The 70425-nt window shown below is 35.0% G+C and overlaps 8 protein-coding genes across 17 annotated transcripts; 3 read left to right on the top strand and 5 right to left on the bottom strand.

The window, feature by feature from the left end:
• Nucleotides 1-17674: 17674 nt before the first annotated feature.
• LOC104892849 (chlorophyll a-b binding protein CP29.3, chloroplastic) lies at nt 17675-19656 on the bottom strand. The gene is made up of 2 exons (XM_010678866.4): nt 19016-19656; nt 17675-18288 (listed from the first exon to the last, which is right to left on the bottom strand). The coding sequence occupies exons 1-2, from the start codon at nt 19523-19525 to the stop codon at nt 17935-17937; spliced, it is 864 nt and encodes a 287-aa protein (XP_010677168.1). The 5' UTR covers nt 19526-19656; the 3' UTR covers nt 17675-17934.
• Nucleotides 19657-22989: 3333 nt separating this feature from the next.
• On the top strand, nt 22990-29714 carry LOC104892848 (probable complex I intermediate-associated protein 30). 4 transcript variants are annotated; one of them, XM_048644871.2, is made up of 8 exons: nt 22991-23306; nt 24082-24161; nt 24317-24430; nt 25539-25589; nt 26553-26644; nt 27734-27814; nt 27891-27989; nt 29261-29714. In XM_048644871.2, exons 3-8 carry the CDS (start codon nt 24343-24345, stop codon nt 29447-29449), a joined length of 600 nt encoding a protein of 199 aa, XP_048500828.1. In that variant the 5' UTR covers nt 22991-23306; nt 24082-24161; nt 24317-24342; the 3' UTR covers nt 29450-29714. The 4 variants fall into 4 exon arrangements, with proteins under 4 accessions (XP_048500829.1, XP_048500828.1, XP_010677167.2 ...); XM_048644872.2 differs by lacking the exon at nt 24082-24161 and having other exon boundaries at nt 22990-23306; nt 29239-29447; XM_010678865.4 differs by lacking the exon at nt 24082-24161 and having other exon boundaries at nt 22992-23306.
• Nucleotides 29715-30031: 317 nt separating this feature from the next.
• LOC104892847 (peptide methionine sulfoxide reductase A1) lies at nt 30032-33941 on the bottom strand. The gene is made up of 2 exons (XM_010678864.4): nt 33238-33941; nt 30032-30552 (listed from the first exon to the last, which is right to left on the bottom strand). The coding sequence occupies exons 1-2, from the start codon at nt 33751-33753 to the stop codon at nt 30301-30303; spliced, it is 768 nt and encodes a 255-aa protein (XP_010677166.1). The 5' UTR covers nt 33754-33941; the 3' UTR covers nt 30032-30300.
• Nucleotides 33942-37092: 3151 nt separating this feature from the next.
• LOC104892846 (pentatricopeptide repeat-containing protein At4g17616) lies at nt 37093-44421 on the bottom strand. 6 transcript variants are annotated; one of them, XM_048644873.2, is made up of 7 exons: nt 44235-44421; nt 44027-44051; nt 41543-43910; nt 41284-41442; nt 41037-41166; nt 40781-40899; nt 37093-37686 (listed from the first exon to the last, which is right to left on the bottom strand). In XM_048644873.2, exon 3 carries the CDS (start codon nt 43758-43760, stop codon nt 41679-41681), a length of 2082 nt encoding a protein of 693 aa, XP_048500830.1. In that variant the 5' UTR covers nt 43761-43910; nt 44027-44051; nt 44235-44421; the 3' UTR covers nt 37093-37686; nt 40781-40899; nt 41037-41166; nt 41284-41442; nt 41543-41678. The 6 variants fall into 6 exon arrangements, with proteins under 6 accessions (XP_048500830.1, XP_048500833.1, XP_048500831.1 ...); XM_048644876.2 differs by having other exon boundaries at nt 41543-43877; XM_048644874.2 differs by lacking the exon at nt 44027-44051.
• A 2673-nt stretch (nt 44422-47094) lies between these two features.
• LOC125497894 (uncharacterized) lies at nt 47095-52623 on the top strand. The gene is made up of 6 exons (XM_048645606.1): nt 47095-47196; nt 48952-49548; nt 49746-49994; nt 51574-51642; nt 51801-51918; nt 52190-52623. The coding sequence occupies exons 1-6, from the start codon at nt 47095-47097 to the stop codon at nt 52621-52623; spliced, it is 1569 nt and encodes a 522-aa protein (XP_048501563.1).
• Nucleotides 52624-53239: 616 nt separating this feature from the next.
• LOC104892845 (pentatricopeptide repeat-containing protein At1g77405) lies at nt 53240-61300 on the bottom strand. Of its 2 annotated transcripts, XR_008969361.1 has the most exons (3): nt 59649-61300; nt 59402-59449; nt 53240-53798 (listed from the first exon to the last, which is right to left on the bottom strand). XR_008969361.1 is itself a non-coding variant. In XM_057394997.1 (1 exon), the coding sequence occupies exon 1, from the start codon at nt 61030-61032 to the stop codon at nt 59686-59688; it is 1347 nt and encodes a 448-aa protein (XP_057250980.1). In that variant the 5' UTR covers nt 61033-61300; the 3' UTR covers nt 59517-59685. The 2 variants fall into 2 exon arrangements, 1 of the variants encoding a protein (XP_057250980.1); XM_057394997.1 differs by lacking the exons at nt 53240-53798; nt 59402-59449 and having other exon boundaries at nt 59517-61300.
• On the bottom strand, nt 53415-53792 carry LOC125497895 (uncharacterized). The gene has a single exon (XM_048645607.1). The coding sequence runs from the start codon at nt 53790-53792 to the stop codon at nt 53415-53417; it is 378 nt and encodes a 125-aa protein (XP_048501564.1).
• On the top strand, nt 54278-57393 carry LOC104892843 (tRNA (guanine-N(7)-)-methyltransferase). Its single transcript, XM_010678856.3, has 2 exons — nt 54278-54515; nt 56393-57393. The coding sequence occupies exon 2, from the start codon at nt 56443-56445 to the stop codon at nt 57199-57201; it is 759 nt and encodes a 252-aa protein (XP_010677158.2). The 5' UTR covers nt 54278-54515; nt 56393-56442; the 3' UTR covers nt 57202-57393.
• Nucleotides 61301-70425: the final 9125 nt, after the last annotated feature.

Raw genomic sequence — 70425 nt, 5'->3', positions numbered from 1 at the left:
GTAGAGAGAGAAAGAGAAAAGAAAGAAGGAAAAAGCCCCAATTCACTATCTCAAAACCCTAGCCACCCAAAATTTCCTCAATTCAATCTTGCTGCCATCAATAATGCCAAATTCTTCTTAGTTATTGTTATCAATTCTCTATTCACAATACTAGTAGTAATTTTCAGAACTCATTTCTCAACTAGTTTCTCAAATCAGAGCAGAAATGTTCCCCATCTAAAGTTCGATAATGCTCGAAAAAATTTCTCATTTTATGAGAATAGTTCACCTCCTGTGTTTGCAATTGTGCAGTTCAAGCATTTCTCTTCCATTGTAGGATTTCGAGTCCAATTTTTTGACTGGATTAAAGAATTTTTTTTCCTTCCATTTAAATTCAAAGTTCGATTCATGGCTAGGGTTTTTCGAGGTTTCTTGTTGCGGGTTCCTCTTTCAATTCTTGGTGTGGGTCAAATGCTGTCGTCAATGGTGTTGGTTTCCTTGGTGCCCTCTGTTCGGTTGCGGGTGGGTTCGTTTTGTTTCTTTGATCTGATTGGAGTCCTTTATTCGCCTTGTATAGCGAATGAATTTCTTTATTCATTAGTCAAGTTTCAGATTCATTCGGTGCAAGTGGGTGATGGTGTTCTGTTGTGGGTTAGTATTTTGCATTTCCTCAATACAGTTCTTGTTAATGCAGCTAGTGGGAAGATATTTCTTTGTAGCTGCTTGTTGTCATCAGACTACAAATTCCTTTCTTCCTTTTCAAAGGTATGGTGTTCTACACTATTGGCCTTTTGTTCAAGTAAGCTATTGGAATTTGTTAGAATTCATTTATCCAATTATTTTAGAATCATAATCAAGCTTTTTTGGTATGATCCATTGTTAACATTGTTACTCTCTTTCAAGAACTTCTTCATTTACTCCATTCTAGGCCCCAGAAGCTATTGGAATGAAGAAGATTGTTCTTCTCTTTCTTTGCCTATAGAAGGCTTTGGCTATTTCTTATGCCAAAAATCTGTCAAGAAAAATGTCAAGGAGCACGTGCTAATTTTTATTAAATTGGCATTATATGTATTTCATTTGTCTGGTTATTATTATTGCCATATCACTCAGAAGTTTTCGTGGATGTCTACGAAATTTGGCAAGTTTGCTATACGAAATCTTCAGTTCAGAATCGGTCATTTTTATCTGGAGATTAGAGATGTTCTGGTTGATAAGAATTGTTGGCCTAATTCAGTCTTTAGCATCTTATCGTATGGTATAATATTTCAATTCTCAGTAATGTTTGCAAAGATAGAATTCTTTTTAGGGTCACACTATATTGCTAATGTGAGATTGACTCAGTTGGCTTTTTTCCATCTTTGGGCTTTTAAAGTTGCTACCTGGTGCATCAAATTAGCAACAGCAAATCTTTTTTGCAATGGTGCTCGTCCATTTCAGGTCTCTGTATTGTGGTTGTTTTTTAATGTCAGAGATCTTGCCAAACTGAATTTTTTCTCATATAATGTCTGTTTGGAGAAAATAATTGTTATTAGGTCTGACGAGGGGCACGACTTAGGTAAGTCTTGCCTTCCAAAAGTATATGCTTTATGATTATCAGTAGTTGGAATATAAGAGGTTCGAGGAGGCCTTTAGCTATGGAAGAAGTGAAAGTTTTTTGTAAATCCAAGAAAGTTAAAATTATGATGCTATGTGAGACTAAAGTGTCAACTCCTCCTTCTGAGGGATGTGTTAGGTACTGTGGATTCACTCATTTTGACTTCCTTCCGTCAATGGGGTTAGCAGGAGGTATGTGGATAATGTGGAAGAATGATAGTTGTAATCCTTTTATTCTATCATCCATTAGTAAAGCTTCTCGTTTTTGGGCTTGTAAAATTGAGCTACTAGCCGTTAATTTTAGCTTTATTGCTATTTTCATCTATGCTCCTCCTAATTATAATTTGAAGTATGAATTTTGGGATGAATTAATTGATTTTATTAGAAGGATCGAAAGCCCTTTCATTATTATAGGGGATTTCAATGAGTTAAGTTCCCATTTAGATAAACTAGGTGGGGCTGAATTTAGATTTTCCAGATTAGCTATTATGAATTATTTCTACTCTGCTATCGACTGCATAGAACTCCCTTTTGAAGGGAACCCATATACTTGGCGAAAATCAAGAAGTGGTCCAAATAATATTTTGGAAAGGTTAGATAAGGGGGTTGCGAGTATAAGCTGGCTAAATGCTTTCCCAAATGCAAAAATTAGTCATCATCTTTTTACTTCTTCAGATCACTGTCCTAATTCTTTGGAAATCAAAACCTATAGTAATCTAAAAGCGCTCCTTTTAAATTCGATAAAGTATGGACAACTCGAAAGGATTTTGATGTGTTAATCAAGAAAACTTGGTGTCAAAGGTTTCAAGGTTCGAACATGTATTGCTTAATTAAAAAGTGCAAACTTTTAAAGGAAAAGGCTAAATCTTGGGTCACTACCAGATTTGGCAATATAGCTAGACAATTAAGTAGTGTCGAAGGAAAGTTGGTGTAGAATTCAAAATCAATTAATTGAACATAATGATTGCCCTCACTAATTAGACAACAAAATTTGTTTTTGGCTAAGCAAACAAAATTGTTAGACTTTCAAGACTCCTATTGGAAAATCAAGGCTAAGTCTAATAATTTAAAATTTGATGACGCAAACACAAAGTATTATCATGCGTGTGCTTCGATTAGACGAAATCGTAATTTAATCACTTCTATTAAAGATCCGTCAGATCGTTTAGTCACTCAACCAAAATTAGTAGAAGAATGTATTACTAATGCGTTTAAGAAGAGATTTGCTAAGAATATGGAATGTGGTTTTAATTATGACTCTGACCTATCTTATTAGAGTGTATAATTTCTGAAAATGATAACATAGACCTATGCGCTGATGTATCGATAGAAGAAGTCAAATCTGCTCTGTTTGATTTAGCACCAAATAAATCCCCATGTCCAGATGGTTTTACTCCTTTCTTCTATCAAAAGTATTGGACTCTTGTGGGAAACTCAGTGTATAGGGCTATTAAAGCCTTTTTTCACTCAGGAAAAATTTTAAAAGAAATTAATCATACTTTTATCACTCTAATTCCTAAAATAGAAGCTCCTTCTAACCCAAATCATTTTCGACCTATTAGTCTTTGCTCAACTATTTATAAAATTATTTCAAAAATTATGGCTAATAGATTGAAAGTAGTGTTGGGTCAGATTATTCATCCTTTACAAGGGGCTTTTGTCCCTGAAAGACAAATTCAAGATAATATTCTCTTAGCTCATGAAGTGTTCCATTCTTTTAAGAATAAAAAAGGAAAAGAAGGGTGGTTAGCTATTAAATTAGATATGGAAAAAGCTTATGATAGACTAGAGTGGAGCTTTATCTTTGCAACTTTTAAAAAATTGGGTTTTTGTGAGAAATGGATTAATTGGCTCCATCAATGCATTACAACTGTGTCCTTTTCCGTATTGGTAAATGGTATTCCTGGAGATATGTTCTTCCCTTCTAGAGGTATCCGTCAAGGAGATCCTCTTTCTCCATACATTTTTATTCTATGTGCAGAAATTTTAGCTCGTCAATTGTTTCAAGCAAGTACTATAGATTCTAGATTGATAGGGGTCACTCTTGGTCATTCTAGAATTAACATTCCTTTTTTAACTTTTGCGGATGATACAATGATTTTTGCAAAAGCTAAAGTAGAAAGTTGCCATGCTATAAAAGCTATTCTTAACAAGTACTGCTCAATGTCAGGCCAACTTGTCAATTTTCATAAGTCTGCTTTTCAATGTACTACAAATACCCCAACAGAATTATTAAGTGTTTTTCAGAATATTCTCCAGATGGAAAGTTCTCTATCTCTAGGTAACTATTTGGGTTGCCCAATCATTAGTAGCAAGGTCACAACTGCAACTTTTAGTTCTATTCAAGAAAAAGTCTCCTCTCAACTTACTAAGTGGAGAGCCAATTCTCTATCTCAAGCGGGTAGAGCTATTTTAATTCAGTCCAATCTAGCTTCTAAAGCTAGCTTCCAAATGCAAAGTTTTACCCTCCCTCCTTATATCCTCTCTTCTCTAGATAAAAACTATAGGAATTTTCTTTGGAATAAAGATCCGAATTCTAAAGCTCCTAATTTGATAGGTTGGGATAAGATTTGTACACCTAAAAAATTTGGAGGTTTGGGGTTGAGAAAAGCTAAAATTAATAACTTAGCTCTTCAGTTTAAACTTCTTTGGAAAATAATTAGGATGCCTAATAACTTATGGGTCAAACTTGTTAAGCAAAAATATTTAAAACAAGACACTTTATTCACTTATAAAACTAAAGCTAATGTTTCGTGGCAATGGCGTAAACTAATGACGCTGCGTACGCCTTTCAAACAAGGTCTTAGATGGATGGTGGGGAATGGGGAGAATATCTCGTTTTGGAATGATAATTGGGTGTTTAACTACCCTCTTAATAATAAGTACTCCCCTAGTATTGGGTCAGAGGAGTTGATGGTTAGCTTTTTCATTACAGATGCTGCTGAATGGAAGAAAGATCTCCTCTTAAATTATGTTCCGATTAATGTAGTGGAGGATATTTTAAAAATTTTTCTTCCTTATAATAGAATGGCAGATAGAATGTTTTGGGGTCTTACTGCAGATGGAGAGTATTCGGTTAAATCAGGTGCTGCTCTGCTTCAAGGTTATGGACTAGATCCGCCCAATCAGGTTAGTTTTGCTTGGATTTGGGGGTTGTCCATCCCTCCCAAGATTAAATTCTTTTTGTGGAAAATTTGTCAGAATGGTCTCCCTACCAAAAAGAGGTTAGAAATGAGTCATGTTCCTTCCTTTAGAGTGTGTTTTTGCAACTTTCACTCTGAAGATGACCATCACTTATTTCTTGAATGTCCTTTTATGCATGATGTTTTAGAAGTACTAATGGCAATGGGGTTTTTTCCCCACTTCCTACTTATAATAATGATCTCTCTTTTACTGAGTACTTTATTAATCTTAAGTCTTGTTTGACTCTTAAGAACCTCAATTTCTATGCTGTTGTGTGGTGGTTTATTTGGTATGCTAGAAATTGTATCACATTTCGACAGGAAAGTTTTTCGCCAGCCAAATTAGGGGCTATGATTAAAGCTTATATGCATAATCTAGATTGTTCTTATTCTAGTTTTTATAATTTGGGTTATAGTCAACAAGTTAGTAAAGAAGCTAAAAAGCCTAGGCCTAATATTATTTGGTCCCCCCCTTCTCATGATTTTGTTAAACTTAATTTTGATGGTTCTAAGTTGCAGAATGGTAGCACAGCTTATGGTTTTGTTATTAGAGATACTATGGGGAATCTTTTGCTTAGTGGTGCTAAAGCTATTGCTGATAATAATTCTATTTTAGTTGCTGAGGCCTGGGGTCTTAGAGAAGGTGTTCGTGGAGCTCTATTTTTAGGGGCTAGTAATATTACTATTGAGGGGGATAATCTCTCGGTTATCCAAGCTATCAAAAGAATTTGGAAAATTCCCTGGTCTATTAATGCTCTTATTAATGATACAATGGAAGATCTGAAAAAATTTGATAATTATAATGTTCAGCATGTTTTTAGAGAGGCTAATTTTGCAGCCGATTGGATGGCTCATCATGGCCATTCCATTAATAATCTCTGTTATTGGTTTGAATCTCCTAATATTGCTTTTTCCAAGATCATCCGTAAGGATGCTTTAGGGTGGCCTGTTAATTGGGATCCTCCCTAGTTTTTTCTTTCTGGCTAAAAAAAAAAAAAAAAAAAAAAAAAAAGCCCAAATTATATGTTGTCTATATTGGTGACCCTATCTTTAATCGCTCTCTTTGTTTCGAACTGAACTGAATTGAACTGAACTGAACTAAACTAAACTGAATTGAATTTATCGACTTAATTAAACTGAATTTGTCTGAACTTAATTAAAATTGTGAAAGGAAATTAACTGAACTGAATTGAAATTTCATTGATTTAGTCCAAAAGAACTATGCTTAGTCGCTCCCTAACACCAAGATTAAATTAAATGTTGATTGTACATATTTTTATAAACAAATTATTAAAATACTATAAATAGTTGATATTAAGATCAAATCTTCCAAGATCTTAATTCATAAAATTCATTAAATATTGGGAACTTCAAGAAATATTAGACTGTGCATGTTGGGTTTATTTATGAAACCAATATAATATAAAGTTCGATTATAATTATTTAAATATTCACAATAGTTTAAATATTTAATTTGACTTCGTAATACTATTTATGTATTAAGTATGACCAAGATTTATTTACAGATACTTAAAAATTAATTTTCTTTATGTAAATTTTGAATTTTATCTCTATTTACATTTACTAAATTTATATAATTTAATATATAAAAGGTAAAAGTGCATCTATCGATAAGTTAAAAGTCAATCTATTAGATATACTATAAATGGAGATAGTATTAAAATATCGATATAATGAAGGTATCATTAATAAATGACTTGAATAAAATAAAGTTTGATTTTGTTATCGTTAGAACTCAACTTCGCATCCATGTATTATGATCATTGTCTATTTGATTGGTTTATTAGGACCCCCAAAATTTAAAATCCTAGATACGCCTCTGATAATCATATATATACCGACTAAATTTCCATATAGAATAAGTTCTTAAGTATTGAGATGGTTAGAGACTAGTAATTTTTAATTTATGAGAAAATTAAGCATCAATTTAGTAAACAAGATAATCTCTATTACATAAGGGAAGGGGGAGCAACGGTGTCCTTTTTTGAACCGACTATTTTGCCCCCCTTTTCTTTCTAAATTACAAAATACTTGCTTGATTAGCTTCTACTTGATTAGCTTATATGAGGAAAATTAAAGTTTCCTCTTATTATAACTTTATAGAAATAAAATACCTGCTTGATTAGCTTCTACTTTCACTGATCAACAAATATGTTTCATGTTATTATCATTGACGACTACACATACATAGCTTTTTATGCACGCGATGCGTGCGATGACATTTTTAGGCCTAATTATTACTAAGTAGTAAACAAAAAGAAAATGCAAGTTAGTATTTAAGTTCACCTCCATTTTGTAGAAATAAGATTCCTTGAACTACAATCAAATAATATTTAAAAACACTTTAATAAATAAGTATAAATAATGAACAAATAACAGTATTTTATTTCTATAAAATGCTTTGCAAAAACCATTTCATGCGAAATCAGATTGTGTATGAAAAATTTGAAATTTCATTTCACCTATAATTGAAAATCAAAGTGTTCAAATTTAGAAAAGGAGAAAAATTAAAAATGACCATTTCATGCAAAATCAGATTGTGTATGGAAAAACTTAAATTTCCTTTCAAATATAATTGAAATTCAAAGTGTGAACATTTAGAAAAGGAGAAAAAATTAAAATGATGAAAATTCTTAAATATCTGTGAAATCAGAATTTAGAAGTTAAACAAGGAAAAAAAACTAAAATTGTATTATACTTTTCGGTTACAATTTTGGGATCATAGAGAAATTACTGAAATCCATATAAAAAACTATTATAAATTACAAAAATGAATAAAATCAAAAAAAAAAAAAAAAGAACATGACAATATTTAGTAAAGAACATCATACTGACTATAAAAGAACATGCGCATATAAGACTTGAGAAACAAAAAACTATTCAAAATCACAAAAATGAATGACAACATAAAAAGAACATGGAAAAATCTTATTCACAAAACAGAGGTGAACTTACATACTAACTTGCATTTTCAGTTTGTTTACTACTTAGTATTAGGCCTAAAAATATCATCGCACGCATCGCGTGCACAAAAGACTAGTCATATATATGTCGACTAAAATTCCGAATTTGGATAACTACTTAAGTATTGAGGGAATACTAATTTTAAACTTATGAGAAAATTCAAAGCATCAATTCCTATTTCTTACAATTACTGGGAAAAAAATTTGTAGAACCCAAAATATAACCCTATATGAAATTCTTTTTTGATTAACTAATCAATTAATTATCACTTGAATCAAATTCATTTTCAAAATAAATATCTAGATTAAGGTATCACAATCTGAAATGTGCAATGTTGTCGAGACTTTATAATAAAATTGTATATGTAGCTATAAGTCAAAGTAGAATAAAGCATACAATCATACAATCCGAGTTGCGTGGACCCTGTTCACATTTAAAATACTGTGGACCATGCCCAGGCAAATGATCTGCTACAAATTACTCATTCCCACTTTTCAAAATCTGCGATTTTCTCTCTCTTCAATATTTCCAAAATTCAAAGATTATCTCGTTCTAAAATTTCTGCAAATTACTCTTTCTTTCTCTCTCTCTCTCTCTTCATTCAAATTATTTCTCAATTTCATACAAGATCTAAATTTACATACATCTCTTTCAGAATCAAATTTTTATTCTTATTTAATTCAATAATTGTAACACTATATCGATTCAAAATTGATTCTTCAACAATTTCATGTTCAATTGAACAACTACGAGAAATTCATTAAAATTCGAGTTTAATTGAGCAAATAGATCTCAATCAAAGTATTCTAGCATGTAATATAGACGACTTAAATCAGAGCATTTAAGCACTCGACAACGAAATGAGCATCAAGATCCAATCGTAATATATCTCAATAATACACCAAGTTTTGAAGGTAACAACATCGAAGTCAAGAATTTCATTTGTTAGATTAAGCAAAACAGTAACACTATAATTTTCTGTAGAAAATGTGGAGTTGTTTCATGATGAGCTCGAAAATCAAGTTGACGAGCAATATGCTATAGTATCAACTGATGAATCTAATTCAGCTGTCATTCCAGGTAAGTTTAATAAAATACATTATATCATTCATATATTAACTACATCATATTTAATTATATCATAAATAGTGTTATTTCACTAGGAACAATACAAGAGGGGGGTGAATTGTATGTGTAGAAATAAACCTAACTTTTTGCGAAATTTCAAACTTAAACAAATAAAAAAAGCTAAAGGAACACAAGGGATTTTTACGAGGAAAAACTTCTTGGGGCCCAACAAGAAGAAACAATCTCGACCACTGGGGATTTTAAACTCAACTCTTTCACTAATTAGGCCAAACAACTTTGTTACAACCTAATTCTACTCACGAGCCACACATTGAGTTCCTAAACTCAAGTTCCTGAACCATTGTTCCCTTAACAGTTGTTCCTCTCAACTTCACTTGAAGTTTTCTCACTTTAAGTTGCTTTACTCAAAGCTTTTCTCTTACAGAACTTTACTCAAAATATCCTTACCCCAAAAATTAAAATACAATTGATCGAATAAACTTAGTGGAATTAGAGTAAGAAGGCAAAGAACAAATGACTTTTATGAGAGAATGAAGGCACTGACACTTTACTTAGTTAAACTCACTAGATCACTTAGTCAGACATAATTTGAAACTTAATTAGACATTAGTATTTATAGTGGTAGTAACTTAAAACGTGGGATTAAAATATGTATTAGTGGAAAAACCATTATTCCATGATGTTCCTTACTTGGAGGAACACGTTCCTTAAACATCCCATGATCTCCATGATCACTGTTAAACGTGTGAGTGTTTTTTAGTTACCGCTCCTTAATTTTAGCAACCACTTTAAGCATTACTCGAAAATCAGATTTAATTAAAGATATATTAATTAATAAAACCAAAATAAAATCCTTTTAATAAAAATATTATCTTTAAATTATTTCCGTAAAAACCGAAAAATATTTTTATTATCTTTGGAAAAATAAAATCTTTTCCTCAAAAAGATTTTCCATAAAATCATATTTTTCCTTAAATAAAACGGTTACCTAGATACTATGCATAATTTACTCAACTGTCATAAGTGTACCGTTGTAATGCTTCATCCTAAGTCTAGTTCCTTTAACTTATAAGTTTAGCGCCAATTAGTCTGTTCCTATCCAAGGAACAAACGATCATTCTCATTCTAAACTGCCATAGTTCCTTACCATCTTTACACGTTCCTTTACAATGGAACTAGAGATAAAAAGCCTCGCTTTAGTCTTCTTGCTCCAATGTAGCTCCAGTACCAAATAGAGAAACATCTTCACTTAGTCTTCAAAATCCAAACTTGATTTCTTCCTTGACTTAGTATTCTCTTTGTTCCTTTCATTGATACCTTGGAATTCACTCACTTAAACAACTTGTTAGTCCAGTACTTAGTTTGCATCTTTGTTCCTTTGTCATCATCAAAACTAGGGTTCAACAATTTCCCCCTTTTTGATGATGACAACAAAGGTACAAACTAAGGAAATAACAAATAACATAAGAGAATGAAAAAGACAAAATAAAATAAGAAATGAAAAAGCAGGAGTAAGAATCTTAATTTTGATTTTTCATTTATATGAAGTCTAGAATACAAGCCCTAAGTGGTAGAAAAAACGAACGAAGTAAATCGCCCTCGCGCTTCGCGAAAAAACAGACCCAGCTCGCGACTCGCGATTAGTGTCGCGACTCGCGATTAGTGTCGCGACTCGCGATCAGTGTCGCGACTCGCGATCCTCGTCGCGACTCGCGATGAATAGTCTGCCACGACGCTCCAAAATCGGCCTTGTCGCACCTCGCGACGTCACCAGCATCGCGACCCGCGATGGTGGTCGCGACTCGCCACCCTCCTCGCTGCCTTCCTTCGCGTAAGTCACAACTCAAAAATCTCCGCCTTGACTTGCATCTACCACACAACTACACCTCGAAACGATCAACACAACATGTACCTCTGCAACAGTACACAAGATACTCTTTTCCCCTCCTACTCATGCATCTTTAACCCGATGCCGGGCTTGCCCTCATATGAGTCTCACCCAATCTCGCCAAGATCGCTGACCACTCATCATGAACGACCCGGTCTCACAACCTATGAGACCCATGTTGCGCATTCACCTGAAGCCCAATTTATTACCCGTCGGGAATCAAATCGCCTTCATTGAACCACAAACACACTAGCTCCACCTTAATCAAGACAAGCCAGTACTCTGCTAGTTGCTCCAACTAGAGCCATTGTACTTACGTCTAAGTATCCAAAACAAATCACCTTTGGCGCAGGGGGACTTCCGTCGAAGTTCTTCTATGCTCGTGCCAGAGCACTGCACCCCGTTCTCACTTGAACGCAGGCAACTCCTCCTGGAGTTCCAATCTAGCTACCTCTTGGTGACTTCTCGCGGAATCACCTCTCAACGCAAGACTCCCTGGCAAAGACATGTCGCTCGAGACCCCATAGCTATAAGCTGGCACACAAGTATCTATAGAACCGAACCTTATCATACCAGACCACTGCTGAAAGACCCTTGGTTGTTCTTCTTGATGACCCGTAGTTTCAACCAGTTGTGTAGTAGTTCCCACAAACTCTACCTCATTGTAGACACTCTCATCCTCAACCCAAGTAGTACTCTTAAGCCCGGTTGTTGAACTCACTCTCGTTGACTCTGACCCCTCAACCTGTGTAGAAGCCCCTATAAGATCCACCTGACACTCAAGACCATCACTTTTCAACCCGGAATGCAACTTCAACTCAGAATCCTCTCTAGCTAGTGTCGTACCCTGCAAATCATACAAGTTACCCACACCTGACTTCACGCCACGAAGTAACTCACAAGAACCCTTCACCACATGCAACACTCCACCCCCTCCTTGGAATAAAAAACCCTTACGGTCTAACATCCTAAGAGATATAAGATTTATCTTAAGCTGTGGAACATGCCTCACGCCTCTAAGATCCCTAACTCTCCCATCATGCATTCTAAACCTCACAGAGCCTACTCCAACCACCTCACACACCGTATTGTCACCCAAAGTAACACTACTCTTGCATAAGCTATAGGTCGAAAACATCTCCTTGTCAGAACACATATGTGAAGAACATCCACTATCAAGAACCCACTTATCTTCTAAGCGTTTCTCCTCATGGACAATTAGAGCTGAATCCTCCTCATAATCGTAGTCAACTTTATTTTGTTTTGCAAAAGAAGTCGACCCACCCTTCTTACGACACTCACTCTTCCAATGACCCGATTCTTTACAATAATGGCAAAGATCACTACTTTTAGGGCCCTTCGACCTAGGTTTTCTCCTATCCATACTCGAATCTCCCTTATTTTTCTCAGCATTTGCTACCAAATTAAACCTGCAGAATAATCAAGATCCTCCACCATATCACCAGTTGCTTTATGACGCAATTCCCTAGTGTAAAGTGCCGACTTTACATCTTCTAGGGACACAATTTCCTTTCCAACCACAAAAGACTCTACAAAATGTTTCATAGCTACTTGACAATGAAACCAACAATATCAACGCATCATCCTCATCCTCAATCTTAAAATCTAAATTACGCAAGTCCAGTAAAATAGAATTCAAACGATCAAGATGATCTTTTAAGGACATACATTCTCTCATGCGTAGGCCGAACAACCTTTGCTTCAATAGCAATTTGTTTGTGAGCGATTTTGTCATGTACAAACTCTCCAATTTCAACCACAAACCTGTAGCTGTGATTTCATCTGCAACCTCTGTGATGACATCGTCCGCCAAGCATAACAAGATAGTGGAGTGTGCTCTTTCCTCCATAGATTCCAACTCGGCCTTAGTCAAACCAGTCATATTACCCTCTTTTGCTGTTGTTGTGAAAACCTTAATCAATGGTTTCTAGATACCTTGTTGTTTCAATAAAGCTCTCATCTTTATCTGCCATAGCGCAAAAACTATTCCTTCCCCTAAACTTGTCGATCTTTAAGGTTGTTGTTACCATGTCCCAAAAGCGATTAACCCCGGTGTTAACCTGTAGCTCTTGATACCACTTGTTGTGTGAAAGCGTTTAATTAACCAAAACAAGAATGCACAACTACCAAGCAACCAAACAAGAACACAAGAAAACGAATATAGAACACACAGATTTAACGAGGTTCACTATCAATGCGATAGCTACGTCCTCAAGGCAGGGAAAAAGATTGTTTCACTATGAACGAGACGATTACAATTACAATTACATTAGGAAAGATTCAATTGAATGCAATTGAATCTCAAAGACTCTCTAATCTTCTCTATTGTGTTTAACCTAATCTCTCTCTGATATTTTGTGGTTAATTAGCCCTAAATATGAAGTACATATTTATATGAAGTCTAGAATACAAGCCCTAAGTCGTAGAAAAAAAACGACAAAGTAAATCGCCCTCGCGCTTCGCGAAAAAACAGAGCCAGCTCGCGACTCGCGAGCACCACGCAAAGCCCTCGCGATCCTCGTCGCGACTCGCGATGAGTAGTCTGCACGATGCTCCAAAATCGGCCTTGTCGCACCTTGCGACACAGGTTGCGACGACCTCACTAGCATCGCGACCCGCGATGGTGGTCGCGACTCGCGACCCTCCTCGCTGCCTTCCTTCGCGCAAGTCACAACTCACAATAATCACTCGGATATAACTAGCTCCTTTATGTACTTGAATATTTCCCAATTGTTCCGGTCCTTTTACAATAATTGCTTCTGTTGTATGACAATTAATACACCTAAGTTGGTATTTTGCTCTCCTTACAAACAAGCTAACTATGGGTTGTCAGATTATCCCCCTAATAAAGTACAAATATAATGAGTGGTATGGATATACGAGTGCAGTCTTCACTGCTGCATGGTGGAAATGGAATGTAATTTTCATGGTGGTGGAAAGGTGGTGTATTGATAGTGTTTCATGCTTAAATGATAGTAGAATTCAAGGCATAGCTAAAGGGAAGCGTTGTTGGTTCTTATACAACAATAGGAGTGCCTCTTCTAGTTGTTGCAAGTCTATGAAAAAATTCTCAGCCATATTTTTTAAGTTTATATCGCAGAATTCGTCTGTCTTTTCAATGACTTCAACTTTCAAAACTATGCAGTATTAGTTCAAGCTATGGATATGGAACTATGGAAGTAGCAAACTAATACATATACCACCTCGATTTTTGTTGCAACATTTGATTATTTTAATGCACTTACCAAAAAGTCAATTGTTGCAACTAAAAAAACAGAAGAAATATAGAAAAGTAAAAAAAAAAAAAAGGAGTAAAAATAAAGATGTAGCTTAAAAAAGAATTGAAGACGTACCCAGCAAATAATATGATAAAGCATGACACTCTTTCAAGTCATGAAATGCAACAATGAGTAATTTGTACAAAAGGATAGAAATGCTTGGATAGATGGAAGTAGTAACTACAATACACTACTATCCTAGAAATTCTTGCCAAGATGAAGCCACCGATTTTCCATAGTAGAACCTTCAGCTAAGTTTGCTACCTTGCAGCACCATTTCAATTTTGACAATGACAATGTCTTCGGAAGTCACAGCTAGATATTTACGACATAAACCTATGCATAAAAACATGGAAAAATTGTCAAGAATAAGTCAACCTTTACGCTGACCGCTTTTGACAAGTCAACCTTCATTTATTCCAGTAGCAAGTAAAGCTTGTACATGAATTAGCTTTTAACGAGTTTTTTTACTTATGACCTGAACAACCCCTACAATTTTGTTCAGTTTTAAGTTTCTCACGGAACTTTTATAAAATTCAAGCAGTGCAAATATGTTCTAGAGAACAATTTAATGAGTTCTAGAATACACACCTGTTAAAACTGAACAAAATTGTATGGGTTGTTCAGGTCATAAGTAAAAAAACTTGTTAAAAGCTAATTCATGTACAAGCTTTACTTGCTACTGGAATAAATGAAGGTTGACTTGTTAAAAGCGGTCAACGCAAAGGTTGACTTATTCTTGACAATTTTTCCTAAAAACATCAAATCCAAAAGCTCCTTACAATTAAAATTAACACGTCAGCCAATACGGGGAGAAATTTTAATGTTGTAGGTTTTGATCATTGCTATTTCTGGATTCACCACTGTTGGTAGGTGATTTAGGTAATTAATCTAAATGTTAGACTTACATTTCTAACTTTTGTTTAGGAAATATGAAAGGGTTTAAGCTTAGCACTTTTGACAGCTCAAGACACGAATGAGAGTAAGAAAGAACAAATGGCCGAATTTGGTAAACGAAAACAAAGACTGGGTTTGGGCTTTAATGAAGTGATGTAGTAAAATAATATGGTCTTATTAAGCTCAAATACTTAAAAAGTGGATTATTAAAATCCAAAACAATTTTAAGCAAATTTAGGAAACTCGTTTTATAGATAATTAAACTATGATTGCAAAACTAATATCTATATTTAAGAGATAAAATTCGTATTTCTCATAATATTTCAAAAAGATATATATTATCACATTATTAAGCTCATAAAATACAATTAGCCTAAATAAAAATTGCTTGAAATTCGGGCTATTACATTATATGAGGCATTGATTCAGCTATTACAATTGTATAAATCTTCGCACTATTTGGTTTTGTTGATTCATTATCTTCCCATTCCAGAAAATTTATGTACCAACATTTCATGTTTTGTTGCTTTTTTCTCTTTCATTCTCATTTCATAAAGTAAGTATAAAATTGAAGGAGATGAAAACAACCTTTAGAATCTATGTTATCTTTTTTTCTACAAGAACGAATGAACGATAAGTAACAAAAATCTTCAAACTATATTTTTAAAGATAAGTTAAATAGTAAAAAACTCAAAAATAAATATTTGTTAACTTAAGCAAATAAAATTGATAATATAGTGGCCTGAGGCGGTGAAAAGAGATGCTGCATGAGGGCAACAAGAGAGAGAGAGAAATGGGGGGGGGGGGGGTAGGACTGCAGAAGCGGGTGTATGGTTGAGTGCCGGTGATGGTTTGAATTATGATTTTATCTAGGCCTTTAAGAAAAAGCAGTAGGCGGAGCAAAGATTTAATCAACTTTTTCTTTTAAAAATAAAATCGTAAATCACATGATCCACCATGACATTAATTACGTCAACCATAAAACACATTGTCATGAGCCAGTTTAAAAATATTTCCAATACACGGTTATAAAACTTTAAATCACAAGCTAATATTCACAAGATAGTTTTAGGAAAAACATTCTAAAATCTTAAATTTATAAAAATAAAATGTTTTCTTGCAATTTGCACGGGTCTAAAATCTAAAATATTTATATATTTTTTTTATCCTTACCATCCCATTTAAAGGATTTTAAATTTTAGCATATTAGTTATAATATAGTAGATGTCTTTGAATGATGAATCAAGAGACGTTTGAAAGAACACGGATAATACAAAAGAATAAAAATATATATAATAAGATATCATACAACTTATAGTTACTTTAACCTTTTTTTATATGCTTGAGAAAAATGTGTGGCAAATTAAGAGTTACGTAGAAAAACTGAATATAATGTACGGTCCTATGTCAATGTAAATCAGTGACCATAATTTTAATTAATTTATGTGTAACAAATATTACCAACCTTTTGTGATTAGCTCAATATCCCTTATTCAAATTTCATAAGCAAAATTTGTCCACAACAACAATTGTCTACTTATATAAATCGATCAAACTGGGAACTTGCCACATGAAGCCTGTAATTAACCCAACTCGAACTGATTGCTATCCCTACATTATTAATGTAGACAAATAACACATAAAGATAATTATTGTATACTACTATAATATCTAATAATAATATACTCTACTGGAGTAATAATTAAGCAATATAAAAAGTTGTGAAGATTATCTATCCTGCAACTCCAAAATAAATTGTCTACATCTATACTAATATATTAAAAGGCGTGCGCTAACGAGGAACGGTGCTACGTGGCGCTCTCCCTAGGGAGTTCTAGTTCATGTAATCCATATACAATAAAAAGAAATTAGAAATTGCATAGTATAGGTTTTGATCCCATGACCTCAAGCTCATGTACTAAAATTTTAACCACTAGACCAAGTTATATTTAGTGTTATTGTATCAAAATACAATATTAATAAATGAAAATGTTTCTTACCCGGGGCATAGCCCGGGCCTAATAACTAGTTATGAATCAAAACCTATGATTAAGGGTGTGTTCTCTTCCGTATAAAACAACTAAAATGAATTGAACTGAATTAATTGCAACTAAACAGAACTGAATCGAATTGAACTGACTGCAACTAAATTGAACAGAACTGAATTAAATTAACTTGACTAATAGTAATGATAATAAATAAATTAGGAACTGAATTGAACTAAATTGAATTGATTATAACTGAACTAAACTGGACTGATTGGAATTGAACTGAACTGAACTAAAATGAAAATAAGTTGGGAAGAACAGACCTAAGGGCCCGTTCTCTTCGGCATAAAACAGTTGAACTGAACTGAACTAAATTAAACTGAACTGAACTGAATTGAACTGAACTGAACTGAATTAAAATGAATAGTGATATGTGAGAGTATTTGTTTCTTAGATTTATTTAGCATGCATTTCAAATATAAGATATGTAACCAATATAGGATATTTAACATTCCATAATTTTTATGATATGTAACTAATATAGGATATTTACTCATTAAAATTTACATTGAAAGTGAAGTAATGCAATAAGAAAGAGCAAAAAGGAATGGAGTATGAATGTTCGATTTAATTCTTAGGGTGTATCGATAACCACTCAAATAAAGGACTTTATTGTAGACGGAGTCAACCTCAAATTTTGCGTTTAACAAATAACAATGAAATTGATTTTACATATAGAGTTAAGAGTACATATACTTTGTAATTTTGTATGCATTTACTGTTTAATAGTGTCATTTGATTAAAATTTATCTCAGAGCAAAAGATAAGATAATACAAGTACACTGTTTTTAAGTATAACAAATGTACACAGTACAAGTAAATTGCACAATTAATTAACATCCTCATTCATGTTGTGAAACTTGGAAGGACTAAAAGAATAAAAGGGAGTGAGGATGATTTTAATTTTTAAGAGATAACAAGATGAATAAGACATAATAATAACTCCTAATAATAGGAGTATATTGTTATGTATCTTAAGAGAAAGTTTTGAGGATGTTGTTAGAAGGATCACTCAGGAATTCAGCAACATTGCTAAGAGGGCCTTTTCCGGTGGCAGCAGCTTGGATGGCGAAGCCAAGGAACGCAACCATAGCGAGGCGGGAGTGCTTGATCTCCGCCAACTGTAGTCTGAGCTTCTTCTCAGGGTCCGCTGCCAAGCCCAGGGGGTCGAAGTATTGGCCACCAGGGTAGAGGCGCTTCTCTGGATCAAGCTCTGCATTCCTCTGGAACTCAATGTATCCCACTAGTAAAACTTCTATCCAGATCAATGTGCCAAGGGAGAATGGTAGTTTTTGGCCTAGGTAGGATGCTCCTTCTATCAATTCTACCTGCCAAAAATATTGTGTCATTTGATCATCATAGGTTTAGGTAGTGATTTAGTAGTAAAGAATTTTCATGTTATTAGAGAATAATTCTACTTCTATAATGTTTTGATTTAGTTGTAAAGAATTTTCATGTTATTAGAGAATACATCTATAAATGTAATGTTATTATTTAGTAGTAAAGAATTTTCATGTAATTTGAGAGTACTACTATAATGTAATGCACCCATCTACTCTTTGAATATGCCTAGAGTAGAGGTTTAGGTTAATACAAAGACATGGTTATTACTTATTAGATGGTCAATAGCAGGAATGGGACAAGTTTACCATTAACCAAGCCTAGTTACATAATCTAAATTAGCATAAAAATGAATGACTCAATAGTCTAAACTTTCTTGTATGACATATCTAGTACTCCCTCCATCCATAAATAGTCCAATTCGATATTTAATCACGTTAGCTAGGAGTATTATTAGTGGATAAAAGGGAGTATAAATAGTGCAAAAGTATGGCAGGAGGAAATTTTATCAAGGGTTTATTTATTTTTCGTAGATTCGATTGAGAGGAAGACACTATTAAACGGCTACATCCAATCGCCTACTCTTAACATTGATGATGGACCAATGCAACATTACATTATATGAATTCTTGATATGAAGTTCAAATGAAATGAATATCAATTTAGCACACTACAGACTACAGTTGAATGTAGCAAAATATATAATGATGATACCTTTCCAGCATCTTGCCAAGAAACACCAGTGAGAGCCTCAACAGAAAGAGCACCAAGTGTAGCCAACATAGCCCACCTACCATGAATAACCTCACATTCCCTAAATCTTTGGATTCCAAACACCTCTGCATAAGGTTGGAATGGTGTGGGCTGTATATCTTCAGTCTCAATCCTAGCACCTATGATGTCACCAGCAAGATTTTTAGCAAGGTTCTGGTCTAGCCCATCATAGTCAAACTGCAAGTATTCAGCAGGCTTTGCTAGCCCAAATGGGTCGAATCCACGGTCTCCGACTAATGAACCGTCTAGCCACTCAGGTGGTTGAGCTCCTGGGAACCACACAAGCCGGTCCTCATCTGACACTACTGGCCTCTTTGGGGCTGCTTTCTTTGCTGGGGCTGCCTTCTTGCCTAAGCCAAACAGGGCCTGAAATTTTGCAGGCCCGGGGTTTGGACCGGCAATGCGGGTTCCGAAGATGTATGAGGCGGTGGCGGGGGCGGCAGTAGCCATGATAGTGGGATGGTAGATGTTAGGGGAGCAAGTAAGATGGTGTCTGTGTGCAGTGTGATATGGGATTGGGAATATAGGAAGAAATAAGGATATTTAGTATGTGGTGAAGTGTGGCAAATTTGTGGACAGTTGAATAATTGGTTTTGGTTGGTTTTGGAGGGATGTGGATGTGATCATGTGATATGCTGGGCCTTATCTATCCTTGGGGAGAATGATTGGTCATCCTACACTTACTTCATCTAATTGTTCTAACTCCTATTACTATATCAGCTTTTTCACACCTGAAAATTTTGTGTGATGTACATTTATTTGCCTTGTATTTTTGGGTCTATATGTATAAGATTTTTTTACCTACCAGCAGAACAATTGATAACAAATAGACAAACAGAAGATTGTCAAAACTTTTAGAGGTTGTCGATCATGATTGATACAAATCAGCATTTTCCTAGGTATATCAGTTTATGTAATGACAATTATTATTGAAGATTTTCCAAGCAAGATTTGCTCAATAAAACAGAAAAGAACAACAAATTCACAGTGAGATGGTAGCCAAACAAAGAGCAAATTATTCTTATCTAATAATTGATGTCTTTGATAATATTGAGCATTTTATTGGAAAAATCATCGGCCTTCTCAATAAGTGCGGACAATTAACTTAATTTTATTTGGAGGTATATTTGAAGTTATTAGTTAAAAATTAATATGTAACTAGCCGAATTCATTTTTCTTGAGATTAGTGCGTGAGAATACAATAAAGAGAACAAAACCTTAACTAGCTATAAAAAGATAATAAGAAAGTTAAACTTAAATTATTTGGAATCTATTTTCCATAGTCTTGATCGAACTCAACTTATTAGGAGTATTTTTTATAAAGTATAAATGAACTTTTTAATTTTACAACTCTCTTAATTAAGTAAGTTCAAGATCAATTAGTTTTTCACAAATTTAAAAGGAATGCTAAATAATACTCCTATTTGGGATGAACATAAATGAGCTAGTTCTTTATTGAAACTATCCATGAATGTGAACAACAAATTACCTTTTTGGTATATAAACTAGTTGTTGGTCCGGGCAATATCCTGGTCATTAAGCAATGTAAGTTTGAAATACTTGAAAGAACTGGAAAAAAAGAAATATAGGCATTGTATTGTGCTTAGGAAATAATTTTGCAATTTCTTTTAAATTTTCTACATAATAAATTATAATATGAGTTATTCATCAATATAACCCTCAGCTTTAAGAGGTACATATATATGAATATATAATTACCTACAAAGAATGTGATACAATCTTGTTCTTAAAATCAAGGTTAGTGTGTAAGAATATAATCGATATAATTAAATGGCATAAGAATATAACACACATTTTTATTGTGCCTTGGGTTTTAGAATATATAGAGAGATGTTCTCCATAAATCTATTGTTGAAAAATTTGTTTTATTAAATGATCATTGAAATATGTTCAGAGTTATTTCTTACTTCGTAAAACACTAAATCTCCATCGAACTGAGGGTTATTGCCTTATTCGCTAGTGATTTTCAAGATCTTTGCCTCGGAAAATTCAAACCTGAAGGCGGCACCTTAATCTGGTTGTTTTCAGCATGTCAACTCAAATGTGGTTCTCCTACCAAATGAAAGACACCCAAAATACTCTCTCAAGAGAGTATCAAGTCACAGAGGATCGTGACTTTTCAAGGAATCATGAACTAAGAGTTCCAAGTGACAGAAGGTCACTGGGATTGCTCATGTTGTGAGATGCAAATCTCGCTTTTGGTTGTTAGTTGTCCGGATCGTGAAAGCAATACACTCCTCCCACCGCTTCCAACAGGTACAATATACCCTTTTATTGTAGGTTTTTTCCTCTAAGAAGCTACAATGTCATCCCACTTATTGCTTCTACGATCAAGCGATTGTCAACCACGTGCAACAAAGTTATGACTCAACTATCGAAAATCGAAGTTCTCCACAGCAAACAATTCCTCATTAGTTTTACTTGTTTTAACTTTATATGGTTTGTGAGAGCTCGTAAAGCTCAGTCAAGTGTTCCTATATTTCCTGTTCATAATTTGGGTACACTTATCTCAGTTTGTCTGTCAGGTGTTTAACTAATGAAATTTTATTGATGTCAAAAAAAATAATTCATTCTTTTCTTTTCTTTCAAAAAAGAATTTAAGTTGCGATACTTCTTAAATTTAGAAGTTTGAATAAACTGCAATACTTTTTTAATTATAAGTTAAAGTTCAATATTTCATTTATATTTGTACCGATCTAAGCAAATTAGATTCTACTACGATGTGCATCACGCTCTTGAAAGCGCAAACATTTCAAAATAAAAGACATAGACTTTATTTATAAAAGAACATATTTTTATCTTCATTCATCAAATTAGAATGGTATAATAAATAAATCAATAACGGTTTTTTCACCAAGTACCCTCAAGTTTTCAAAAAATTCACGTGGTATCTTCCAACTTTTCAAAATACATGGGGTACCCCTAAATTTAATAATAATTCACGTGCTTCCCTCAAATACCCTTAATGACTAACGATGGTTAACCGTTGTATTATTAAACCTAGAGGTACTCCTGTATTTTGAAAAGTTAGAGGGTACCACGTGAATTTTTCGAAACTCAAGAGGGTATTTGGTGAAAAAACTGAATAAATAATTAGTCTCATATGAAGTTTGAATAAGCTGCAATACTTTTTTAATTATAAGTTAAAGTTCAATATTTCGTTTATATTTGTACCGATCTAAGCAAATTAGATTCTACTACGATGTGCATCACGCTCTTGAAAGCACAAACATTTCAAAGTAAAAGACATAGACTTTATTTATAAAAGAACATATTTTATCTTCATTCATCAAATTAGAATGGTATAATAAATAAATAAATAAGTAACAGTTTTTTCCACCAAGTACCCTCAAGTTTTCAAAAAATTCACGTGGTATCTTTCAACTTTTTAAAATACACGGGGTACCCCTAAGTTTAATAATAATTCACGTGCTTCCCTCAAATACCCTTAATGACTAATGATGGTTAACCGTTGTATTATTAAACCTGGAGGTACCCCTGTATTTTGAAAAGTTAGAGGGTACCACGTGAATTTTTTGTAAACTCGAGGGTATTTGGTGAAAAAACCGAATAAATAATTAGTCTCATATGAATATAAAGAATCTATACAAATATATTAAAATTAAAAAAAGTAAAATTACCTTGCATCAATATTGAACCCATGACCTCTTGCTATTATACATGACACAATTACCATCTCAACCAACTTTTAATCATGTTTTAAGTTTCTACATTATTATATTTGTACTTTTTAAATATTGAGTTTTCTTTTATAAATATTTTAATGGGAATAAAAAAAATGCATATGAAATTCGAAAAACAATACCAACTCGAAACAATATCCGGGTCAAAATACTAGTTTTCTTACAAAAACGGGGAGAAATTGAGTCTCGTTCTTACAAGGGGTGAGGATCGAACCATGGTGTAAACTTTAGCTGTCCAACCCCAAACTAAAAAACCCGATTGAGTACGCTTCGGTCAAAACACAAAACCTCCTTTGCTGAAGAACGACGTCGTAACCCTGCGTATGCTCGTTAGTGCAACAGTTATTCAATTTCAATCGGCGGCGATAAAACGATGTATCAATCGAGCTGAAACAACAATGGAGTTCCGTTCATCTTAGAGAACAAAACATACAACTTTCATTTGGGTACTAAAATGTCAAGATTTCGATCACTTTTACAAGCCTCTTTAAATGCTACGAAGAAAGGTAGTTTACACCCATATGCAATTTAATTTCTCATGTTCTTTTCTTATTGATTAACTTGATATTGCTTCCCTTAATTTCTTTAAATACCCTTCTGTTTTTATGTTGTTTTTTTATTTTTTCACATGAACTAGTTATGTATGTTGATGGGTATTTGTTAAATTTTAAGATGTAGTTGGGTAGCAGTTTATGAAATGGGTTGGTTAATAAGTTGTTGGTGGGTTAGTAGTGAGATTAAGTATAGTGGTTTGAAAGAGTAATTCTGGCAAAAGTTTATGTTAGTATAATAGTATTAGTGTTAGAACTTGATGAGCATTGGGTACTGCTGATGGAGCTAGATTGAGATATGTCAATGTGGCTGTCATCAACTACATTTTATGAAGTTTTCAAACTATGTTAGCTGCAGTAAGAGGTGGAGGTTAAGGTTAATGCGTCATTCGATTTTTGGGAGGCTGTCTTTTGATTTTCATTTAGGAATACTTATCATGTTGTACTACTTGATAGTTTGTGAAAGCATGATTGAGAACTTTAATCAACTAGCATGCTTGTGTTATTAATCCTTGGAATGTATTCGAACAAATTGGAGCCACGTGTTGACATTCGTCAGAACTCTTGGTTGTGTTTTGAGTGCTTATCAAGGGTATATGTCTTAGTATTTCACACTAATAAACATGGTGTATTCTGACGGTCAAAGATTTACGAGTCCTCACATTTTGTATTATAATGGGAAAAACTAAAGTGGCTCATTAAATTGTTGTGCTTCTTATGTATTGTGAAGGAGTAGACAGTTCTCATGTGTGGGATTAGGGGTTGATGACTGAATCCAATATACTATATAGCCTTTCTATTATCCATGGGGTAAGGGTGCTATATCCAACCAACCTACCCTTATGCTTCATGAGGTGCCGAGGTGGAAGCTTCTCTGGAAGCATTAGGTTATGGTGATGTATTCCTTTGTTTCTCCCTTATGATTGCCCTTACAATATAGTTATCTTTCGCTGGTCGTGTTGCAGCTCTCACATGGAATCTTGAAGATTTGATGCCTCCTGCTGAAAAGTATATCTTCAGTTTCAATTGCAAAGAAGAGATTAAGAAATGGCATCTTTACTCAGATTCAGAATATGGAGGTATGTGCTTATTCAGGTAACTGTCATTTTGATACATCATATTCTATACACTGGTCTATTTAGTTGTTACAAACTACCTCAATCTCAAAGGCAATATTAGTGGGTCAAATATTGCATCCTTCATTGGCCACCATAAAGACATGATGTAGAAGCCTTTTAACACATAGAATCATTTTTATTTTTAAATATCACTTATGGTATGCCTTATCATATATCTGAATTATGCGAACGGTTTGCTGGATAATTTTCACGTGACAAAGTTTCAAGTTCTCAACTTCTGAGAGTAGTAACAGTCGCTTCCTCTCAGCCGAGTTTATCTTTCATTTAGGATCTGTTTGGTTTGCTGGAAAACAATTTCCGTGGAAAATGCAAATGAGTATCAGTTTTCCTTTGTTTGGTTTGTTGAGAAACTATTAAGCTAAGAAAGGGAAAATGGAGATGTTGGGAATGAGAGAATGGAGGAAAATAATGATCACAAAGGGATGGGAAACTCTTTTCAACGTAGTTTTCCTTCTTAAATCCCTTTTCCAACGAAACAACGGAAAATGGGACAATTGTTTTCCGGGAAAACGTTTTCGTCCAAAAGAAACATAGCCTTAAAGAATATGCTGGCGGTTCATGGTTGGGATATACATGTACAATTAATAGTTACTCTGGGTTTTGGAATGTAATATTGCATTCAAGAGAGTGTGAAAAATTACCTATGGATTATTAGAGATACAACTCTGCATAGGACTCTTTGAGGTTTACCATTGGTCCAGGCCGAAGGTAGATAGCTTGAGATAATCCTCTCTGAGTTACTAGCGTCAATGTCAGTGTTGCTAGGTAAACAATGTTGAATCTTATTGGAGCCAAAGAAATTTATGCTCTTATTTTTTCATGAATGACCTACCTGGTATGCATATTCATGATAGAATTTAGTGGCATGCCCCAAACTTGTGATATTGGAACCTGGAGTTTACATGAGATTCATATATTATATAGCAGGAGGCTAAATGATTCTATAGATTATGCTCATTTGGCTATTGACTAGCGATCAGGTTGTGTTGGTGTTTCTTTAGTTTTTAAATGCTTTTGTAAGCTGATATCCAATTGTTTCTTTTCTCAGGTCTGTCTTCAGCATCACTGGAGGTAACAGATGAAGGAGATGGTTCCAAAGGTATTTCTTGGTAAATTTTTGTTATAATTGTTGTTACGTCCTGTAAGGGATAAAAAATGATCAGTGGCTGAGTGTCTCACTGCCACAAAGATCCTTGTTTCTGTTTTTCTCTTTGACTTTCCTTGTCTCTATGGTATTTATAGACTTGAAGACTAGTACCTGGAAGGATTTAGATATTTTGTATTTCTTGCTCTGATTTGTTTAATCAAAAATAATAATCAGAAGAAGATGAGGTCCTGAACAAGAAGAACAACACTGAAGTAAAGGAATACATATGGAGAATGAGCAAAGCTATTAAGATGGCCAACATGGGATATGACAATGAGAAGCCTTACTCATATTTTCAGTAATTTATTAAGACCACCTTTAATTTAAACTATCTGTGATATTCTGTAAAACTTCATAGTAGATAAATGGTAGAAATCCTACACGGTGGATTAGAAAAGGGTATTGGGTCGCATTTATTGGGAGTATTGAGCAATAGCAAGACAATGATGGTATCATTTCATTATGGGCAGACCGTAATGTTTATTTTCAAGAACTTGATCTGTTTATGCTGTATATCTTCCTTCTGGTTTTGCTTGTGCACCCTGCCTTCTTTGAAGTGGTATTGGTGGCTATTTCCTTTAAAAAAACAAATAAACTATTCTCTTTTTATCTCCATCCACCTTTATAGAGTTTTAAAAAAATTTAATGGATGAATTCCCCCAAGAAGAGTTAGAATGGCAGTTCCCGCTCCTTGGGAAGTACCAAATAAATGATGGCTTGAATCGGGGTTCTGAGCATAAATATTTCACTGACCTGTATGAAGGGGACCAAAACCTTGAGGATGTGGTAATACGTCTAAGAAATTATTCCAAATATTTTCTTTTACTATATGGTGATTACATAAGACTAGAAATCGAAACATTGTTTTTATCTTTTGGTGCTGATATCGTGAGTGTAACCTTTTTTTGTTGATAGGATTGTTCTCCGGAAAACTCTCTTTGGATGTAATGGAGGGATCAAAATGGAACATAAGTAGAAGTGGCTTTTGTGGAATGCGTTCCAAGAAGGTGATCAAGTTTGCAAGCTATCTATTTGCCTACCATTGCCATTTACTGTGGGAAGTTGGATCCTTGTCATGGTTCTTCTTATAAAGGCTTCTTCTATCTTGTGGGCTGTCAGCTGTGGCATGTGATCCTTAAAAGTTCTTCAGTTACACACCTTTACATTTTCCAGGGTCTAAATTGCTAGTGTTTCTTTTAAAATTTATTTCCATCTTTATAAAATGGCCTTAGATGTTCTCAGGATTTGTCTTAAGTCAGCACACTGTGGTTTCACGTATATTCTAGTCTATTTTTGGATGCTTAGAAATTTCAGGTAAATAGTCCAACTGCATAACTGAATATCATGATTGGGAAGCTTCTACGCAGCACATGATATCTGACATCCTTCCCTTATTATGATACTTGAGATTTGAGAATTGCAGCTTGTTTGAATTGCATGTCTTTTGATTTCATATATCTGATTTATATCTCTATCCCCTTTTATTTCTATATAGCAGGGTTGGGGCAAGCCTGAACAGGTTGGCTGTCTTATCCATATTATATAGTTATGATCTTGTCTAGGCAGCTTTCCTGCCTAATTAGCTATTGTTGACCTGGATTCTGCAGGGAAAAAAAGTTGTTTTCTTTGTAAGTGACACGGAGATTAGAGAAAATGTTAAAAGTAGATATCGGTATTAGGAGAGGAAATAGTAAGAGAAGCTATGCTGCTATACTAAAAGATAAAAGAAGTGTTGATGTGATGGAAAAAATTATTGGTGGGAACACCCTAGAAAGAAAAGCTTGAAATTTAAAATGAAATGGAGGAAGTAACATGACCTTATAGAATCCAAAGCTTCATTTTATATTTAGTGATTTGCTTCTACTACTTCAAAGTTATATGCTGAAAGGATGTGTACACTTATGGGATACTCTGTGCTGATCATGCCCTTTACAACTTACAAATCAGAGAAAAGGGATGGTATGAGAATTCTGAGGTGAAGAGTAAAGCAAGAGTCTTATGAACAAAAAGGCAATTGCATTACTTTCATATGTGATACTCGGGAGAAATTTTGATGACAACATTTGACTCACTTTTGTACTTTTTTTTCACTCCAGTTTAATGGCTTCATCGATTTGGACTCATACGACACGATAGCCTTAAAACTCAAAGGAGATGGTAGATGCTACATATCTACGGTGAGGTTTTTTGTGCACACTTCAAATAGTGGAGTACAAATCCAATTTACCTAAAGTTTCAAAACCTCTTTTCCAGATCTACACAGAGAATTGGGTGAACTCCCCCGGACAGCAGGAAGATAATTCTTGGCAGGCTTTTGTTTATGTACCTGCTGGAAATTGGTATATTGCTAAGGCAAGTTTTGAAGCTTCTTGAACTTTTGCTTGTCATTTAATAATTTTCTGTATCTGATCATATTGAAGTTATTATTTATAGATCGTTGATTCAGTCAATTAAATCTTGACCATCTAAAAATGAATACATAACAAATTTCTAGCGAGTATTTTTGTTAGTTTTAGTAAGGGAACTTGTGATTGCATTAACACCTCATGAAATTGTGTTTTCATACACGATGATACACTACTGATGAAAGGTTAATATACCTCGTCATCTTCCTCGTAAGCCATAATCATTTCTTTTTTCCTCGCGGCTTCCCATCTTCCATTGCCACCTTCAACATGCATGTTGTCTTTGTTTTATTGTGGTGTATTTGAGTTTATTATTGATAGAAGGTGAAGGTTGATGTTGACCTTGGAAGGTGGTAAACCTTGAGGGAGATCATGATGGGTTCAGAAGAAGATGCTATTTTCTTCCTTTCTTTCCCTTCATTAATTGTATGTTCTCATGTGCATAACTGGGAGGGGGTATTCATGCAATTTCATATATCTGCCTTTACTTAACCAAAGAATTTTCCTCTTATATTGCTTCAGTCATTCAGCTTTGGTGGTCAGGATCTAGTTAATATAGTGTGATACTAGTTTGTTTTGAAGTGAATCAGTGATCGATGATCACCATAGAACATACTAGTTCTAAGTGAGTTGCCTGCATAACTCTCAAGCATCGAGCATTACTTAAGTACGAGGCAAGCAAAGAAGTTAATAGCTTATGTTACATCTCCAGTAAAGATTAAGTGCATGCATCTATAAGTATCCTATGGTGGGCTCTGTCTTAAGCATTGATGTGGTAATTAATTTTACTGTTGTTGTTCATAGAGAGCCACAAAGGGGTAGTGATGTAGATGGGATTTGAACAGAGATCTTGGGTACTACTTGCACTAACTTTACCAACAAAGGTAATTGGCATCCACTGTTGTGTTGTGGTTGTTGCAGGCATCAAAAAGTTATTACAATATATTTCTTTCACCATTACGATTTTACCACAAATTACTAATGGTTATCGAACAGGTCATTAGGGTAAATATCTATTTTCTTTGCCCCAATCAATAGCTGTGCTTACACGACAAAGCTTTAGGAACAATTTGATCTGTATTCTTTGTCTTCTGTGTTATTTGCATAGTCCAGGTGGACGTCGCTTTAGCATGCTTCATTGTTCTATCAACTTCATATCTGGCATAATCCATATAGCCGTTTACAACTTTTCACAGTGTACCCTATCAATGTTCTCAGATTCCTCTAGCTCGATATTTACCAACCTGGAGAGGTAATGTCATTGACGTAAGCATGGAGATGAATCCATCTCGTGTTCTCGGCATGTCGCTATCAGTTAATGCTGAAGGTGGTGTTCCCGGTGCTAAATCTGGACCAGGTGACTTCAGAGTGGAAATTGATTGGATAAAAGCAGTTAGGACTGAGTAAAGTTGTTAAGGAGTCAATAAAAGCATTTCTTGTACGAGAACTCTCTTCAATTTTGTGTATGCTTCCTCTTACCGTATGCATAAAAAAAGAAACTGTACATGATTTTGTTACGCGAAAAGCCAACTCTTACCCGAGCAATATTTGTCATTCCTTCTTTTAAAGTTGAATATGAGATAGTTAACTTAGCAATTAGCATATACATTGGCTGTCTGTTGTCAAAGTTCTGCGACCTATTGTTATATTTTATTCTCAGTGTTTTTAGTGATTTGAAGTAAACTCGACGAGTGCCATGGTCACCCTAACCCCTTCCCCTACACCATTTCTGGTGAAGTGTTAGTGCTGATTTGTTTGAAATTTTGCAAGTGAAATTCTCTGCCAATGTTTATTGCTATGAAACTACATCCACAAATATGTATTTTGCTTCATAGATTTCATTACCTTCATATTTAACACTGACCGAAACAAGCTATCATTCATTAGGTGCTGGTTTCGGCACTATTTTTTTTTTGAACGACACCACAAAACTGCTAGCTTTATAAGATACACCAACCGCTAAAACCTGATACCATGAACGAAAGAAAGTAACCGAACTCGGGGAATATATATATATATATGCTAATGACACTTCATTTACAAGCTAGTCATGATATCTGTTCATGAACACAATACTAGTCCATCTGAGTCATATGATTAGTTGCAAGAAGGCTGAATGACAAGTATATATAACATCAATCTTGAAACAGCAAAAGATACACGCTAGATCCTATATACACAATAAAGTAAGCATAATCTAACAAAGAATAAGGTTCGAAGGCAAGCATGGGAAACCAATGCTTGACAGTGAAGAGTGATCAGCCATAGCATCGGATTGGGTCATTGCAGCCTTTCTCAACGGATTGCCTAAAACCAAATCGTCCTCCCTTAGCAAGATATTGCTGGTGGTACTCTTCAGCTCTGTAGAATTTCTTTGCAGGCAGGATCTCAGTCACGATCTTCCTATTCAGAAGCTTCTGCTGACGTTCCCGTACTTCAATTGCAGTTTGCTCCTGCTCAGGTGTATAGAAGTATATTCCTGATCTGTACTGCGTCCCTACATCATTCCCCTGATACAAGAGCAGGCCAGTCAAAACCAACTCATCTCCAATCTCCCTTCCACCCCAAATATAAGGAAAGTATCTCAATCTCTTACCTTAATTTACCTAATTCTTCACAACAAAAAAAAACTACCTAATGTAAGTTCAAGGCGAACAAGTTCCAATGAGTCAAGTTCAAAACTAAAAAAAGCTACCTGAGTTCAATTGATAACAACAATAAGTTCAATATATCCAAACAAGTGAAAGGCCAATATATTCAAATAAGTGCAAAAAAACACCCCTAATCTTCATGCGCTCCCAAATCACCTCCCCATGCCACCCCACCCCCACCCACTCCCCTCCAAAAAAAAAACAAAGACCATGCTACATTAGCTGCAGGGCTTCATACCACAATTTCAACCCCAGAGAGAGTGAACAGGATAAAACAAGAAAAAAAGGAAGAAAAGCAGTATCCAACAAGTTAAGCTGGCAGGTACTGTAAACAGGAAAGTCATTCTCTCCCATTCCTTTTTCAGTTCTCACAAAACAATGGAATAATAAAATAAAGCCTGGTCATCATAATATGCAGATGCCTTACTTTCCTATTACTTTGGTGAACAGAAAGCCATAACTTTTTGAAATAAAATCAACCAAGTTTAACAAATTACAAATCACCAACAATGTGTCCAACAATGATTGAGTCCACATCCAGGCTCAAATGAAAGGCTGAGCTAACAAGTTAAAAGTGTCCTTTTTGCATTCAACCAGCTTTCGGACACTCATCCTTTCATCAAAGCTCCAAGTCCAAAGTTTCATTTTTCTGCGACACGCTACACCTATACCTATGCTAGTACACTGACCACAACACTGTTATTCTTTTGGTATCAGTGAAATCATAAACACAATATTTCACGGTTAAAAACGTTTTCAAATGAAATTTCCTAGGGAAGACACAATTCTACATATATTTTCATTTGTTTGGTTGTATATAAAATTATAAAAGTGAAAACTTTTAACACGGAGGGGGAAAAAGGCCATCTTAACTCAAATCCCACATCAATGCAAAAACTTAACCACTCCATATTCATCATATGATCAACCTCATCAGTCATCTAAATCTCAACATTCAACCTCATCATAAAATCTAACCGGAATCTGATAAAACAACAAACCTCCTGAACCCACATCAATAGTAACAACCCCTTCATCTCCATCTGTATCATCATTCTTTCCATTTTTCGTATACAAGATTTCATAGGCATCTTTTTCTGAAAGCAAAAGTATCCTCTTCCAATTGCTGCAATTAAAAATAAAGTGGTCTATCGCACTTTTGTACATCACTCTGTAATATTCTATCCGATATGCTTCATCCAGCTCACTCAAACACTTCCACAGATATTCTCAGCAACCACTATCAACTGAAAGTGTGCTGGAGACACTAAACTCTCCCACTTAATTCAACCTCCATCGGAAGATAATGTGACCCATTGAGCACAACAGCCTCAAGCATGGCAATGCTTCACTACAATCCTTACATATACTCAACAATCACAATATAGAAGAAAAAAAATATTCCAACTAACAAGTCACAGGAAATAAGGATGAGGAATAGTAACACTTAGAAAAATGAACACGAAAGAAGCACAGCTTTAGAACCTTATCTTACACGGAATCACCAATCTACCTTTTTCAATAGGATGATAATAATAAGACCAATTACTAGCTAACTAACGGACAATTCGAAGAAATAATTAAAGGGAGTAATCATTCTATATCTTCAATGAAGAGAGCATAATCAAGGAGAAAAGAGGGGTTCTCTCCACTTCAGGCACTTCCTATGTTCAGATTACATCACCATAAGCTATTTAAAAAATAAACTCAAACAACACCCCTAGTTTTCCCTTCGAACATTACGAATCAGTAATTTAAGAAATGGACCATCCGGAATCCTCAAAGGGAAACGGAAAAGAACTTGTTCCGAAAAGAGGTGCCTACACATACACATGGTGAATAAAGTAGGTATCATTACTTAGGGAACATGGAATTACACTTGTATGAATGGAGAGAGATCAAGCTCCGCTACTGCTAGCAATTACAGTCCACATACACATACAAAAAGGAGACTGAAAAAAATCAACTATTCAACACTTATATACACCTATTAGAAAAAAATACCCTTCATATACAAATTTCATCACTTGCAGCAAGAGAAAAATACTTATTTAAGTACAGTAAAGTCATCTTAAACAAGTATTAACCTCAAAATCAATCTGCCAACTCTTTGCCAAACTCATATGACAATTCCTACCACAAAGAAGCACTGATGCCTTTAATTACATCAAACTCAAACTCAAACCTCCCTATTTGACCTCAAAGCACAAGAATCATAACAAAGATACAATATAAATCACATTATTTCACAACAGCAATAAAATAAAATAAAAGATAACCACAATACAAATAACATTAAATTACAACAATTAAAAAATCAAAAAAAACGTCCAAATCATCCATCAAACACCCAAAAAAAAAATCTACCACACCCACAAACAACCAGAAAAATAAAATTGAATGTTAACTAGTTTAGTTGGTTAAAGTCTCCCAAAACTTGAGATCAAATCCCGTCTACATCATTTACCCTTGCGATTCCCTCTACACTAAAAAAAATCAAAAATAAAAATAAAATTGTAATACCCATTAAAGAAAGAAACTTACTTGACGATTAAGGGTAGTAGGATCATGTCTATCCCAAAAAACATCAAGAAGAGATTCAAAAGAACATTCTTTAGGATCATAGTGAACTCTAACAACTTCAGAATGATTAGTCATCCCAGTACAAATATCTTCATAAGTGGGTTTATGGGTAAACCCTTGTGAATAACCCACTTCAGTTTTAGTGACACCTGGAACTCTTTGAAATGCCAATTCTACCCCCCAAAAACATCCTGCCCCAAATTGAGCAAATTGCTGACCTGGGGCAGGCAAATCATCATCTGGGCCTTGAGCAATTGAAGACTCCATTGAAGAAGGTTCTGGAGTTCTTGAACCAAAACCCAGTTTTCCAAGAAGATTGTTCATTGGATTTTTGAAGTTGAAGAGAGAAAGAGTGCGTGGTGAATTTGATGTTGGTTTTGCAAAAGGAAGAGAGAGACAACGAGAGAAAGATGATGATTTGTTGAATTTGAATAGAAGTGGGAGTGATGGAGATGATGAAGTTATGGTTTTTAGCATTTTGTTGTTGTTGATGATGATTTTGAGCGCTGGTTTTTTGGTTGAAAGTCAAAGAATTTGAATTGTTCTTCAAGGTTTTAGGGCAATTGGAAAGGTTCTAGTATTTTCTTTGTTTGAACAAAAAGATTGAAGAAGTGTATGTTGAAGTTGAACCTTATCGAGTTAGAAGAAGAGTGTAGGGCAATTTGTTTGTGTCGTAATGGTGGTACTTGGTTGGATTGACTGACGTGGCGATAAAGGATTCATACATGACTCTTTGTCCTTTCTCTTGTTTTTTCTTGGGTTGTCTATTTGTAAAATTTGGTTATATTATATTCCCTTCGTCCCAAAATATAGTTCCCATTTCTATTTTGGATATTCTAAAATATAGTTTCCATTTTTATATTTGATTCCACATTTTTTCGCAACTTGTTTAGAAAAATCGTGTCCCATCATTTATTTTCTTCTTGAATTTTGTTTTTTCTCTTCCATCCAGATCCTCCAACCAAACCAAAGGTAAAAGTTGTTTATTGGTACTTGAAATAATAGAGGGATATTCCATTTGGTATCATTGAATTTTTGGCTTTTTCATTTGGTACCACTGTTATTTTAAAATTCCACAAGATACCACTCTAATTCAATATTAATTTTTATCATACCATTTTTTAAGCAAAATGTTAGTTAATGGTTGAACAAGAATACGGTTTTGTTTGGGTTTGCATGTTTCTATTTATAGTTGCAAAAATTTAATAAATTAAGATTTTAGGGTGTCGTTTTAACCCTTAAATCTCTATTTTTCAGTCAACATTTTCATAAAAATGATCATAATATTCTATGTCTTTTTATTGTCAAATATGACCTCAACTTTGACCTTAACGACTAAAACGATTACTAAAACATTAACGCAAATTAAAACATGTAAATCGAAGTAAAACTCTAGCCTATTCTAACTTAAATTAACACTTTACTTAGTTGCATGCTACAATAGAGAATAAAATCAAATTATAGTGGTACCATGTAGAATATCTGAAAAATAGTGGTACCAAATGGAAAAGCCAAAAGCACAATGGTACCAAATACCATTGTACTTTTGGCTTTTCCATTTGGTACCACTATTTTTCAGATATTCTACATGGTACCACTATAATTTGAATTTATTCTCTATTGTAGCATTCAACTAAGTAAAGTGTTAATTTAAGTTAGAATAGGCTAGAGTTTTACTTCGATTTACATGTTTTAATTTGCGTTAAGGTTTTAGTAATTGTTTTAGTCGTTAAGGTCAAAGTTGAGGTCATATTTGACAATAAAAAGACATAGAATATTATGATCATTTTTATGAAAATTTTGACTGAAAAATAGAGCTTTCAGGGTTAAAACGACACCCTAAAATCTTAATTTATTAAATTTTTGCAACTGCAAATAAAAACATGCAAACTCAAACAAAATCGTATTCTTATTCAACCATTAACTAACAATTTACTTAAAAAAATGGTATGATAAAGATTAATATTAAATTAGAGTGGTATCATGTGGAAGTTTAAAATAACAGTGGTACCAAATGGAAAAGCCAAAAATTCAATGGTACCAAATGGAATATCCCAATAATAGAATATAATGAAAAAACAAGGGTATTACTGTTCACCGCCTAGTTTTACTTACTAACTCCATGTAATTTACATTATTATACACCTACCCTTTCCCCCTTACTGCAGGCGTGTCTTAATTTCGCCTACGCGGGATGAGCGGGTATTATATTTGACTACCCCATTGCAAATGTTTTGATTGAAAATTATTTCAAATTCGCTAACAAGTCTTTAAAGGAAGACTTATAAACCTAATTGAATATGGCAAATCATAGGGACAAATTAGCGACTCATCCAATATAAATTTCCCCATCTAGACTCCATATATGGTCAAAATGAACCAAAGATTGAGCTCAGGGGTGAGGGTACAACACAATCAAAAACCATGTTGTCCATTGCTGGCCTCTACTAAATATCGATTCATTTCAATGTTTATGCAATAGAATAACCAAATAATGCTTTAAACACCCTAAAAAAATTAGTCTAGGTTGGTTCAGAAAACACATAAAAACACTATTATTAGTGATATGTTATCATCTAATCAATTTACAAGGAACCTAGCAGGTTGTCCAAATTAATCTGATTAATGTTAGAACAGTTCTTTAGGTCTTGTTTAGCAATAAGAACGTGTGGGCGATCAAAGCAATAAAGCAGGACAATTATATAATATGCATAGAATCATCAGACAGGTATAATAATATATAAAAATAAGTAGAAAGAAGGACGATTAGAATATACAGTAGAACGATTTCATATCAAAGATCTACATCATGAAATAAATGATTTTACGGGAGAAATTCTGATTCTAAAAATATCTTTGAAAATATTTATTTTATTTAAATAAAACAATTAGTTATTATTAAACAATTAATTAGACTTTTCAAAGGATTGGACTCAAAATATAATTAATTATCATGAATAATTAATTGGGCTTTAGAATATGAATTTAACACTTTTCGAAATAGTTTTTGAATGGCTTTTCAGACTGCTCTGTCCAAGGATTGGACCAATTAAGACCACGATATATATATGTTTCATCATTGGATCCTTAAATGGGAAGACACGATTATGTGTCTGCACTTACCCCTTTCCTTTTCCTTCTTTCTTATCTCTCCCCACCTCACCCGCAAACTCACTGTCATCTCCATCGAAGCTGCCACAACTATTAGCTGCAAGTCTGCAACCACCACCATAATTCCACCGGAGCTGCCATTTCATCTTCTCCAAAACAAGCACTTCCACTGTACAAGTCGGACATCAGAGGAAAAAAAAACAGTCAAGCCACTAAAATAGATATATACAAAAAGCTGGATAGACGAACCTAGCCTATTAGTTTCTACCAAAATTATCCCTGGAGCTTCTGGAACATTTTCTTCTACAATATTACCGTGGAGCCTCACCATACATATTTTTTTTAAAAAAATCCAATTGATGATAGTGTTGTCAGTCAAGCTGTGATAGGACATCCATGGTCAAGCTCGCCAAAGGAAACAGTGTCACCGGAAAATTAGTGGTGATGGTGGCTCCAATGATACAATTCATAATGGTGGTTAAAAAAGAAGAGAAAAGGGAAAGGTAGGTGAGAAAGGATAAAAGGTGAATATACTATAAAATACATATTTTAGGACGTTAGTAAGAAATCTTGGTACGTCGTTTAATAACCCAAAAAAACAAACATAATTCTTAAGCGTGTTGTGTTAAACCAAAACTAAATTATTTCAATCTAACCTAAACTTTCGAATATGGTCAACCATATGGCCATACAACTATCAAGTCGTAACTTATAAGTGTTCATTTTCAGATATTCTTAAGCTACATTTTTCACAAACAATTCAAGTATCCTTTCACATGGGAAAAGTCAAAAACTAGCTCAATTCGATATTTACACCTTCAGAGAGTAAGGAAGTCCGGAATTTGAGATACTCTTTATGTTTAAGTACATCACATCATGTGTAAATAAAGAAATGGTTCAAGAATCTACTTGAACCAAGGCCGATTCTTTCATCGAGTTATGCTTCTACGTTCTAAAACATAACCACTCAAATTAGCCCATATTCATAAACATTCCTTCAAGTGCTAAGATTTGACTCGGAGTTTCGTGCAAGCTGCAAGCTGTTGGACTTTCTAGTAGGCTGAACAACAACATTGAACCTTAAGTTGGGTTGCAAAGTCAAACTGGCCAGCTTTAATTTCATTGAGATCTGAAGCTTGAGTTTGTATCTTTGATGCAAGTATAGACCAGTGTTCACCAATGGAGCCACACCAAGCTCGATCATGAACTCTTCTATACATACATTCATATCATCCGAACCCAGCACCCAAGATTAAGCTTGCATTAGCAATCAGGTTCTTGATACTGTTCAGAGTGCACCTACATCACAATATCACATAGGAAAATATGTTATCAACTCGGCCGGTAGAATACTCAATAGAGGCATAATTTAATGCTTAGTAGAGTCCAACCATCCAAATAAAGAGACAAAAAACTGTTTCCAATTGGGTATATGTAGCATTCTCTGCCTGCATATGTTAGCACTGATCTAACTTGATGAAACGGACAAGAAAGAGCAATATACATCAGCAATTTTGAATCATGCCAACCTTAAGTCAGTTATTAAAACATTAAATATAAGCTAAATATGACCATTTCAGCAGTAGGACATCAGACATCACAAATATTAGATTTGACTGAACTATTCATTTCACGTAATGTTGACCTTAAACAATGAGGGTCAACAACCAGTATTTAAGATAATGCCACCAGCCTACCAAAACATATCGCCTGGAGTAGGATATTTTCCTCAAGAAAGCAATTTAAAAGAACTTGATGACGGCTTCCACTCCATACAATATGCATGATGGATTCTACTGTTGAACTTGTAAACAAAATTGCCTATTAGATATATATGATGTGCGCACCTCTTTCAACATTGTATCTGGGACAGCCAACTTTCAAAAGAAGAAAATAAAACTATCTACATCTCCAAAAAAAAAAAAAAAATGGCCATGTTTGACTTTTGTGTTCAGCCTTATCAATGTTACTACCGTCGTTATGTGTACTGAGCTAGAATGTGCAAAAGATATTTTAAGATATTATTTTGGAAAATCATGTACACTATGATTTATGGTTCTCTATAATAATAACAATAACAATAAAAGTGATCAGAGTTAGCGAGATTTAACAATAAAAGTCACCTGTGAAGTGCTTTTTTTTTTTTTGGAGACGGATGAATTAACAACAAAAAAGGATATCCCCTCCATTTCGAAAGAGAGTAACAATTGTTCCAACACAAAAACCAAGAAAAGAGTAGAGGGGTAGATACATGTAAAGGTACACCTCAGAGTGCTTATCGCACGAGCCGAGCCCGAATAGTAGTGAGCTCGGCTCGAGCTCGTTTAACTATTCGTGGGCTCGGCTCGGCTCGTGAGCTCGAGGAGCTTGAGGGAACTGAGCTCAGCTCGAGCTCATGATGGTTCTTGCTGCTCGAGCTCGGCTCGTGAGCTCGGTTATGCTTGAGCTCGATTTCACGGTCATGTTTGATTATGGGCTCGAGCTTGTTTAGGAATTCTTTTGTTGAAAATTCTGAATAAAGTGAGTCTAATATATAATGACCTATTTAAGCAACACAAATAATTAAGGAAATAATTCCAAGAAAACTAGGAAGAGAAACGGGTCGGACCCAGGTCGGGTGTAGCTAAGTCTGAATTCGAACCGCTTCATAATCGGACCTTCATTATACCTCCAAATCCGCCCCCGCCTACAAATACTTTAGGTTTGAACCCGACCCGACTTAATTTAACGGGATCCGCCTCCGAATCCAAACTAATGGACCTCTGAAATGTTTGGAACCAAGTCTGAGCCGACAAGCCTCCGACTCCGCGAATTTAAAAAGAAAAAAACTCCTAGTTCTCACCTGTACTCCCCCATAGCAATATTTTTGATGGAATCTTTCCACACCAGTTCTTCCGTACTAGCAATTCAGCATAAAAATTATACAAGTTGATAATAACAAAGCAACCCACAAGTCAACAAATGAACATACTTTAAATAATCAGAACAAAACGCATGGTTCTCCAATTCGATTCTTTTAGTTAAAAAAAATAAAAAGAATTTAGGAATACAGAGAATAAATGGATAATTTTGTAAGTCCGGTGGTCGGCATCTAGTAGATACAGAGAGATTGAGGGAGCAAGACAATGAGGGAGTGTGGAGAGTGAAGCTGCAGTTTTAGAGTTTGTGCAGCTGCAATCTTTTTACAATTTTCACATGTCAGTAAGTTGAGTTATATTGTTGGGCTTTGGGTTTGGGCAGTTAGTTGTTGGGTTTTGGTGGTGAATGTCTTAATACTGTGTTTACTTATAGCCGTTATAGGTGGTTTAGCAGTATGTTTTTTTAGTTCTCGGTTGATAAGTTTAATTATATATGGATAAAATAACTTTTTTGTACAAAATAATTTTTAAATATAAAATAATTTTTTAGTATAAAATAATTTTTTAGTATAAGATGATAATCGAGTTGTTCACAAGCTTTTCGAGCTGAGCTTTGCCTAGCTCGTTTAAGTCTCGACCCGAGCCCGAACCCGAGCTGAGCCACAACGAGCCGAGTCCGAACTATTCGCGAACAATTCAGGCTCATTATCATCCTAGGTACACCAATGTGATTGGGAAGAGAAAGAGAGACATCAAAGCCCAGATAGGGAGGAAATAAAGCCATGTTAAGGTTATTATGAAGCATCCATATTTAGTAGATGCTAATCTCAGGTAGTATCAAAGCGACACCTCGTGGAAGAAAAATCTATGATCAATTAGTAGCTTTAATCTTTTCTTCCACTTATTTTTTCTTTATTTTGTATGATCATGAAAAACAACAGTGCTATGACAAAAACTAAATAAAGAAAGGGTCAGCTAGTTCATATGTTTTATCCTGGGCAAAAAGGTAACAACATTTATCAACTTAACAATATCTTTTATAACTTCTAGAGCATCTTAATGAATATAACCATAAGAGAAAACTTAATTCTTTTTTATGTATCACTTATAATCCCTCCGTTTTTTAATATATGTAACATTTTACTTTCCACACTTGTCGAGACACAACTTCAACCCACACTATCTCTAATTTTATAAATGTAAAAATTATAAGAAATACATATTTGGCAAGTGTATATTAAGACGAATCGAACAAGATCTCACATGACTATATTTTTCCTTATATATAAATAGCAATTGATGGTCAAAGGGAGTTAGATGAATAGTACCCAAAGTCAAAGTGTTATATCTAAAAAACAACAGAGGGGAGTATAAATTTTAGTGTTATCTTATCTTTCAATATTTTAGTTTTAATTCAACTTAGCAACGATTTCAATATGCTAATACATGTTTTAGAACTATAAAACTGTCATCGAATCAAAAATTGTTGAAAGCTTTGTATAGTTCTATACAAGTCTATATAGCCAAGTGAGTACCTGGAGCCACAAGCTCATAAGCCTTTCATCAACCTATTTATAGATGCAGCTGACAATTTTTAGTCATTTGGCTCCTCCTTGCACCATTTAATAACTCAGCAAAGTGAGTTACTTCAGTTCTGCATCAGGAGACAAAGTTAACAGAATGAGTTGCATTCAATGAACAAATATGAAATTGGTATTCATGGAGGCATCGCAAAGATTTAGAAATCCCATTGTGATACTCAGAGAGAGAACTAAATGTTATAGGACTTACTGGAGAGAGCCTGTTGACTCGAATCTGGATGATTTGATAAAAATTGCTTACTATGACCTCAATTTCATGAATCAGGCCAACCAACATGAGCACGAACCAGTGAGGATATCATCTGAACGCACAATAAGAGCTGAAGTACACAAAATTTCAACTGTTAGAAAAACTAGAGAAACAGCAATTTCATTTCCCCATAATAAATTAGAGAAACTAACTTGCATTTAGAGCAAGGAATGGATTGAGAATTTACTTTGACGAAGCCTCTGGCTTCACACACGTTTTGTTGGCTTGATTTATGAGTTACAACATACCAAAATGCTTACTATGACCTCAATTGCATGAATCAGGCCAACCAACATGAGCACGAACTTCAAACCAGTGAGGATATCATCTGAACGCACAATAAGAGCTGAGTACACAAAATTTCAACTGTTAGAAAAGAAACAACCATTTCATTTCCTCATAGTAAAATTAGAGAAACTAACTTGCATTTAGAGCAAGGAATTTACTTTGGCAAATTTACTTTGGCGAAGCCTTTGGCTTCACACACATTTAAGCTCTCTCTACTTGTTGGCTTGATTTATGAGTTACAACATACCAAGTGCCAGGTATCAACCAAACCAGAGTACTCTTATACAATATGGTTCAATTATTGCGAACCCATTTTCTAAAGGCTTTAACATGCTCAAGCCTCAATCTCTGTGCTTCTGTTCTTGCATCCATGGCCGTCAATCTTCTGTAAAGATTCTTATGGAATCTTAAGAACTCGTGCTTATACATCCATCTATCAGCATGCATACCGTGCGCCTTCATATGGCGAAGCACTTCTAGTACTCTCTCAAAGTACCCTCCTCGTAGAAAATTCATCAGCAGCAACTCGTACAAATCCCTGTTTGCAAGTGAACATCCATGATCCATATGCCTTTTCATGTTACCCCACAAGATGGTGGTTTCCCGATACATTTCCAAAGATAAGTAGCCTTGTATCAAGTAAGCAAAAGTTTGCACTGTCGGCTGGATATTTAACTCCTGCATTTTATTGTATATCTTCCGAGCATCCTCCATCATGTTGGCCTTGAAAAAGAAATATATACAAGAATTCAGCTCATAAACCTTAGAAGGAGCTTTATAACCCCAGTTCATTTCTTGAAGTAGATAGACAGTTAATTCTGATTGCCTACTGGTAAGAGGTGCAGCTACACTCAGACTACTTCCATGTGCTACACCTGAAAGACATTTCGACATGATCATTTCATCAGATGCATCCATGAGTAGACCAATCTTATTTATTTGTTTGACCAGGGCTTCCACTTCCTTGGACATATTTTTTCTGCAATACGCATTCAGCAACAGCATATATGTTGCGGTGGGAACAGCAATGTTAGACATTTCCATATCATCCAACATATCATGAGCTGTCTCAAGGAAACCACAATGGATGCATGCATGAATCACATCACAGCAGAGTCTGCCTTCTTCATTTGTAACCACCCTCTTCTGAATTGAAGCTAAAAGTTCCGACAACTCACCGATTCTTTTGCTTTTCATATAATTGATAACAAGTCTTGCCAACCCTTTAGTGGTGAGGACAAGTTTCCCATTCTTGAATATTACAAACTCTTCTTCCTTTTTCACATGAAGGACAATATCCTTCTGCAGCAAGTCAAACATAACTTGGACTTTCAAACCTTCTTTCAAAAAAGGAGGACCAACAGGAACTTGACAAGGCTTCATTAGATCCTTATCATGTTCCAAAGGGCGTGAACCCCAGAGAAAATACATATCGGCTACAAGTCTGGCAGCAGCATCAATATCATCAAAGTGAAAATGCAAACTCAACAACTTGTCATAGAACTGAACATAGTGTTGAGCAAGTGGAATTGAAACTCGATCTACATATTCTTTTAATTTCTTCAACTCATCCCTAAGGCCATTCATTTCAAAAATGTAGGTAAATAGAAGAACAGAGTGTACATCAGCTACCACTCTTACTTGTGCCATTGCCTCTATTATCTCTTGCCCTTTCAGTGATGATCCAATTTTCACACAAGCCTCGAGAACAAGATTAAAGATTGCAGTACTAGGTTTAATAGACATGGCGCATTCAGATCTCATTGCACTGAGATGGTCGAAACGACCACAAATCTCAAGAAGGATATTTGATGCCAGACATGAGCCAACCTCAGTCTTCACCATATGCATAAACACCAAACATAGCACGTCCACTGCAGGAACACTATTTCTCTGCAGCATGAGTCTAAGAACTTTCGAAGCAGGGACTGGCATCTGAGCTCTTCCCAATGAAAGGCAAAGCCTAGACAAGCTATCATGGTCAAGTGACTCAAAATTTTCCCTTGCCATTTTAAAAACTAAGTTACACGCTTTAGAAAGTGAGCGGTAATCAAATGAGTAGGATAGTCCCGAGATCAACTTACTCATCACATCCTGTGGAGGATATCCATACGAGCTCTTAAATTTGTTAAAAACTGCCAATACCTCGTCTTCTTTGCAATCCAACAATGCACTTTCAAACCCTCTCAACATCTTATCATGGTTAAAACCTTCCCAACATAGCTCTCTTTGCTCAGAGCTAGTACTAAGAAGCCTAAGACATGCAATGTTACATTGTTGATGACATAGGTAAGATTTCTGATGATTTATAAAAGAGTCAGCAATGATACGTACTTTACTGTGGAGTTTTGCCCAATTCCAAATCGTTCTATACATTTTTTGTTCAGATCATCAAGAAAAAGTAGTTTATCTTGTAAAAGGAAGCAGGCCCGTCCCTGAGCCAGGGCAGGAGGGGCGGCCGCCCTGGGCCCGAGGATGACAAGTCATTAATTCCTGATTTCCAGCCACAACACTTCAAAAATTGATCTGATGAAATTAAACAAGAACAAGTGAACACAAATATGCGCATCTACAAATTGTTACATAAATTTTCATATCATTTAGTTCCATGAAACAAACAAACATGAATTAAGAAGTTATACCAGAAATTCATTGGAATCATAAGCCCTAAAAACATGAAATAACATATATGAGATGAGGAAAAAATAAGTTGAATCCATGAAACAAACAATAACAACCGCATAAAACCAAATGCATGAATAATCACATGAAGTAGATCTTAAAAATCGCAATTCCACACCAAAATCCGCAACAAAACAAGTAGATTCATATAAGGAACAAAACAAGAACCTGGAACGAGCTTCTGCAATTCGAGCTTTGGAATTAGCGTATGAGTGACGAATTTGCGTATGACTTATGCGAGGTTCGAGTGGTTCTAAAGGAATTGAATTTGCGTATGAGTTGGTCACCGGCACCGTGAGCGTCTTTTGGAGTGTTACTCGCCTATAGCGGCTATAGCTTATACCTATGTAGTTTAAGATTTTTATTATGCGAAAATATAACATGAATTCACTAGTTTATAGTAGCTTATTATATATCGAGGATCTGTTAGGACTCTAAATAAGATTATGGATAATTTGTCAAAAGAGATTTTAGAATTTTTTGTTTTTGTGAGAAGAGACCTTAAAAAAAAGTTGGCATTTAAAGGCCAAAAAGCAAAAATATTGTGACGAAGGATCTTACCACTGGTTTCCGACGTTGACCAATCTTTTCAAGCATTGACTTGCCTCAATTACTAAATGACACTTCCTAACTTTATAACTGCACTCCATCTAAAAACAAAAAACAGATCCAACTCTCTGTCACTTGAGCTCCTTTTTTTCTCCCTCTCTCTTTCTCTCTCCAAAATTTGAAAACCACCATTAATGATGGTATGCTGCTGAATATTGAAAGCCATCCAACTGATTAATTGCAACTGGTAAGTTCACTGTACTATCCTTTATTAAAGCTTTCATCTTTAATCTCTTCATTGCACTAACACAAAACTCTTCGAAAATGGGGAAAAGCATAGCAAAGCAGCGCAGCAGAGCAAGAAGGAGGATTCCCAACTACAAAATAATCCAAAAATCAAGGTAATTTCGCATTTTATTTTCGTTGTCAATTCTAGAATTTGTGGTATTAAATTTGATCAATAGTTGGGGTTTAAATTTTGTTGCAATTTTGATGTTTCTGGGAGTATATGAAACGACACTTTGAGAGAAATGGTTAATTATGGGAGAATTTTGGTCATTTTTTTTTGCTAAACATGAACTGACATTCTCCATGTTAAATTGCGGTTAATTATGCCTGTTGATTTGGATGATTATCCACATTTGAATTTAGGGTCTTTTATGCTAGTGAATGATATGTGTTCCATGTTGTGCTTCACTGATTGGAGTTTTACTTTTGTCCTTTGATGCAAATATCCTTTTGTGGTTTGTTTTGTGTATGATCAGGTTTGGTTTGCACATTTTTTATCCTTGGTTTCAATTTATGGATCCTATTAACATAAGGTTGTATTATGGGGGACAGTTTGTCACCAAGAAAAACAAAACCACCTATGAGAAATGCCCAAATGTGGCACCACACTAGTAGAATAAAGGCTACTTGCTGCGGTTAAAAAGTGCCCTATTGTTGCGGTTTGGGGCGCGCAGCAATTAAGGGCGCAACAATAGGTATTAATAATATTGTTGCGGTTTTAAACCGCAGCAATATATACAAATATTGCTGCGGTTTTTTAGGCCAAACCGCAGCAATATATGATTTTTTTGGCGAAAAGTAAGGTGGCTGAGAGGTAATATTGCTGCGGTTTTTAGCCCAAAAACGCAGCAATAGGGTCCTACAAGCAAAAAAAAATTTTTTTTTTTTTTTTTGCATTTAGCCATAAGATTTGAAAAATAAACCGGGCAACAAGCCCATCCATAACATAATAAGAAAACAAAACTAAAACTAAAACTGTGGATATAATTGAAACTAATTACATACAAAAATGAAAAGATAAATAAATTAATATATCCAATAAAGCAGATACACGGCCAACCAAGCCTGCGTTTAATTTCAAAAAAAAAAAAAAAAAAATACGAAGCCTGCGTTTGGTGAACGAAAACCAAAAGTCACGGCCTGTATTTGGCCACCAGCCACAACCACCTCCATTCTTCGTTCATCCACGAGCACACCTGTCTGGCCACCAGCCACGAGCGCCGGCAACCAATTGGTTGGTCTTCTACGTGTATGGATCATATTAGATTCAGCGAATTAGAATCTCCTCTTTCGAAGCAGAACGTTTGGTCTTCATTTTCGGTTGGTGAGACGCATTATTAGATTCAGCGAATTACAGAGATGTTTGGTCTTAAATAAAAAAAGAGAAACGAAAGATGAATGCTTGGTCTTCATTTCATGCGCTTGGTCTTCAGCGACGAATGTAAGGAGGAGAGAGATGTTTCGTTTCCGGTTGGTCAGAGAAGCAAGGGGGGATAAAGATGAGAGTGGGTAATGGTAGTGAAGATGGTGTGAGTGAGACGCATCGGAAAAGGAGGAAACTCAAGGAAAGGGACAAATGAAAAGGAGGAGGAGAAGGACGGCTGAAAAGAAGAAGTTGAGGGACAGGTGAAAAGAAGGAGGAAAGAGACAGGAGATTTGAAACCCTAGCGCCTCTTATGCGGTTGAAGGCTGAAAAAGAATTAAATGAGGGAATGTCCAAACTAGCGTCTCTTATGAAATAAATGATGATATTGCTGCGGTTTTTTAAAAAACCGCAGCAATATAATAAAATATTTTTATTTCAATATTATTTTAATATATTGCTGCGGTTTTTGTTAGAAACCGCAGCAATATATTTGGTCAAAAAGTAAACTTTTTTCAAAATTTTCCGTTGAAATAATATTGCTGGTTTTTTGGTCAAAACCGCAACAATATCTTTACTTTATATTTTTTTTTCTTTTTACGTGTTATATTGCTGCGTATGGGTAGAACCGCAGCAATATCACCGCAGCAAATAACATTTATTCTACTAGTGCCACAGGATTTTGGGGTAGCATTAAGACTTAATGTGGAGGAGGTGTGCTACTTTGAGTTTGTGTATTGGATTAATACTGATTTAGGATATAATGATGTTGGAGAGATATAGTATAGGAAGCATGGGTGTAGTTTGCACACGGGGAGAGCAAAAGTGATGAGTGACAAAGACATTTCTGAATTAGCTTTTTGGCAGCACCTGAAAAAGATGGGTTCTACCACCTATATTTGGTGCAACCAGAAAATGTTAACGGTGACAGTAAGAGGAGTGAAAGCAACACATTAAACAATTCAAGTTGTGGCCCACATGAGAATCTCAACACTCATAACCACTAGGAAAAAAAAAAGGAAGGGCTGCGTAGGAAGGGCTGCGCTTTTTCTATAAGCGCAGCCCTACTAGTGAAGAGTTGCGCTTTTCTTCAAAAGCGCAGCCCTAGATAACAGAAGGGCTGCGCTTTTTCTAAAAGCGCGGCCCTTCACTTAGTAGGGCTGTGCTTTTAAAAAAAAGCGCAGCCCTTCTAACAGTAAGAAGGGCTGCGCTTGTCTAAAAAACGCAGCCCTTCTAAAGCGCAGCCCTTTATGGGCTTTTTTTTTTTATTATTTGAAAAGAAGTGGCATTGGACTTGTAAAATAATAAGCGAGCTACTAGGGTTTTCATTCTCACGCCCTCATTCTCTCCTCTCTCATACGCCCCTCTTCTCTCTTCTCTCTCATACGCCCCTCTCTCTCACCCTCCCTCTTCTCTCTCAACCTTCGTCGGATCCTCACCCAACAACAACAAAAATTCCAACTTACCGCCATTCGTCTCGCCGGAATCAGATATCGCCTTATTCAACCGTTCGTCGCGCCGGAATCAGATATCATGAAAACCATTGTTCGTTCTTTTCTCGCGGGAATCCGATATCGCCCTCTCTCTCCTCTCTCGTCGTTCGTCTCGCTCCTCACCACCGTCGTCGTTCGTCGTTGACCTGCGCCGCGCAACTTCTCCCGTTCGCCGTTGGTCTTCGTCAAATCTGAATTTTAGGGTTTTTTTCATTTTTGTTTATTTTCGGTTAATTCTCATTTTTCGTTCATTTTTATTCTATTTTCGCTCCTTTTTTTTTCTATTTGTTCGTTCATTGGCAGCAACTTCAGATCTATAATTTTAGGGTTATTTTTCATTTTCATTTATTTTCGTTTATTTTTTGTTCATTTTTTTCATTTTTGTTCCTTTTCGGTTTTTTTTCAGGATATTAATTTCTGTTTTTTGGTTTGTATTCATTTCTTTTTGTGTAGTTACTCTGTAATTTTTTGTATTCTAATGTAGTTGGTCAATTTTTTTGTATTCTGATGTAGTTGGTTTGTATTCAATTCTTTTTGTTACTCATTTTTTTCGTTTGTATTAATTTTTGTTAATTTTTTGTATTCTGTAAAAAAAAATTTGTGTTCATTTCTTTTTGTGCTCTATAATGAATTGTGTTTGTATTCGATCTTTAATGTCAAATTTTATGTTGTTTTTAGTAAAAAAATGTCGAAAAATTTTATTTTATTTTTATTTTTTTTTGGTAGGAAGGGCTGCGCTTTTTAGGTAAAAGTGCAGCCCTTCTTTGTGATGGGCTGCGCTTGAGAAGCACAGCCCTATTTAAAAAAAGTGAAGGGCTGCTATTGAAAGGGCTGTCAAAAAGCGCAGCCCTAAGGATTTTTTTTAGCGGCCCTTCCTTATTTTTCCACTAGTGAACCCTAGCTTTGAGATAAACCCCCAAAAAACATCAGAACATATCTCTCAACCCAAGCAAGCTGCCCAACAATATCCAACCTCTCAGAAAAAACCACAAACACCTAAATCCTTGCCAGAACCCAGATTCAGAGAAAAGTTACCTATAATTTCAACCAAAAAAACCCAGCTTCTGTCAGTAAGCATATTCCACAAACTGAGGAAGAGGCGCAACCTGATTTGGTTGAGGGCACAGATGTTGATGAGGGTTCAAAGGAAGATACAGATGTGGATGATAGTGATGATGATTATGAAGATTAGAATAATGATGATGATCTCTTCAATGAATTTGTTGATGAAGGAATTGAGGAATCTGTGACTCATAGTTTGAGGCATTTGAGATGTAAGGAGGGAAGGTTAAGTGATAATGATGATGTGGTGGTGGAAGGTGATGGCTTTGCAGTTCCAGATGAGGTGGAATTGAATGACAGTGATGATGAGAAACTGAGTATCATAGGCTCAGATGATAAAGGGCCTCACTACCCTGTATTCAACCAAGATACAGACTTGAAGGGAACTATTGTATTCACAAAGGGCCTGAAGTTTGCATACAACAATTTGTTTAGAAAGGCTCTGCAGTGGCAAGCAATACAAAGGGGCTACAATTGTTTCTTTTTGCACAACAACAACAGTAGGGTTTCTATTGACTGTGCACAGAGGTGTGGGTGTCCTGTTCAAAAGGGAAGGATACTGAAATGCACTTGCAAGGTGAAGAATAAGTGTAGGTTCAAAATCCATTGCAAAAAACTGAAAAAGGAGGAGTCATGGCAGATAAAGAGTATAAGGCATGACCATATTTGTGAGCACCAAACTAACAACCCAAAGCTCACCTCACAATATTTGGCAGAGAGGTACTTGGTAAGATTGGAGAGATGATCCAAGTTGGAAGATAAGTGCTTTCATCAAAACGGCAAGAAGGGAGTGTAGGTGTGTTGTTGGGTATTACAAGGCATATTATGCGAAAAAGAGAGCAATGAAGATGATATTTGGAGATGCAAGCAAGAAGTATGAAAGAGTTTGGGACTATGCAGCTACAATAAGGAAATACAACCCAGGTAGCACTTGAATTGTTAAGGGTTACAGGTGTTGAGACAGGGAAACCTGAATTCTTGAGATTATATGTGTGTTTACAAGCATGTAAAGAGGGTTTCTTGGCTGGTTGTACGCCAATCTTGGGGGTAGATGGAGCTCATCTCAAAGGGACTTACCCTGGTATTCTGTTGACTGCAGTTGGGAAGGATGGAAACAACAATCTCTTCCCAGTTGATTGGGCTGTAGTTGAGACTGAGAATTCTGAGACATGGGTCTGGTTTTTTGGAGTTGGTGAGGAATGACATAGCCTCAGTTGCTGATTCAGTTACATGGGTTCATGATCAGGATGAATTAACCTACATGTCTGATAGACATGTTATTTCCCTAGGAACACTACAAGAGGGGGGGTGAATTGTAGGTGTAGAAATAAACGTAACTTTTTGCGGAAATTAAAACTTAAACGAATAAACAAGCTAAAGGAACACAAGGGATTTTTACGAGGAAAAACTTCTTGGGCCCAACAAAAGAAACAACCTCGACCACAGGGATTTTAAACTCAACACTTTCACTAATTAGGCCAAACAACTCTGTTACAACCTAATTCTAACTCGAGCCACACCTTGAGTTCCTAAACTCAAGTTCCTGAACACTGTTCCCTTAACAGCAGTTCCTCTCAACTTCACTCGAAGTTTTCTCACACATACAAGCTTCACTCAAAGCCTTTCTCTTACAGAACTTCACTCAAAGTTCCCTTACCCCAAAAACCAAAATACAATTGATCGAAATAAGCTTAGTGGAATTAGAGTAAGAAGGCAAAGAACAAATGGCTATTATGAGAGAATGAAGGCACTGACACTTAATAAGTTAAACTCACTTAATTACTTAGTCAGACACACTTTGGAACTTATCTAGACTTCTATATTTATAGTGTTAATCATGAAGAACGTGGGATTAATGTTAGAGTACATGTTTTAATCCATTTACCCATGATGTTCCTTCCCCTAAGGAACACGTTTTACATCATGTCCCATGATCCCATGAACTATAAATGAACGTGGATAAAATGCAGCCATTACTCCTAAATAATAGGAGTTCCTTGAGCATTATCCGAAAATCAGTTTTTATAAACTCTTTTTATCTTTAAATCTGAATTTCTAATCTTTAAGAAAATAATATCTTTGAAATAAAATCTTTCTAACAACCGGATATTTATTTTCTTATTTTCCGAAAAATAAAATCTTTTCCAAAACAGATTTTCTTTTTTAAAACTGATTTTATCATTTGAAATTAGAAATAACTAATTTCCTATAATCTAGGCATGACTTACTCCATTATCATTTTAACCGTTACACTAATTACACGCCTAAGTCTAGTTCCTTATATTAGTTCAGTTCCTTTAACATATTTGCTAAGTGTCACTTAGTTTGTTCCTTACAAAGGAACAAACGCTTCATTCTCAAATATTCTGCCACAGTTCCTTACCATTCTTTCTTTGTTCCTTTACATTGGAACTAGAAAATAAAACGCCTAGCTTCTATTATTCTTGATCCAATGCTTGCTCCAGTATCAACATAGAAACTTCTTTACTTAGCCTTTGAAATCCTCTCTTGACTTCTTCATTGACTTCGTATTCTCCCAGTTCCTTGCATTGATACCTTAAACACCATACACTTAAATAATTCATTAGTTCACTACTTAGTTTGTTCCTTTGTTTCTTTGTCATTATCAAAACTAGGGTTCAACAAGACAGAAAGTGAGTAGCTCAACATATGCTTACTGCCCCAATTTGCTTGTGCTTACCAATGTCTTTACTCTAACATGTTTATTCTAATTTCAAATGCAAAATTACAGGGGCTTCTAGATGCCTTCAATAAGGTCATGCCAAGAGCTGAGACCAAGTACTGTGCAGAAACATATGAAGTAATTTCAAACTGAAATTTCCAGGAGTTGTATACAAGGAACATTTTTGGAAAGCTACAAGGTCTACTACAAAGGTATCTAGTTGCTATCCATTTTTAGTTTCAAGCTAATTGTAATATAGTCATGAACTTGTTGTCTTGGTTGTTTTAAAATTGGAGCACTTCAAAATGCATATGAACAGCATCAAGAACATCAACATTGCAGCTTACAACTACCTGCAAGCCATCCCAGTTGAGCATTGGAGTAGGCATGGTTTCAGCACAAGTTCCAAATCTGGTATGCTATTAAACAATTGCTGTGAGAGCTTTAAACAACTACCTGCAAGCCATCCCGGTTGAGCATTGGAGTAGGCATGGTTTCAGCACAAGCTCCAAATCTGGTATGCTATTAAACAATTGCTGTGAGAGCTTTAATAATGTTCTGAGGGAGGCAAGAACCAAACCAATATTGCAGTTGATGGAATGTATTAGAAGGTACATTATGGTAAGGTGTGTAGCCAAGAGAGAGGGTTTGAGTAAGTTCAATGGAGTGATAATGCCTTTTGTAGTCAAGATGATTGAGAAAGGTTTACGACAAACTTCACAAATGAGGTTGAGGCAAGCTGATCTGAATGAGTTTGAGGTTAACCATGAAGACTACACTTATGTAGTAGATTTGGAGGCACAAACTTGCAGTTGTGGTAGGTGGACACTAATGGGGATCCCATGTTGGCATTCATTAGCATGTATTCAGTTGAGGAGGCTTAAGTATGAACATTATGTTCACAAAGCATACCATGTAGAAACATATGCTGCTACTTATGTACCAAAGTTGAGAGGTATGCCTGGCCAGCTACAATGGGAGCAGACTGACTACCCTAAACCATTACCCCCACCTCATAGGAATCTACCTGGGAGACCTTCCAACCACAAAAGGAAGAAAGAGGTGGGAGAAGATCAGGAAAGGCAGGAAACAAAGAAGGCTAAGAGGCAAAATAGGTGACTAAGATGTGGTGAACTTGGCCATTATTAGAAGAAATATAACAAGCCTATTGGTTTAGGTTTTGTGAAAAACAAAGGAAAAAAGACAAGCACAACTACTGTTGCAGCTGCTGGACCTAGTAACACACCTGCTTAAGTTCACAAAGAAGCTGCTCCTAAAAAAAAAGGGAAGCAAGGGGTTGATGCATCAAAGAAGAGTGTAGCTGCCAAGAAGGGCTCAACCACCAGGTCAACAAGCAAGAGACCTCCTGTGTCAGGTGAAAAAGTACAAGCATCTCAGATGTCCACTTCCACTTCAGCACCACAATTGGAGCCACTATCTCAGCCATGAAGTTTCAGTTCTTTTGTGCTAATGTATTTCAGATGTTGATTAAGTTACTAAATTCAGTGATGATGTTAAACTTACCGTTTTTGTTCACTTTTGTAAACATTGGAAACCAAGTTCTTTTATGTTATGTTTCAGATTATGACTATACTTCTGATTTGGTTCCTTTTTATAGTGCTAAATGATCAATGCACAAATAAGTGCACAACACTTTTCTGATTTGGCAGAAAATGGTTCAGGTTAATTGAGGTTGAAAATTGATAGTGCTAACTCATCAGTGCATAATTGAGACACAAAATGTTTCCTTTTTATTCTCATAAAGTGGTCCACATTATTACAACACTTTTACAACCCCAAAACACTTAACAAAAGTAAGATGACCACAAACATCTGTACATCACTTCTCCTTACATAAACAACATTCCACCTCTTAATCTAATTCATCACTTTCACAACAATGACATTGATTACAGCTGAAACAATAACACATAAAAAACAGCATTGAAACCCAAACTTTTGTTAACTATTTCCTTCCTCTTCAATGGCTTCCTGTTAATATTTTGCAATTCTTGTTCCAACCTATTTTTTTGATGCTCAACACAAATCAATCTTGACTTCAAAATGTAATTATCAGTAGCAACCCTATGCTTCTCTGCCACCAGCATGTTTATCACATCTCGCTGCCAATTCGTGGGCTCTTCAACATCAACCCAGTCAAAGGTGTTGCATCCCCTGTGCCCAGTTTCATGATTGTAGAATTTGCAAGCTTTGAATTTCCATCCTGGGTTGTCATGAGTCCAGGAGGTTTGAGTCGCGCGAGGAAAGCCACAAGCACAATTCACCATTATTGCCTGCAATAATTGAGAGAAACAAATCAGGGAGACACAATTGAAAAAAGATGAACTAAATGAAAAGGATTTGAACAAAAGCTTGCAAAATCCTAATTAACCTTTGATTGAAAGAGCCAAAATTGAGATAAGAAATGGGAAATGAGGCAGAAATGGTATTTGGGGTACAAAGAAGCAGATATAAGTTAGGGAAATTAGGAGGGAAAAATTTGTCAAGGTAGGGCAAAAAAAGAGGGAAAAATTAGAATAGGATTACCATTTAGCAATTAAGGCAAGTCAATGCCTGAAAAGATTGGTCAACGTCGGAAACCGGTGGTAAGGTCCTTCGTCACAATATTTTTTGCTTTCTGGCCTTTAAATGCCAACTTTTTTTTTAAGGTCCCTTCTCACAAAAAAAAAAATTCTAAAATTCCTTTTGACAAATTATTTATAATATTATCTAGAGTCCTATAATAAGCTACTATAAACTAGTGAATCCATGTTATATTTTCGGGCATTTCGCATAATAAAAATCTTAAACTGCATAGGTATAAGCTAAAGCTATAGCCGCTATAGGCGAGTAACACTCCAAAAGGCGCTCACGGTGACGCTCACGGTGCCGGTGACCAACTCATACGCAAATTCAATTCCTTTAGAACCACTCGAACCTCTCATAAGTCATACGCAAATTCGTCACTCATACGCTAATTCCAAAGCTCGAATTGCAGAAGCTCGTTCCAGGTTCTTGTTTTGTTCCTTAGATGAATCTACTTGTTTTGTTGCGGATTTTGGTGTGGAATTGCGATTTTTAAGATCTACTTCATGTGATTATTCATGCATTTGGTTTTATGCGGTTGTTTGTTATTGTTTGTTTCATGAATTCAACTTATTTTTTCTTCATATATGTTATTTCATGTTTTTAGGGCTTATAATTCCAATGAATTTCTGGTATAACTTCTTAATTCATGTTTGTTTGTTTCATGGAACTAAATGATAAGAAAATTTATGTAACAATTTGTAGATGCGCATATTTGTGTTCATTTGTTCTTGTTTAATTTCATCAGAACTTGCAAGTATTTCATACAAAGAGCCATAGATTGCTGAACTTTCTAGAGTGTAAAGATGCCTCATTTGGAAGTGATTTCTTTGTCAAACCTCTCCTTTTCTGACCTCCATTTGGACAAGCTATCTCAATGCACCTTGAAGGGTCGTGTGTAGACGGTAGTACTATCTGTTTAAAACTAGAACATTGTAGAATCGTTTGTAGTACTATCTGTTTTGTCAAACTAGAATATTCGTATTTCTTCCAAATTAATGAAGCTGCTTGAAAATGTAGCACCATAGAATAATGATAGGCCTTCCAAGTTTCCAGAAAACTAATTATATGGAGCCGAGAGGCGGTATGTCTTTGTTGCTCTACAGATCTGGATATTGTAATCAGCATTTTGCAAATACCATCCTGCCAAAATTTCTTCTTCTGAATAAGCTTTTCAGCGAGTAACATCCGTATGATGCTGGAGAGACTTCTCTTTATGTGGACTTTTCTGTAGATGTCTAGAGTATAGGAGTATTTAGTAACTCTTGTGCGTGCCTTGTCTGTGTACCTTCCTTTGGCACCATTTCGTCGCTTGAGAAAGGAAGTACATGTTTGTGGCTCTTTAATTTTTAAGGTTAGGGAAAGGGGAGGGGGTGGCAATGGTGACATTTCCTTTGTTTATTTCATCATTTCTCTGGCTCTTCCAACTTTTGTGTGACGTGAGCTCATTGATATAATGAGCAGATTGATACTTGCCATACAGTTTACTTTGGACTATCAGTTGCATCTTCACATCACATCCCAAAGAATGACATAAAGCTTATCTCTCTCTCTTTTTTTTTTTTGAGAAGGAGGGGGTGCGGTGGGGGGGGGGGTGGATAAAAGGGGAAACGGATAGTGTGTCTCAGCTGGAGTAGAGAGCAAAGTTGCTAATTGCTATAGTGTATTAACCAAGTGCTATTACATTTCTAGACACCTGGTTGTAGATGAAGCCTAGGAAAACTTCCTTTGTCTTTTTGATGTGAGTGCGTGATCTTTGTATTAACTGAATATTTTGTTGTTTTCCCCCCCTCATCGACAAGCTGAAGCACAACGTGCTAATATGTTTAGATGAGATACTATAATGTTCCATTTGAAAAGTGTTGTCAGTAAAATTTGTTTAGTGTCTCCTTTGCCTTATTATAACTGTATATTAGCATTCTTTTTGCAAACTATGCTTGAAAAAGTTTGGCAACCAAGTAATGTTATGTTTACGGTAGTATTAAAAGGAGGATAAGCATTTTCTTCTTGGAAAGGAAGCCTAGTTGTTATGTTTAACAAACTTTTTACTGGAGACCATACACTCCATCTATTTATTTATCTATAAATTGCATCTACTGATGATGCATTTTGCAAATACAATTCTGAAGCTTTGGTTTCACTTGCCTGTAAATTAGCAAAATTTGTGCATGTATATCTCTATTAGTCAGTAGTCACTGTATTCTGTATGGTTCCTGCTAGAAAGCAGGTGATTATGTCATGAAATGTCTTCTTGTCTTCTCTATAACTCAATTTTTTTTTGCGGGGATGTTACTTTGAGCAGACTTTTTGAAGCATCAAGTCTGAATCAGCCAGCCATTCTGTGCAAGAAGCATGACGGGTAGCAAGGTGAACCCAACTAAAAACAAGTCAACAGGTTTACCTCGGAAGCGATTTTACCGAGCTCGAGCCCATAGTAATCCGTTAAGTGATTCTCACTTCCCTGTTCCACTTTCACCTCACCATGTTGACTATTCACTTCATTTTCCGCAAATCTTCCCTTCACCTGACCGATCTGTAGATGCAAGAAAGATTGAGTTTGCCGACATAGGTTGTGGTTTTGGAGGTCTTCTCATTAGCCTTGCAACTCTGTTTCCTGAAAAGCTAATGATAGGGATGGAGATCCGGGATAAGGTGACTGAGTATGTCAAGGAACGGATTTTGGGGTTGAGGAAAACAAACCCAGATCAATACCAAAACATCTCTGTGGTTCGAACCAATTCCATGAAATACATTCCAAATTATTTCGAAAAGGGTCAACTATCAAAGATGTTCTTCTTGTTTCCAGACCCACACTTCAAAGAGAAGAATCATCGTCGTAGAGTTATTAGCCCATTCTTGCTAGATGAATATGCTTATGTACTCCGGGAAGGGGGGATTATCTACACCATGACGGATGTTGAGGAGCTGGGAGTGTGGATGAAGACGTGTCTTGAGAACCATCCCATGTTTGAGGCTTTCACAGAAGAAGAACTTGAAGCAGATCCAGTTGTTAAGCTCTTGGAGTCTGCTACCGAGGAAGGGCAGAAGGTCGCGAGGAATGGGGGGCAGACTTTTCAAGCAGTGTTCAGACGGACATCTTTGCCTGCTTAGTGCTTAGTGCTTAGTGCTTAGTGCTTAGTAGTCTATAACTTTGTAATAGTTCGATTTTTGCATCAACTAGGCTAGGAGTAATTCAGTATTGGATATTTTTATATCACCTCTGCTAATTTGCAAAATTTTGTTTGTTACAATTGTACTTTTGTCATATTTAAGATAGAGGTCTAATTCAAATACTTATGATAATGTGGGTTTTTTTTTTTTTTTTTTGAGGTGGATAATGTGGGGTTTATATCACGCTGGACAAGGAACAATGGTTTTTCATCCTTGACGTGCATTTAAGTTGGGAATTATAAAAACTCCATATATTGCAAACAAAATCATTACTGGGTATGTGAAATGCGGTCATTTGGGTATTGCACGCCAATTGTTCGACGAAATGTCTCAAAGAGATATAGTTTCTTGGAACACCATGGTAGTTGGGTAACGAGATGAGAAGGTGTAGATTTGGTGTTTCATATAAAGTCCCTCTATCAGAATAATTAAGTACAATGGGTGTATTTTTGAAATTAAGTCAACCCAAGGGTTAACCCTTACAAGGTTATTAGTCTTATAGGAACTACCAGCATATTGACTTGTAATGCATGCAAAGCAGGGGGGTAAGGATCGAACTCCTGACCTCAGAGATCAGAGGGGAATGCTCTACCACATGAGCTAGCTCCTTATCCTTAACTTGGATCAAATATGTTGAACTTAAAATTAATTTACAATAATCTATCGTTAAAAAAAAATATATTTAGAGTTAAAAAGTCCAAAAATTAATCCTACACCTAAACATATTTGTGAATTCCCAAGATCCGAACCTGGGTCAGCAGCGAAAACAAGTAAAGTAGTAACCAAGTAAGCGGGATATTAACACATTGTTCATCATGCAATTAAAAATATTTATAGTATAAATGAAATCATACAATATTTTACCCTTTAAAGAAAATACTATTTTATTACTCTAAATATTGTGATACAAAAAAAATCATAAGAGAGAATTAATAATAATAATTTTTTTAAAGGGCAAATTTTAATAATTATTACTGTATTTCACAATAAATTTTGAGGGATAGTATTTACGTTAGGGGTAATATTTATGTTATAACTCATCAATTTTTTTTGTCTAATAAGGTTAAATAAGTTTCAAAAGTCTAATAAGGTCTAATACGTTTCAATCATGTCCAATAAGGTCTAGTAAGTTTCAATAAGGTCTAATAAGTTCCAATCAGGTCTAATAAGTTCCAATCAGGCCAATAGTTTCAATCAGGTCCAATAAGTTCCAATAAGTTCCAAAAAAATTGAAACTTATTGACCTTATTGAACCTGATTGAAACTTATTAGACCTTATTGGACCTTATTGGAACTTACTGACCTTATTGAAACTTATTAAACCTTATTGGCCCTGATTGAAACTTATTAGACCTTATTGAACCTGATTGAAACTTATTAGACCTTATTGGACCTGATTGAAACTTATTTGACCTTATTAGACAAAAAAATTGATCATTAATAACATAAATATTACCACTAACGTAAATACTACCCCTCAAAATTTTTTATGGAGTAATAATTACTATAATCCGTCCTTTAAAAAATAATGATTATTAATTATCTCTCATGATAATTAATTTAACAAAAAAATTTACTATTTATATATTTGTCTATACATAACTTTCACCACTAATATATCTAATAGTCTTGTTTTGATTTTATAAAACACTAGTAGAAAAGCAAAATTTTTAATATGAATAATAAAATAATAGACATAATACAAATAAATAATAAAATAATAAATATAATACAAATAAATAATAAAATAATTATAATTATTATTACAAAATATTGTAATTATTATTATTATTATTATTGTTAACCTTAATTATTTGACCATGATTATAATATTATCTAATAGCAATATAAATAATCAAATAATAAACAATAATATGTGGTACTTTAATAAAAAAATTCTAATAATAACATACTCCCTCTGTTTCTTAAAAATCTTCTTTGTTACTATTCCTACAGATACCAAAAAAGATTCATTTGTGTGAGGTGTGAAGTGGGTAAAGTAGGAGAGAGAACGGACTGAATGGATTGAATGTATCTAGCAGAAGCCTGAGCTTCAAAAAGCATCTTAAAAGAATATCATAACATACTAAAGGATCACAAAGAAACTGTAAAACTAAAAAGAAAAGCATTATGAACTTACCGAAGCAACTGCAAACTGCATCACATAATTTCCAACAGCTGCACCTTCCTGTTGTTATATGAGTAAAATAGTCAATCCTTCACTAGATTTAATCAAGCATGATTGAGAGAGAAGAGATAAGAATATCAGCACTAATCATGTGGAGCAAACAATGGCTAAAGATATATAAGTGTCTTAGGAATTGCTACACTAAAAAAAAAAAATTGCCGAAAAATAGTGTGTTCTGAATATTGCTAGTGTCCCTTACATTAAGACAATACAGAGCAAAAAAGCCCTCAACGAAATCATTCAATGATAAGAGCACAATTTTTCCGGTTCATGAAAGGTTTAGCCTTCTTTCTTTCCTCGTATCTAACTAGTATACCATCCTCGATTCTTCCACGAGTTTTTTCATCCAACAAGTCTGCTTTACCATTGCAATGTAGGGTGTCAAGAACCAACTTGTACGTGTACTCTCGAGGAATAAAGCCTCTATCCACCATCTCAACAAGGAAATTCCATGCCTCTGTCACCCTCCCTACTTCACACAAACCATGAACAATGGGCGTGTACGAACTTGTGGTAGGAGTTCCATGACCCATTTCTTGCATTATCCTCAACATCTCGATACCCTTATCAACCTCATTCGCCACACTATAGAATCTAATAATAGAGTCATAAGTAACTCGATTAGGTAAACAACCCCTCTTGTTCATATCCTCCAACAGCTCAAGAGCTCTCTCAATCCTATTGGTCTTGCAGCACCCATCAATCAAACTATTGTAGGTAACAACATCCGGAACAAATCCCTTAAACAACATCAACCGAAACAGATGATTAGCTTCCCACACCCTCCGCCTGATTGCCTTCCTACACCCAGTACTCATGGCGTGCTTACAATAAGAGCTTATCAAAATCGTGTATGTGTACGTATCAGGCGGGCATCGAAACCCCGGTAACTCCATTTGTTGCAAGAAATGCTTAGCCTTCTTAAAGAAGCCAACTCTACAAAGCCCAAAAATGATAGTATTGTAGGCATAAACATCAGGTTTGCAATGAAACTGCTTCATTCTATAAAAAGCATGCACTGCCTCATTTACCAAACCCTCTTCACATAGGCATTTCATCAAACATGTAACAGACTTTGTAGTAACCAACCCATGATCATTACGACACTCTCTCCTACTCATTTCCCTCAAAAAATCCCACAAATTACTGAGCTTGTTAGCCTTAACCAGCACAAGAGCCATCTCTTTAACGGTTCTCTCATCATGGGCAAACCCGAATTTCTCGGATTCGACCCAGTAAAAGAACTGGGTTGATTTCATGACCCCATAATCAATCAGGGTCGGGTCACGGAAGGCACCAGGGCCCAGAAGAAGAGACCCGTTGTTGAGCTTTTGGGATTCGAGTTTAAGGTTGCGTTGTTTGAGAGGGGTGCGGTGTCGGGTCGGGTTGGATTGACGGCCAATGGATCGGGTTGGAGTGAAGAAGAAAGTGGGAATTAATCGGAGGATTTGGGATACAATATCGGAGCTCCATGTGTATGAATTGAAAGGGGTGGTTGAAGTCAAGGGGATGTCACGTATGATGGCGGCAAGTACTTGGTTCACTACAGCAGTCCCTGGGCCTGAGGATGACAGGTTATTCATTCCTGATTTTCAGTCACAACACTTGAAAAAGTGATCTGATGAAATTAAACAAGAACAAGTGAACACAAATATGCGCATCTACAAATTGCTCAAACACCCCTAAAGGAACTCATTTATATGCTGCATTGTCAATTGATATGTTTATAATCTACAGTACATTTCTCTTAATTTTATCCCATAGTAGTATAGTACTTGTTTATGGTTGAAGGCTCAGGTGTTGCCGTGTTGGCGGTGTTCTAATTGAGCACATACAAATATTTTATTTTATTGCATTTTTTTTTTTGAAGTTGAAGACAGAATCTATATATATATAAAAGGTTGAATTGGCTTACGTGTCATTCACTAAAAAAAATATGTCCACATGTCATTTGCAAAAGCCCCCTCACTACCTTCTGCCACGTGTGATTCTGACTAATGGAATGCATCCATTACAATCTTTGTAACTTTCGTAAGTTTGTATATTTATGTAGATGAATTTCTAACTGTTTTCCTATTTAATATATATTAGCGATTTTTTTGGCATTTTTCTCTCCACTCTCCACATCAAACAAAAAAATTTATCTTATCTTACACGGAAGTAGATACATATTGTCAACCATCTTATTTTTAATTCTCGGTAAAAAAATACTTTTAAAAAAGTTGTTAAAAATTAAAGTTTAAATCATCAACTCAAAAATTCAATGACCACCTACTTATTAGGATTTAATGGGGTTAAAGTAAAGAGAATTGGTACAACTTTTAATTAAACAAAAACATTAAGTGTGTATTAACTGATAAACAAGAAACGATGAAGTGTAATATAAAAACAAAACTACCACGTTACAAAGTTGACAATTTATGATTCCACTCTCACAGTCTCACTTAGATTTGACTGGATTAAGAGGAAATAAGCGACATTGATAGAGTTTTTTCAAAATAGGAGTTTGGTTTATATAATTGAAATTAAATGGAATGACAAAAACAATCATATTATTATACAACAACCATATTATTATACAGTCGGGATATGGATGACGAAGATTAAAAAAATTCGTGTAAAATGAATTACCTTATGTAATTATTATACAACAACCATATTATTATAAATAATTGTAGCTCAAGAAGATTTGTTATACCATTGTCAATTACCATCACAAACAAAATAGTGATTTCGAAGTGTAGGAGCCTTTTAATGGATATATCTAATGGTAAGATAATCAAAGATCAAAGAATAACAAAAAATCTAGAAAAGGGGAATATAATTTTAAGGTACCTTTTAAGCAAAGTGTAACTTTTAATTTTAAATGGGTCACTTCTAGATTAATAAAATTGACGTATTTAAGGCAAAAAGTTACCCCTGTCCCACATTAATTTATTGTATATTTGTATATTGTGTTACTAAAGAATTTGTATAAACAAAATAGTCATCAATATTTTTCAGTATATCTAATCAACAAAAAAATCTCCCATGTATTTTATCATGACATTAGCTACATCAGTCATTGAACGCACGGGTCATAAGTCGATTTTGAAATATTTTTTTATTACACGATATGATTATAAAAACTTTAAATCACGAGCTAATATTAAACCATGATTTTAGGAGAAACATCCTAAAATCCTAAATTTACAAAACAAAATATTCCCGCACTTTAATGTGTATTTTGTTTCATCTATGATTTATTATATATATATTACGATTACAAGATTTTTAAAGTTTAAAAATGTTGTAACAAAGAATTTTTATATATCATGAAATATAATTTTACATTTTACATTATTTCCATCTTAAAGGCACTCTAATAGTAATTATTGATTCAATAAATTTGTAACAAAAATAACTACTTAATTAATAAAAGAATTCTCATGCATTATGCACGAGTCCAAATCATATCTATATAAATCCTCCCGTGCATTGTTGCAAGTGGGTTTATTGGGCCGGTCGTAATGCGTGGGTGCAGCCATAAATACTCAATTAATTTTCTCCAAGAAAATACACTTGCTAACGAAATAACATATATACATGAGTTATATTGATGACACCATGCACCATTGGCATAATATCCATAGACTTTTCACACCGAGGTCCTTTTTTGCAATTTTAATTTATAATTTAAGACTAACTTAATATATCAAAATCGAACATAGGTAGTACAACTTATAAAATTCACGAGAACAAGTTCATTGGAACATAATAACAAAAACCTATAACTTCTACGTTGCTCATTTTTCATTTATTTAATATAAATTATGAAGTTTTTGTTTCTTTAAGCAAACTACATTTTTACAATTATGAAAGTCACTGGGTTGATGCTTGAGTTCTTGATCTCAATTTTGTAAGGAGCAGTCAATGTGAGATATAAATAATGAAATACATTGTTTATGCATGTAATAAGTCAAACTTTTTTTTTAATAAATTGAATTGAAAAATGTCTTTTCACTTTAATTTTTGTTAATTTATATTTAGTACATAGGATAAATTACAATGTCACGACTTTTAGGTCATCAATATCTTACTAAATATTTAATTATTTACACAAGATTTCAAGGAACATATTGTAAAATAATAAAAAACTAAAATTTGAGGTAAAATATTAATCAACTTTTCGATCCGATTGAACACAAGTAACCATCACAACATGTATGTAAATGATATAAATAATATCTAATCTCAAATATCAAACAAGCTGAAATAAATTGATAAAAATTAAGTATTTTTTTAGGTGCAAAAAATCGAAATATCATTTGTCATAAAATAGATCAACAAATTTAAGGTTGTAATTTTTGGCAATTTCGGTACGAAAAAAATTGAATTCTGGCAAATTCGAAGGGAAAGATAGAGAATGAAGGAAGAGGATCGAGGAACAAGGGTGTATAACGAAGTGGTGGATGATTAGAGTGTTAGGGTTAGTAGGTTTTATATTCAATTACTATTATGTGTATTAGGAGTATAATAAGTTTATGTCAGATTATTTCACTTTTGGTCAAAACAAGTCACTTTCAAGTCCAGATGAGTTAGTTTTTTTTATTCAGAATGGGTCACTTTTAATTTTAAACAAGTCAGCTTTGCATAAGTCAATTGACCCATTTAGGGAATAAAGTTACCCTTTTTTAAAGTTGGGTTATGTATTTAACCACGGACAATTATATGTTACTATTTCAAGAGTTACAAGCAAAAAGGGTATGAAAATCTTAATATGTGATAAAGATTGTGGCAACTCATCTGTTTCAACCAATGTGGTTTATGAGAAGTTTCTCAAAATGTTTGAATCGTGTATGAGTTGTAATTGACCCAATTTTTTATGTATCAATTTAGATAGTGTAATTGTTTTTTTTTTATCATAATGTGTTGTCAATTCAGTTTGATTTCAATCAATCTCATTAAACAAAAATGTTGCTGACATTAATAACATGTCTCTTTTTGTCTGATAAATAATTTATAATATCACATACAAATATGGTCTCCCGTGTATTTCTGCACGGGTTAAAAACTAGTTGGAAATAAATAGTAGTGAATTTAATGGTGAAAAGAGCTATACTACGAGTAATATATAGGAATGGAATAATTATTAGGGCAGACTTCAGCAACATTTATCAGAGTTGAGGGTGGGTTTATCTCTCATACTGTTCTCTAAACTTCAGACTGTACCACATCAGGTTTTTACTAATTTTTACCTAATTTTTATTCTTCAGACTTACTCCAAATTTATTCCAGTTTTACACTTTATCCTTCAGACTCTCTACCAAAAGTTTAATATATTATTTTATATTTAATCATTTTCATGTTTTTTTATAACATTATTTAATATGTTATTATAATATATAGTTTAAATATTTACTGGTTATTATAACATTAATATTACAATGTATATAATTATTTATGTAAGATTTTTAAGATTACCTTAATCTAATATAAATTATGGGACACAAAGTGAGTACATTTGAAATAATTACATAATTGGAAGGCATTCATAAACGTAATTAGTTGCATATATAATTGCTAAAACATAAATGAAGTGCAGCCACACGAAATAGAAAATTACACATGAAATAGAAAATTACACACGAAATAGAAAATTACGCACTAGTAGAATAATTGTTTATTGCTGTGCCTGAATTGCTGTGGTTTTACTCATACGCAGCAATAAACCACGTATAAAAAAAATTAAAATCGAAAATTAACATTATGTGTTTCATGTTATTGCATGCTACTTTGTCGTGTGTTGAATGTGTTTGAAAATTAGTTCTCTTTGTCAAATGTTAGAACAGAACCAAGAGAAGTAAACAATTAAATTGATAAAATATGTCGATATGAAACTCTACGGTAGAACAAAGAGTATGATTGTGGGGAAGCAGATGAAAGGGCTGGGAAGCCTTTTTTTTGCTGTATGTAACGAACCAGTCAGGGTATGGAATGTACTAGATTTTATCCATGTACATTATCCATATTATCGCAGTAGTCCATTCATTTCTACCACAAATAACAAAAGGCCTTAAACTCTTCTATGTTTCATCAATTGGCATTGGAACGAATCAAGGTACTTCCATCTCCCATTAAAAATCTATAGTAGACTTGTGGTTAGGAAGATGGAAGTATGAAAGCAGAAGATACACATTGTGAGGAAAAGAGAACAGAAGCTTATTTTTCATCCACTTCATCACATCTACTATCTATACAAATATATTAAAAGGCGTGCATAAACAAGAACATGTCAATAAAATTATTTAGAAAATGCGTAGTATAGAGTTTGATCCCGAGACCTCAAGTACATATACTAAAGTCTTAACCACTAGGCTAAGTTGTATTTAGTGTTATTATCATAAAGTATTATATTAATAAATGAAATTTTTTCTTACCCGGGGCATAGCCCGGGCCTAATAACTAGTTGTTATTAAAACTTGTGACCAAGAATTGCATGCCTTAGTGCTTTGCATGACAGGTTACATGTACAGTACTTTTTGAATTTTTAATGGGAAGCTCAATATTCTTGTAAGTATATATTTTTTTTGTTATGAAATTATGTGTTTTAGACGTGTAATCTAGAGGTACTTCTTGTACATTCTTTGCATGACAGGTACTTCTTGTATAGCGTAGAGGTACTTCTCATATAGCGTAGAGGTACTTATTGTATACACTAGAGGTACTTCTCCTCTAGAGTAGAGGTACTTCTCGTATAGCCTAGAGGTACTTCTTGTATGGCGTAGAGGTACTTCTCATATAGCCTAGATGTACTTCTCGTATAGCTTAGAGGTACTTCTCGTATATCTTTAGAAAAATAAATAGATAAATAAAAATTATTAAAATAAAAATAAAAATCCTTTCAATTTAACAAAATTTTCTAGCGGACACCATAACTTGTCGTATACATTATAGGTACTTCTCCTATAGAGTAGAGGTACTTCTCGTATAGCCTAGATGTACTTCTCGTATTGCTTACTAAAGGGTTATTTTCATCTATCATATATTGTAATTGTGCGACTAAACGATCTTCGAACTTATTAGAGTTATTGGTACTGTCAAGACATTTATAAGAAAAATAGTTAATATGTAAACCAAAATATTCAACTGATCTAACAAATAAGCACTAAATGTTAAGTAAGACCAGCGATTATGTTGTACCTTGTAGCAGTTTTTCTATTCCTAACTTACAGCAGTAATATAGGGTGGTTCAGTTAACATAGGGTCGGTGGTTCAGATAACATAGGGTGGTTCCGATAACATATGGTGGTTCAGATGACATAGGGTGGACGTAGCAGTGGCAGAGCCAGCAGGGGGACATGGGGATAGGTGTCCCCCCACTTTAAAAAATTAATTTCACGATTTTAAAAAAAATAAAAAAAATGAAAAACAGACGCGTGAAACGGTGAGTAAATGACAAACAAAAGCAAAGTCAAACCAAAAAGAAGAGAGAGAACGCAGGATCTGAGAAACCCTAAATCTTTTCATAGCCAAAGGCCCAAAACTAATCCCGTAAAAAGAAGAGAGAGGACAAAGGAAGGAGAGAAAGAGAGAACGCAGCCACGAGCTGCCGGAAAGCGAGGAACGAAGGAAGGAGAGATTAGTGAGGAACCCAGCCAAAGTGAGAAACGAAGGAAGGACATAAATTGAGAAACGAAGGAGAGAAGTGAGTAACCCAGCCACGAGGCGGCGGAAGGCAAACGTACGCCTCCCAATGGAGCAGTCCAGTCGCCACTGAGTTGTTTTCTTTTCTAAACCCAAAGTTTTAATTTTATTTTTTTCAGGTAATTTGTTAATTGTAGAGTAAATTGATTTTTAAATTGTTATTGTTACACCAAATACCTTATAGTATAAACCCTTTTGCCAATCAAAAGATGTAAAAAATCAATATTTGGTGTATTCAATTTGCCATTAGCATCAATTTCAAACTATTGACCAATTTTGGACGTCCTTCTGCACAACCCAGGTTTCTGATGAAGAGGAGGAAAAGGCTAATTCTGAAGAGGATGATGAGGTATACACTGATGATGATGATTACCTGTTGAGTGATGGTTCTGATTCTGACGATGGACCAGAAAATCATGAAACTAGGAAAAAATATAGAATGTTGCTGAAGTTTTTCGAGATATTGGACCAGCTGTCTGTTCAGGAAATCAACGAGCCTGAAAGGCAGTGGCATTGCCCTACATGCCATGGTGGGCCAGGCGCAATTGATTGGTATAAGGGACTCCAGCCTGTCGAGTTACTCCTCTACCACAATATTCTCAAACCAACTAACATCTTTCCTGTATCAGTAGTAAATTTTGGTAGAGGAGAACTCCTCTTGCAGGCTTTCCCAAAAAGCAAATTCAACGCGTTTATACTGTCGAGTTATTCCTCTTTTCCCGGTTCTTGTATGATATAGAACCTGAGTTTGTGGATTCCATGAATTCCATCCACTTTCCAGCAGCTGCAAGAAAGAGGGGTTACATTCATAATCTCCCTATCAAGAATCGACAAGATTTGTTTCTCATTTCACCAAATAATAGAGTGGCGGTGCTCGAACTTAAAGACATGGAGATGCTACTTGGATTTCCTAAAAATCACACAAGTGGTCTTGGTGGTGTGACTGATAGGTACAAAGCTCTAGGCAACTCCTTTCAGGTTAGCTAATTGTTTAACAAGTCTGCCATGGTAATTTATTTGTAGCCTTCTTGATCAATGCTATAGGTTATTGATCTTGTCTTCAACAAGATTTTACTATAGTACTTCCTCCGTTTTTTTGGTCAAAGTGTCACAACTTTAAAAAAAAAAAGAAAAAGAGGAAGTATAATATTCACTTCATTAGAATTTAACATTTTTCCAACTTTTGGGAAAGCCAACTCCATATATCACTCTTGAAGGACAAACCCATATCCTCACCTCATAGTGTAAATAGGATTATAGGAGTACTAGACATCCCTGGAGATAATCTTGACTCAATATATATATTGCCAGAGCCCAGAGAATCTATCTTGTGTACAGTGCCCTACTCTACTATAGCTTATAGGTTGTAAATAAAATCAAGCAGCTATAACCTATAGTTGTACAGTAGATAAAATTAAGCATCTATAACCTATAATCGTAAGTAAAAGTGAGCATACGGTCAGACCCTTCATAATGCACTTGGTTTTATCTTTTATTTTCATTGTTAATATATTTGGGTTCTGTCACTTCTGTGCATAATCTCCACTTTCATAGCAGCTTAATTCCCTAATTCTTTATGTCAACAATCTCCACTTTTATAGAAGTTTGGTTGCTTTATGCCTTCATTGACATGTTCAAACTTATTTTTTGTACAGATAGACACGGTTGCTTACCATTTTTCAGTTTTGAAGCCTTTGTATCCAGATGGCATTAACGTTTTGTCACTCTTCTCTGGTGCTGGTGGAGCAGAACTTTCCCTCCGTCATATAATTTCTATAAGGATTATTGTATGAGTATGATCAGTTAGTCTGTAAGGTGCATAGTTCATCGTTCATATCCAAAAATACAAGAATGAAGTTTATCTTGGCAACTGCCGCACGTTGCAAAGTAATGTCCCTGCTTGAAATATCACTTGCTATTAAAGGTATGTTATCCAAATGCACAAAGTAAACAAGTAAAAATGCAAAGAAAATTAGACCCCAAGTTTTTCCAACTCTTTTTCCATCACCATTTTACTATTTCAGTAATAAATAAGAAACTCCCCAGAAGATAATTAGATCGAATTGTCAGACTAGTATAAGTATATAGGTCTTTGACAATTTGATATAATAAATGTTTGAAGTAATATATTGGTACCAACTCCGTTTCCGAGATTTTCGGAGCCTAAGGGAGAACCTACATATTACGGTCCTAATTATATCCAAGATTTTTAAATGTTTGATTTTTCTGTCCAGACAAAAAAATAAACATTTGTTTGGTCCAGACCATTTTCTCGTGAGGCCTCAGATCGAACCTACGTATGAGCTTGCATTAAATAAGAAAAATTTAAGATAAACACTCCGGCATATTTCACACGCCACTTGCACTAAACTTCTGGTCGTCTTCTTCGTTAAACTTCTTAGCGTCTTCTGCACACTTAACTTCTCGGCATTTCTTCGATAAACTTCTCTGCGTTTCTTCGCAAAATTCTTACCACACAAATGTAAGTAGTTTTCATTTTTTATTCTAGTGGTTGATTTCTTTATTCATTTTCTCTTACTGAAGAAGAACAACACAAAGGCTACTGTTCTTGCAATAGTTGATGGAAAGTCTCAGCATATAAAAATGAAATACCTAATCAACGGATGAATCGGAGGCCAATTCGTGAAACTTAAGAGCTTGTTCGAAGAGAAATAGTAACGTCATCTCCGACGTCTTCAACTCCCCCATGTTTGAATTTTAAGAGATAGAAAGTGCGCGAAAATAAGTCAAGAACGTGATGGGAGCAAGAGCAGGACAAGAAGACACCAAGAGCAACACCAGCTCAGCTAATCATCAGCACCAACAAGGATAGCCCACCGCCCACGGTGGCAGAGAGACCATAAAAATCTGAAGCAAACACTGCAGCTCATCAGCGGAGATATGAACTTTAGGTGGGTAGTAGAGAGGAAAAGGATGGTAGGTGAGAATGATAATAGAGGAGAGAGAGTGAAAATTATGTTAGAGGAGTTTATAGGAAATTGGAGAACCGAAGACAGTTGGAGAGCTATGTAGTAACAAGGGTAGCATGTTTTTTTTTATAAAAAAAAATTGAAAAAAATTCCAAAAAAGTTGAAAAACCTAAGCATCAGTTCTCTCAAACTCATAGCGTTACTCTTACTTTCTCCATCTCGCCTCTCGCTCTGTTCTTTTCTACTTCTCAGAATCTCAGTATCTCTCACCGGACGACGATCGGTAGTCGTCGCCTCCGCCACTATTCGTCGGTCGGTTGTGTCTTCGCCGGTGGACTCCAAGTGTGGCTGTGTCTTCGC

Source organism: Beta vulgaris, chromosome 5 (genome assembly GCF_026745355.1).
Source record: "Beta vulgaris subsp. vulgaris cultivar EL10 chromosome 5, EL10.2, whole genome shotgun sequence".
Classification (NCBI taxonomy): Eukaryota; Viridiplantae; Streptophyta; class Magnoliopsida; order Caryophyllales; family Amaranthaceae; genus Beta; species Beta vulgaris.
This window is presented reverse-complemented; position numbering and strand designations above follow the sequence as displayed.

What these genes read in the sequence shown, in the direction of transcription:
- LOC104892848 (XM_010678865.4), top strand. Translation starts at nt 23,255, where the DNA reads ATGTCAAGATTTCGATCACTTTTACAAGCCTCTTTAAATGCTACGAAG. An exon ending in GTAGATGCTACATATCTACG is followed by an intron (nt 27,815 to 27,890) that starts GTGAGGTTTTTT and finishes CCTCTTTTCCAG; the next exon opens with ATCTACACAGAGAATTGGGT. An exon ending in GAAATTGGTATATTGCTAAG is followed by an intron (nt 27,990 to 29,260) that starts GCAAGTTTTGAA and finishes CAATGTTCTCAG; the next exon opens with ATTCCTCTAGCTCGATATTT.
- LOC104892845 (XM_057394997.1), bottom strand. Translation starts at nt 61,032, where the DNA reads ATGAATAACCTGTCATCCTCAGGCCCAGGGACTGCTGTAGTGAACCAA.
- LOC125497894 (XM_048645606.1), top strand. Translation starts at nt 47,095, where the DNA reads ATGAGTGACAAAGACATTTCTGAATTAGCTTTTTGGCAGCACCTGAAA. An exon ending in AGAAAATGTTAACGGTGACA is followed by an intron (nt 47,197 to 48,951) that starts GTAAGAGGAGTG and finishes TATGAAGATTAG; the next exon opens with AATAATGATGATGATCTCTT. An exon ending in CAGCACAAGTTCCAAATCTG is followed by an intron (nt 51,919 to 52,189) that starts GTATGCTATTAA and finishes TGCCTTTTGTAG; the next exon opens with TCAAGATGATTGAGAAAGGT.
- LOC104892847 (XM_010678864.4), bottom strand. Translation starts at nt 33,753, where the DNA reads ATGCTAAAAACCATAACTTCATCATCTCCATCACTCCCACTTCTATTC. An exon ending in CTACTACCCTTAATCGTCAA is followed by an intron (nt 30,553 to 33,237) that starts GTAAGTTTCTTT and finishes CTCTTGTATCAG; the next exon opens with GGGAATGATGTAGGGACGCA.
- LOC104892846 (XM_010678862.4), bottom strand. Translation starts at nt 43,760, where the DNA reads ATGTATAGAACGATTTGGAATTGGGCAAAACTCCACAGTAAAGTACGT.
- LOC104892849 (XM_010678866.4), bottom strand. Translation starts at nt 19,525, where the DNA reads ATGGCTACTGCCGCCCCCGCCACCGCCTCATACATCTTCGGAACCCGC. An exon ending in CTTGGCAAGATGCTGGAAAG is followed by an intron (nt 18,289 to 19,015) that starts GTATCATCATTA and finishes TATTTTTGGCAG; the next exon opens with GTAGAATTGATAGAAGGAGC.
- LOC125497895 (XM_048645607.1), bottom strand. Translation starts at nt 53,792, where the DNA reads ATGGTGAATTGTGCTTGTGGCTTTCCTCGCGCGACTCAAACCTCCTGG.
- LOC104892843 (XM_010678856.3), top strand. Translation starts at nt 56,443, where the DNA reads ATGACGGGTAGCAAGGTGAACCCAACTAAAAACAAGTCAACAGGTTTA.